We start from the raw sequence: 56,341 nt of genomic DNA, 5'->3' as shown, positions 1-56,341 counted from the left end.
TATATATATATATATATATATATATATATATATCTTTATGTGTACTTTTGTATTGTTTTTGTTTATTTTATTTTCTTTATTGTTTAGATTATAATATTATTATATTTGTTTTTGTATTAACAACAACTCCACTTTACTACTACTTTTTTATTTTTTTTATTTTATTTTATTTATTATTATATTAATAGTAACCGTATTATATTATATAAACGGCCAAAAGAAATAGCTGCTTCTCTGTATGTGTAATAGAGAAAAAGAAAGAGAATAAATATAAAATAAAAATAAATATTTATTTATTTTATTTTTATTTACTTTATTCTTCTTTTATTTGTCTTTGTGCTGCACTGCAGCAAGCCTGCTGCTGCTGCGCTGCAGCCCCGAGCCCCCCTGAGGCCCCGCAGCAGCAGTTTCTGTTGTATTTGTATCCTCTTTTACTTTTGTTAACAAATATAATTATTTTTTATTTATTTATTAATATTATAGAGTTTGAATGGCTTTAAAGGGGGCCCCCATTTAGGCCTGGGCTTCATCGATACCGAAACCTCTGCTGCAGCTGCTGCTGCTGCAGTTGCTGCTGCTGCTGCTGCAGCTGCTGCAGCTGCTGCTGCTGCCGCTGCTGCGGCTCCTGCTGCTGCTGCCACCCCACACACGGCAGCTAGAGATATTATGCCATAGAAAACGCAGAAGGCACCTCAAGAGCTACTGGCTGCAGCTGCTACCATGCAGTGCAGCAGCGGCGCCCGGGGCGCATGCATACGGAGTGGTCGTGCTGCTGCATCCGTTGCTGTTGCTTCTGCTGCTTCTGCTGTTGTTGCTGCATGGGCTCCGCAGCAGCAGCAGTGTGTTACCGCTAACAGGCCGTATGAATGGCTGCAGCACCGCCTGCCCCTCCGTCGTGGGGTGGGGCCCCTCGGTGCTCCCTGCTGGGGGCCCCCGGGGCCCCTTCACGGGGGTTGCTGCGGCGTGAGCAGCAGCAGTACAGGGGCCCGCGTTGCCTGTGTATCTGCTGCAGTGTCTAGCTCTGCTCGCAGCTTCGCTTCTGCAGCAGCAGCGGTGCCCATCGCCGCTGCTGCTGCTGTTGCAGGGGGCCGTGCTGCAGTTGCTGCTGTTGCGCGGCAGACGGGGGCCCTAGCTGCCTCAGGTGCAGCAGCAGTAGAAGAGCTGCAGCAGGTTCCTATTGGGAGAGGAATGCAAGGCCTGAAGGGGAACGACACAGAGGGGGGCAGCGACAGCGCCCCCCAGCGCCTGCAGCTCGACGGTGCAGCAGCTGACCCTGCGCTGCAGCAAGAGCAGCAGCAGCAGCAGCTGCAGCAGCAGCAGCAGCAGCAGCAGCAGCACGAAGAGGGAAGTGTCTCAGCACCCTCTAACGGGGGCTTTTCTCTAGGAGCTATGGTATTGGGGGCAGGGGCCCTCGGCTGCAGCCTGTGGCTGTTTGTTTACCTGCAGCAGCAGAAACTGAGTTTCACAGGTGGGTGTGTTTTCTCTCGCATGCGGTGTACGTACACCTGAGATATAGAGGAGAGGGGGACTGCAGCATGTGCAACAGCTGCATGCAGCTGCATGCAACTGCTGCATGCAACTGCTGCATGCAACTGCTGCATGCAACTGCTGCATGCATCTGCATGCAGCAGCAGATATTGTTTTTGTTGTTTCAGACTTCGTCAAGGATTTGTGGCGCCAAGCGGACGCGCAGATGACCGCCTCTCACGACCGCATTCAAAACGCAGTAGAGGATGTACGCATGCATCCCCAGCTAGCTAGCTAGCTNAGCTAGCTAGCTAGCTTGTAGTCAGCCTTACAACTGCCCCGTCAGCGCGGCGCTCAGCCAGCTAGCTAGCTAGCTAGCTAGCTAGCTAGCTAGCTAGCGTGCCTGCTAGCTTGGTGGTTACCAGCTCCTCAATCTAGCTACATATGAGCCGAGTGTATTCTGCGTGTATCTCTCTGTTGTTGCTGGAGTGTATGTTTACATTGCTGAGGTGTATGGACAGTGTTGTGGTGTATGTACACCTCAGATGATCGCGCGCGCTTTCCCTGAAGATAACGAACCCCTTCTGCCAGACTTTAAGGATCTCAATTACCCTGAGTTTCTCCCCACCCTCGTCCTCGACTTTGACGGCGTTCTTGCAAAGATCGGCCATGATGTACGTGCATGCAACAGCCCCAAATGCATGCATGCATGCATGCATGCATGCATGCGCATGCATGCATGCAGAGTGTGTTATTTATTTTGGTGTATGGGTTCGTGTATGATTGCTTATATGCATACATGTGTGCATGCATGCATGCATCTTATGTATACATGCATGCATGCATGTTATCTATGCATGCATGCATGCATGCAGAGAGTATTGAATATGTATGGCATCGCATTTTGACATGACCTCCAGATGCATGCATTGCATGCATGCATCCTGTGTAAACTGTATGTGTATGTGTATGTGTGTGTATTTGGGGTGTATGTACAGCGCACAGGGGGCTACAAGCTGCGCAAGCGGCCGTATAGCGAGGCCCTGGTGAACCAGTTGTCTCACTTCTTTGAAGTTGTTGTATGGAACGCAGATCAGCCCCCCGTCGTACAAACGGCGCTGCAGCAGTGGGGCCTCCCCGTCACCGCCTGCCTCAATTCAGACAATATGTCCCGCAAACATGGACGCAGAATCAAAGTATAAATACATCTTTATATATATATATACATATATATATATATATATATATAATGCATGCAGTGCATGCAGTGCATGCGACTAGGGGCTTGCAGCAGGGGGGTTTTTGGGGGGGGGTATTATAGGGTTGGTGTATGTGTGTAGGAGAACGAGTTGCATGCAGAGGGTGGTATAATTTTTTTTGTTTTTTGCATGCATGTTTGGGGCTGCATGCGTGTTTGGGGCTGTGTTGTGTTGCATGCGTTGGGGCTTTGTTGTTTAGGATTTTTCGCGGCTGGGGAGACGCCTGGATCGGCTTATTTACGTCTCCTGCACCGACGAGGGGCTAGATGACCGCTTTAGGGCTAACTTCATTAGGGTTTCTCCTTTTGAGGGGACTGGTATGCTGCTGCTGCTGCTGCTGCTGCTGCTGCTGCTGTTGCTGCTGCTGCTGCTTTTTTTTTTCTTTGTTTGGTGGTGGTGGGTTTTGGTGTTGTTTACTGTCGTTTTGTTTTTTTTTTGCCTGGTGCTTCTTTATTGCTATATTTTTGTTGTTCATTCGTTGGGTTTTTGGTGGTGGTTTTTGTTGTTTATTGTTGTTTTGTTTTTTGTCGTTTGCTGTTTCTGTTTTGCTTTTTGTTTGTTGTGTATTCGTTGTTTGTTTTTTTTATGTATGTTGTTTCTTTTCTTTTGTCGTTGTTTGTTTTTTGTTATGCTTTGTGGCTGTTGCTATTGTTACCGCATTCCTTGTGTATATGTTCTATTAATACCGTAAAAACATATAATATATAAACCTATTGCTGCTGTTGCTGCTGCTGCTGCTGCTGCTGCTGCTGCTGCTGCTGCTGCTGCTGCTGCTGCAGCTGAGGAGATGCTATCGGACACGGAGCTGTCGGACTTGTTAAATTTTTTGAAGCATTGTTCTTTGAGCCCGGACGATGTGCGTCAGAGTATAGCTCGGTATGGTGGGGGTGAGGACGGTGGTGTTGGCCGTCGGTACGATGCAGCAAAGAAAGCACAAGAAACAAAAGCATCACAACGTAGAAATATAGGAAAGCTATTCGGTATCAGCTCACCACAGGGACAGGGGGGCCCCGCATTCTTACCCTCCCCACAGCAGGCTGCTGCACTGGGGGGGAGGGGGGGGGCGGGGGGCCTTCGCTAATGGGGGCCCCCACCGATTGCCAGGGGCCCCAATATGCAACACCGCTAGCACACGCTGCAGCATGATAGTTTAAAGAAGTACAGGAGATAGAAGAGAGAGATAGAGAAAAACTGAATAGAGATAGAGCAAGAGAAAGAGAGAGAGAAAGAGAGAAAGAGAGAGAGAGAGAGGGCCCGCAGTCGGGCTTTTTTAACACTTGTTGATGGAGCCTAGCGCCCATGGGACTGTATGTACACTGCAGCGTGCTAGGAGACAGGTGCTGTACGGTCGCATGCATGCATGCATGCATGCATGCGTGTATGCATGCAAGCATGGCATGCATGCTGACGCAGTTGTTTTCTACCTTTCTTAGACTCTAACCCGCGCTTTAAAGGCAACGGGTATCTCATAAGAATGACACAGGCAAAGAGAGAGTAACGGAGACAGAGAGACAGGGAGAGAGAAAGAGGAAACAGAGACAGAGAGGCAGCGTTCTTACTAACGCATGCGCTGAACAGTAGCTGCTGAGGACAGTTGCATGCAGTGGCTTGCATGCATGCATGCATGCATGCATGCATGCATGCATGCAAAGTCTGTTCAAGTTTGGGGCTGTGGCCCGGCAGCGCGCATGCAGAAGCCCCAAGCGAGTAATGTTCTTAGGGGGAGCTGAGCCCTTTAGAGACAGAGAAAGTGGAGGAGAAAGGAGACGGTCTCTGCTGCTGCTATGCATGCGCCCTGTCCCCTCCTCAGCAGCACTTGAATAAGAAAGCCGCCAGGTGTACGTACAGCTGCACCTCTTGCATGCCCCAGCTGCAAGAGGTTTCACTACATTTTTATACAAACAACCAAGAGATAAAGAAAAAATAAATTGAGACAGAACAACATCACTGTTTGTTTTGTTGTCGAATAAAACAGAGACAGAGAAGAGAAAGAAGTCCCCATAGAGGTGGAAACTGAAATTTAATTAATTTGTATTTGCACGGGATTGGGGTGTATAGACCGCATGCAGACGCGGCGACTCGCCGCGCTTTGCTTTTGCATGCAGAAGTAGCAAGTTGTTGTTTTGGGGCTTTCTTTTGTTTACGGTGCTTTCTTCTTGACCTGCGTTTTTTTTGTGTTTGTGCTGGCGGCGGTTGCCGCTGCTCTCTTTAGGCGAGTTCCCGTCTTACTCGAGTTCGTGGCTTTTGTTGCTGCTGTTGCTGCTGCTGCTGCTGCTGCTGCTGCTGCAGCACTGCTGCTGCCTTCGCCTGTCTTCTGCATGCAAATCTTCTCTGCCCCACCAGGGCGAGTGATGAGGAGAATACCGTCTTTCTTGAGGCGCTGCTCGAGAGCTGTTGCAATGGGTGGTGTTAAGTAAGCAGAAAGAAGTGAAAAAGAGAGGGCGTTGCTGCTGCAGTCAGCGGGAGAGGCAGCAAGATTGCTGTTTCCGCTGCTGCTGCTGCTGCTGCAGCTTATGCCGCGCTGCGCTGCAATTGCAGCAGCAAGTTTGGCATGCTTCTGTAGTAGAAACGTCAACGTCTTATCAAGATTAAACCGCACAAACAGCGTCCCCTCCTCCGCTGCCGCTCGACGCCTCTTTCCCTCTTCGGCGCTCACTGCTGGTGTGGCTGCTGTTGCTGCGGCAGCTGCAGCAGAGGCGTGTGATGCTGTTGCTGCTGCACTGGGGCAGGATGCCTCTGTATCTTTTTCTGTTTCATCTTTTGTTGCATTCAACAGCCGGATGTCACATGTGAAGTCTAGACGGCGGAGCACCCCTGGGTGCTGCGACACTGCCTGCAGGTTGCGGCGGACTTGCAGCTCGAGTTGGGTTGGCGCAACGGCATCCAGCAGCGGCACAAAAGACTTTGAAGCGTGTTGCTTCAGATGAGGCAACAGCAGCAGCAAAGGGTCTACAGGAGTCGCTAGCAGCAACGATGCATCACTCAATACCAACTCAGGAGGCAGCAGCGCTGAGCAGGTGCCCACACTCCTGCAGCTCTTGTTGATCTCATATATAGACTGTCCTGAGACGAAGAAGTCCACCATCACATCAGGCGTAGAGGGATAAGGCAAAGAAAGAGGCAAGAGGGTCGGCCCTGCAGAAGCGCCACCGCGTCCTTTCGGTGGTTTACTTGGTGGGGTTGCTTCGCCGGGGATCAGCAGCAACCGCAGCTGGCTGGGAGAAACCAGCGGCTTCGGCATCGTGAATGTATTCACCGCAATGCTGAGCAGGGTGTATGTCCACCACCTCAGTGCAACCTAGACAACAGGGAAAGCTAGACAGCGGCGAAGGCAGCCGAGCCTGCCGCTACACGAACATGAAATAAAGAAGGCGGATTCGCGTTGATCTAAAACCCCTGAGGATTTAATTTGTTATTTCAACTGGATATGATCATGAAAATTAAACGGAAATGGAAAAACAACGCCACACTCGACAGGTTTCCAAATTGCATGAAATCTGCCGCCGACGAGGAGGTGATCCGCAGCCCAGGCGGCGTCCTTCTGTGTTTTTGCACAAATATGTTGCTAGAAATTCTAAATAAAAATAATAAATTGATTAATTAGGAGGCGAAATTGTTCAAATATCCCTGCATGCATGCAATGAGATGCTCAGGGGTTGGTCGCAGTACAGAAACGAATGTGATGTCTGGGGGGAGGAAACTCAAGCAGTGGGGGTGGCATCTGTGCAACTTTATTCATCTCTGTCGGTTTGAAACATTTATTTTCTTCGTGTAACTTAAAATGGAGGTGTATGCTGTTGCTGAGCTACTTGATTCCCCCTGCTTCTGTCTGCGCACCGCCGTGTTTGTGGCGCTGGGTTGGTGGGTGGTTAGGTCAGTTTGGGGTAGATCCGCATATTCTTTTCAACACCATGAAGACTTAAACCTTTACGCAGGGTCGTGAGTAATGCACAGGAGAAGTAGTTGAGCAGGCGAGCCGGGGCTTGTCAGCATTCAGCCAATAGACCTTCGGCGCAGCAGCAACAGTCAATGCATTGTTCAAGTTCACAAGAAGCCAAGAAAGCGTCGAATGCTAGACCTTGAGGGGTGGACTGACGGTCCCTCTGCATTTTTCTCCTTCACCTTAACGTCCAGAGTCCAACACAAAACACGCAGAGATTCATTGACCGATAGCAGTAGCTAGCGGGTCGGGGCAGTTAGCTACCCCGCCAAGCGTAGCTAGCTGCAGTAAGCCATTCCCTTATACTTCATACTATTGCATGCAGTTTGGGGAGTATTTGTTGCTCCAAATACTCAGAGAGGCTCTACCATTTGGTGTTACCTGCGAACGCTGGTCCTTGTAGTTTTTGTTCACCCCATGAAGTCTTAGTAATTGAGACGCAACAAAGCAGATCTTGCCACACATAGAACCCTTTAAACGGAAGCTCATGGGCTGTGTGGGATGGCTATAGTGAACCGGCCTGTTGAGTAGGGTCTCCACTGCAGCGTGGTGGTTTGAGTTGCATTCAAGTTCTTTTGTTGTACGTCAGGTTTAAGTTTCTACGTCGTTGGGGGCTCTCCAGCAGTGTAGTGAACTCCTTTTGCATCTTGTCAAAGGCAGAGCAGGGCAGTGCACTTCCCTTCCATCTTTTGTATGCATTATTTACATAGATTCTGCACCCCCAAGGTACGGTTAGATCGTGTCTATTGTCTAATCACGGTGGTTGTTCATGCTGTAGACAAGGTGATATCTCGCAATGAGTATATTTAGCGCGGCATGAACGGCACTTGCTGCACCACCGCTAACACGCGTTCTTGCTGAACTATGTGATTCGTATAACCAGTCCATGATCTTTTCCTGCAACGGTCCTACGCTGCCTCCGCCTATAATTGAGCAGAATATATGAATGTGCATACACCGCTTATCAAGCAGTACTCTGTAGATAAATAACTCGTGCTGTTCAGAGCTTGTACTCCTCGTGCATCTTCAATAATTCCCAGCACTACATTTCTGCAATCAGGGGGGTATGGGGTGGCGGCGTTAATATTCCTTCGCAGCAGAAGCTGTAGCTGCAACGACTAGTCGAGCCTGTTGCGGAGCAGGTTTGGACGAAATTCATGATCATCGTGTTTTTAGATAAATATATGAACAGTAAATTAAATAAAAGCCGCAATTTGTTGCATGTGCGTATTGCATTTCTTGAATATCACTAGTTTCCTACGCATATGTTCCCGTGCTCTCGCGTGGTCGCAGTGCAGGCTGACTGGAGGGTTGAGGGGCCCCGAAAAAAGGACACAGTGAGCTTCCACCAGAATTTTTCTTCGTATATATCATATAAATATTATTTACATGTGTGTTTCTTTGAAATGATTGAATATTGACGGCAGAGACCAGCGGTTTCTACCAGGGCCTCGGCGGTGAACGGGGGGCCCCCCTGCTGCAGCATGCAATTAATGAATGGGGCTTCAGGCCCACAGTACCGTGCGTTCTGTTCTTTGTCTAGACCCCACCAATAATTAATAATGTTAAATTGGCTTAGTTTGTTCGGGTGAGCATTTTAAATCCTCAGCATGTGCAGCAAAGCCGCAGCAATATATGGGGCTTACATATCGTTGAGCCCCGACAGAAGAAGCCTCGAGATGTAAGAGCCAGCACAAGAGGCGGGATTCCTTAGACCAGCGGTCCTTCCGCGTCAGCTGAAGTATACACTTCAAGCGCTGCACAGCTAGAGACTGAAGACCTATAGAAGAAGTTGCGACATTCTCCCGTTCGTATTGGCCTTTCTTATCGGGGGTACTGCCACAGTCTTGCCGGGGGTGTTCCCTGTCTTCCTTCACTGAGATGGATGACGTTAGGGAGAAAAGGCAGTCGGGGCCCCACAAGGGGGGCCCCCAGAAGGGGAAGGCTAAGAAAGGGGGTTCTTCTGCTGACGGGGCTCCTAACACCGCAAGCCTTCTAGAGCTGCAGCTGGCTGAGCTCGAGCGAGGTTTGCGTGTGTCTCCCCCTGAGTTGGGTGTTGATAGTTCCCCTTCTGCTGTTCTTTGGGACTTTGTTTCTTTTTTGAAACAATTTTGCCTCAACGAATTCCGTGCTAGGCAAATTGCGTTGGATGCTCCTGCAGCAGCAGCAGCTGCAACGAAAGACCCGAAGGCCCCCTTCAGCTCTCCGCTGGCTACTGCCATATTCAGCCAAGTCCCAGGCAACGCCAAGGCTACCCCTCCCCTGTGGACAGCCCCACAGCCCTGCAGAGTTGAACTCATAGGCAGCTGCGGCGCGGGCATGGGGCCCCCTTCCTTCGCCCGCAATTTGGATTTGGCCCTAGAGCTCCCAGAAGACGCGCTAGATAAGCGCGACTACTTAAACTACAGGTGAGCCAGCAGGGTTTGTTTCTTATGCCCAGGCTCCTTGCATCCGTGCATGCATGCATGCATGCGTGGGAGTTTGCTCAGTCTGAATGGGGCGTCCGCCACATTGTGCTGCTGCGATGTTATTTGGGGTGTATCTGCAGATACCTTGCGAAGCGTGCAGCGTACGTAGATATGCTGCGCTGCCAGCTACAGGAGGCCTTGGCTAAGCAGCAGCAGCAGCAGCAGCAGCAGCAGCAGCAGTGGGCTTGGGCTTGTGCATGCAAGCGAGCCCGTTTGAGGGTGGAGGCAGAAGTGAGGCCTTGGCGCCTTGACGGGCTGAAGACAGTTCTTTGCGTCAAGTTCTTGCCGTTAGAAAAGGAGACAGTTAAAGCAAAGGAGACGGCTGCAGCTGACGGCTCCACAGCAGCAGCAGATGCACATGATGTGCGTGCCCAGCAACGGCTGTTTCGGCAGCTGCAGAGCTGGGAGGTGCGTTTGTTTGTGGCTTGTTGCGGCGGCCTCTTCAAGGAGAAGTTCCTGAGGCCCAACGCCAATGCGGTGCGGCGCAGAACAACCGCCACAAAGGATCTGAAGGAGACAGCAAACAAAATGGAGACACCTCTCACTGACGCGCAGGTCAAGGCGCTGCCCCCCACCCCCTACTACAACGGCCTCGTGCTCGAGGACTGCAGGTGGGTCGATACTTACCAGGGGAACCCTAGGATACTGCTGCTGCTGCTGCTGCTGGTGCTGCTGCCACTGCTGCTGCTCCACCTTGCTGCAGAACAAAGCGCGCTGCTGCAAATGCCGTCACGTCGTATAGAAAACACTCGAAGCCGCTGTTTCTGCCATTGCTGTCTCTGCTGCTGCTGCTGCTGCTGCTGCTGCTGCAGCTGCTGCTGCATATTGCATTATTTCAAGCTGTTCCACTAAATTTCAGATCCCATTTATGTTTGTTTGTTTCTGTGTTTGTTTGTTTGTTTTTGTTTGTTTGTTTTTCTTTGTCTACCCTTTGCACCTTCCACAGATTTTTCAAGCACGCTGAGATCCTCCGCAAATGTGCTGCTGAGTTCACTGGCTTCGCCAGCGCCGTACGGCTCCTCAAGGCCTGGGCCCGGCGGCGCTCCCTCCTCGATTCGGGGCTGTCTGCATGCAGCTCAACAACAGGCAAGTGCTGCTTCAGCGTGCCTCTTTTAGAGTCTCCTCATTTGTTGTTTCCTCCGTGTAGTGCTTGGAGATGGGTTGGATGGGGGCGTTGTAACTTTTGGTTTTCTTTTGGGGCTTGGGAGTTTCTGGCTTGTGCATGTGGAGGAGTTGATAGAGTGTACTTGTTGCTGCGTTGGCAGGCGTTTGCTGCGGTTTTACGCTGTCTTTGATTCTGGCTCATGTGTGCCTCGCCTCGGGGGATGTTGCCCGCGTTGCCGCCCCGGTGCAGCTGTTCCGCCTGGCGCTGTCGTTTCTGGGGGGGGCGGACTTCCGTTCCCGCTTCTACTGCATGGGGGAGGACGCAGGCCGCCTGAAGCCCTCGCTGCCAGAGGAGGCGAATGCCCGCCTGGAGGCAGCTGTGGCGGCCCGCAACGACGCAGCTGATGCTGTAGCTGCACCCTTGCCGGGCGCGGGTGCTGCTGCAGAAGACGCAGAAAAGGCGACACATATGCCGCAGTGGGGCCGCCAAGAGTTATGTGTGGGCCTTGTAGAGGATGCCTATCTCTTTGACTCAGAAGAAAAGACATTCAACATTTTGTGGAGATCCCAACTGCATATTCAGGTAATTCTTAGAAGCCCTGGAGCTGTACCTGAAGGGCTGTATCTCCTTGCCAACGTGTAAAGAGAAAGAGAAGGCTCGAGAGCCATTTTCCTGCATCTTTACCTCGGTAAAGTTTTGTTGCGGCGGGCGGTGTGCTTGTACAGGAGCTGCAACACGAAGCACGCAGCAGCCTAGCTGCGCTGCAGAAGCTGGATGATCCATTTTCCCTTCTTTTTGGAGAGCAGCAGGAGCATCTGCTGCTGAAGTCGGACTTGTGGGTTCATGTTCCTGCCCTGCCTCCCCGCGGACAAGCCTACGAGCTGGAGACGTCGATCCCCGTGGGGAACTACGACCCCCCTTCTCCAGACCGCCGTCACGTGCCTCAGGGGCCAGCCTACGATGATGGAGATGCCTCCTCGTCTGGAGACGACCCCACACACTTCGATCCCCCTAAGTGGGAGACGGCTCCAGCATTCTTAGGAGCGGCAACACTTGCACGCATTATCGTCAGAGGACTCGGCGACCGCATGCAGAGCTTCCGCGTCCGCTTCGCCCTCTCTGGGGGCCCCACTCAAGCTCCACGCCTTGGTAAGGCTGCTGGTTTGCATAGAGGGACAGCTGAAACGATAGCTACGGTCGTTGCTGCATTCAGAGGTTTTGAGATTAGCTGGCTGAGGGAAATCTCGGTTGATGTTGCGGTGCACGCGCCCGGCTCTCTGTTGCCATCGGCGTCGCGCAGCAATGATGCATTGTGCAACAATCCCGTTCTGCTGCCGAAATATTCAGGAAACTCATTTGACACCCTTCCTGTTGGAGTGGTGATATGCATCACGTTAAATGGAAAGGCCTCCGCGCGCCTGCTGGACCGAGGCCCTTCGGTTGTAGATGCTACGGAAGTGGCTTCGCAGACGCCCCGCGCTGTCGCTGCTGATAGCTTCAGGTTTGATTACAAGACGCCGCACCCATAGCTCAAACGTAGATGGCATCAGTCTCTGAGCCAGTGTAGTCTCTGGGCCAGTGTGACACTGTTCACCTTTGTGGTGTTGCATGCAGTATAGGCGTATGGACTCTGCTTGCGTACAGCCTGTCAGTAGAAGCTCCGCCCTTTTTTTTCTGTGTATTCTGTGCCTTCTGACCAGGAAGTTCTGGGGTCCTCGCTGCGATGTACGGCGGTTTCAAGATGGACGCATGCTTCACTGCGTGTTGTGGGAAAAGTTCGTCGTCTTTGAAGGCCCTCAAGCGCTCGACAGAGCTTCGGGAGAAGCTGCGGGACAGAGAACACCGCCAGAACAAATCGTTCGATATGTTTTGCAGCGGCATGCAGAAGACATTTGTTGTTACGCGGCCTCCCTGACGAAGACAGAGCCAAATGTAGCAGCAAAGAAGCAGTCGCAGAGGCTATCACTAGGCATTCACTGCAGCCCATTGGGTCCTAATGGCCCGCTTTCCGACAGACAGAAGGCTCTTGTACGAGTGAGTGACGGCTGGCCGTCTGCACTAGGGCGCAGCTCCTCATCCTCCTCAACTGCCCTGTAACTGGTCATCCGTGTTCACTGGTCATCCGTGTTCCTGTATTTATCCGCCTGCGTCTGATAGCCGCGAATAAAAGACTTGCGCCTTACGCAGCTTTCCCGTTTACGCGTATTCCTTTGGGTGCTCACGCAGGCATTTGCAGAGCTGAAAAATTTACTTTGCTCGTTAAGTTCCATTCCGCTGACGATCAAGCAAGTTTGGCACTCAGACGCAGCTTTACGGCACACTGAAGTCTTTTCCTCAAACATTTGGGAACCCGAAAAGGCAGCCGGTGTGTTTCCCCGGTTGCTTGAAGGCCGCCTGCGTTGTGCCGATAGTTTTCCTTTTTACTCGGATTGTAGCTGATTGCGTGTCAGCCGTCGCAGAGGTTACCGGACGGTACCTGAGCAGGCTTTTGCACCGCCATTGGCTGCTTTGTTGTACGTTTGGCTCAGCTGCGACGGTGCACTCCGTCGTCGTTCAGTTCGAAGACTCCGGGAAGTGGCCAGTGGAACGGGAAGCCGTTTGCAAACTCAAGACAGCCTTTCTGGTAGCCATGAAGTACGCCACAAATGTTTGCACCGCTGCCATTCACGTTGCCCAGCAACGCTTCCCTCCCCATTATTTCGTTGCCTGCGTGCGCGCATCAGTAGCCACTGGAGTGCGAATAGAAACACCCAACTGCGGCTAGCTTGCCAAGGACATGCCTTTTCATGAGGCTGCATGGTAGTGGCGGCATACGTCTAGCTTTCTGTAACAGGTCGAGCGGTAGCGTTTTACCACTTGTGTGCGCTGCATTTCTTGATTTTCGCAGCGAAGAGCTTCTGCGTGACTACTCTGTTTCTAGTAATGTCATGGAGTCCTTCCTGGATATCCATTTTCAGTCGTTCATCTTCCGCGTTCAAATATTCCATCCTAACGAAGTTATGGAGGAAGCAAACATCTTCACGGATTTCTCGCTCAAGCCAATCACACTGCATCTTGGCAAGGCACATAGCGGACCTGCCAACAGCGGCCGGGAGACTTTGACATTTTCTGGTGGTTCAACAGACGAACAGAAGGTGGCTAAGCAGGTGTGCGATGTGCTGCTTCAAGAAGACGTCGCCCTCTTGTCCGCCGTCAACCCATACCACATGGACAAAGTTTTGCATCTCCGCAGTCTTTGGTGGGCGCCGCAAGCAGCCGCTCTGGTACACAGCTTGGCTCTTAAACACACAGCATTCGCTGGTGAGGCAAGCACCTTCAGCAAGCCTGCAGTTGATGCGTGGCACTCATGGCGATTGCCCTTATGGCTAACTGAGTAGAAAAACTCATGAGCAGCGAACTGTCTGCTTATGCCTTGTGAACTTGACACGGCATCTCTGTGGATCACTTGGATTATGGCGTATTTGTATGTTTTCTCTTTTGTTTTGATGTCTTGTAGGTGCCGTGAGACTGGCAGTTTCTTGGCTGAGCAAACAGCTAATAGTGGGGGCGGTACACTTCGCCGAACACGTCTTGGCATTCCTCTTTGTTGACTACATGCGGGCGGGTTATGGGAATGAGCCCCAAAGCCCGCATGTTGCTTTTCTGCGGTATGTTGATAGGGCTGGCGTCGGGTGTGTGTTTCCGTTAGTAGTGACGGTGTGGCAGGTAGCTACAACTGATGGCGAGCGAGAGAGGTGTAGTTGCTTTCGGCGACATCAGCCTTTGTCGGGAACGGAACAACGCAAGGTCGTCTAGTGTGGGCTTGAGCTCCTTATTGTTTGCATATCAACTGCATTTTCAGGTTCCTTCACTTTGTTAGCTCTTTCGATTGGGAGCATAGTCCTCTGCTTGTTTCGTTCGACTCGTCGTCCCTACTCACGGATGGACAGCGGCATCACATGCAGGCTTCCTTCGAGCAGTAAGTTGTGCGGTGTTGCATCTCTTCACATGGCACGTCACCCCTCGGGAATCAATGATTACGGTAAAGGGGGATATATACAATGGTGCATGGTCAACCACAGGACAGCGGCATTTTCCATCCTTCTGCAAGCTCTTGGTGACATTCTTGCGTTGCTGAACGGCCCACTGCTTACGTATTGCACCTTTTGTTTACAGCTTCGGTCATGTCCCGTCGGTACACTCTGTCCTAGACCCGCATGGCTTCATACTGCCACGACCTGATCCTCCATCCTTTCGTCGCCTTTTGGGATGTGCCCGGTATGTGCGTGAGACTGACGCAGATCGCCGAGAGGTTAATCTATGCTTGTTCTCTGTTCCTATTATTGCTGTTTAGGCTTACACCTCAAGGTCGATATGCTGATAACGTGCGTCTGGGTGGGCTGTTCTTTACAGAGACTGCTGTCAGAAAATACGTTCCATCCCCATGACTTCGTCGCGGTTAACCACAGCATGGAAGGGTTTATTCGTGACTGACTGGAGCCAGTTCGACATTGTAATAAAGCTCAAAGATCCGCTGGCAGCTCCGCAAACCGGTTCACAAGATACAATCCCGCAGAAAAAGAGGCGATATGCTAACTTGGCATTCAACAACGACACAACGGACACCAAAAAAGAATCCGTGCTTGGCGGTCTTTTACAAAGAGAAGCATCTGCAGATTTACCTCTGCTTTCATCCCAAGGGCTTCGTCTTTCGCCTGCATCGCCGGAGACAGCAGCTGTTCTGGACGACTTGTTGCTCCGAGCTGTGGGCTCGAAAGCATGCACGAGGAGGTATTTATTCCTACGGTTCCTGCGGCGCTTATTCCAGGCTTTCCCAGACGCTTTTGTTCTGGGGTTAGACTTTGTGCAAGCACAACAGCTTGCGGGAGGCCTACCGGATTCCATAGCTTTGAAAATACCACCAGCCACGCTTCTCTGTAGAGCGTTGCAGCCCATAGAAGTGTCGCCACGCCTTCTTCTTTGCCCCTCTTGGGAGGCCCAGAAGGCGCCCACAACTGGTAGAGAGTCATTCAAGGAAGGGAGCAGTTCACCATCAGATGAACGGGCTTTTATGGCGGTCCTCAGCCCGTCGATGCTGTTAGGAGGTATCAAGGCGATAGCCACGGGAATGATAGAAACGGTGGTACTCACGTAGACCACTCAGACTGTGACCAGCACCTCTGGTGGTGCTTTTATTGTTTGAAACCCCTTATCCAAAACTTGTGTCCTTGTACCCAATGACTCGCAAAAAAGAACATACGAGTACTTGCTCTTCAGCGCAATTAGCTATGAAAGTTATCCATACTTGGCTGTCCAGAGTTGGACTTTGTCGTCTAGCTGATGGCCAGGATAGGAAGCAATGCAGAAACCCTTTCCCCGATGTTCAGCGTTGACTTTATTCTGATGCAGATTGGCGCACCATCATCCACGTTTCCATGTTAGTGTAAGCTGAAGGACGTACACACAGTTTCCCTGTCGGGTATTCTATATACAACTAAACAGGCTGCTTCCATACAGCAAGAATTTGCTGGAGTTACCGCAGAAACATCGCCCCTGGCTTGTGCCCATCTGGTCATCGGGTAGAGGCTTGTATTACTTGCTTGTAGTGTGGTTCCAGAGCGTTCCCCGTGCAGAAGGTGCTACAGCTTAGGCTGATTACAGAGGCTCGATAGAGGGATATGTGCAGTGCTATACCAAAGTTGGGTGGATGGGTAATTCGGACGTGTTTGGTTCCTAGGAATTCATTGGAATGAAGCAACAAAACGTCTGTGTGCAACAAAAAGCGTATGCATGTGGAGAAAGTCGCCTTTACTGACAAGGTTGACTCAGAAAGCATGCAAACCGTGGTGATGGTTGCAAGCGAGTCGTTGAAGTCGTTATTCAAGCGTCCAACTGCAGCTGAAATCTAAAGGGAAGTATATGCATTGCCTTCACTCTAGGGAATGAAATAATCAGAGTATTGGGTAAGCTGCTTCCCCTGTAACTCCCTAGCATGGAACTACCTGTGAGCGGCAGCTGCGGCAGCTGCAGCGGTGCACGTCAATGAGCATCTCTACAATTCCGAACATTAGTGTTGCAAGATGAGCGAGGCAACGGACACTGCACATCAGCCTCATTGACTTCAGCTTGACGTGCCACAGGCAGCTGCCACTTTTCAGCCAATCGGCCGCGCCAAGCCACCATGCATATCAACGTTGCTTCAGCCCATCGCAACTCGCCACTAAATCGCCCTTACGCACGATTCCGGTTATATATGAAGAGGGTTTGGTCCTCTTGCGCTCAAGGGTACGCTCGCAGCCGCGGTCATCTGTCTGGCCAGCGAGCTGCCGTCAGGTGGATGCCTTTGCTTCGCGGGGACATCTACACGCGGCGAATGTGCTTCGTCGAGTCGGCCAAGTGTGTCGAGCCCAGTGTCCCAAAGTGGGTCAATGCTCTGGCGTGCCACGCCTTCCCCCTTCAAAATGCGCATCAGAAATTCCGTTACGAGACGCTTGGTGTCACCTGTAGCGGAATATCTCGTTGCGGCGTGTTCAATAAGTAAAACACCACGATTCGTAGTCATCTGCTGAAGGCCAGGTTGGGATGACAGTAACCAGAGGCAACGGCATCCCTGTGCCACAACCTCAATGTTGCCCGAATGCGCAGAGACGACCTGCAAACGGTGGCAGTGCACTCAGAGACGAATTTGCGTCATTCAAGATGAACCCACCACATAACACTCCAAAACGAATTGTTCTCAACGGGCTACGCAGCAGTGCGATGCGGAACACACCTTGCATATGACGTTCACGCCTCGCTCTAGAACGGCAGCTGTGCACATTTCGTTAGCTGCACAGTTCGCCGTGCATCTGAGAGCATCTTCAGCAAGACACGATTCAGCGGAGTGTTTGAACATAACGAAGAGGACAGTTGTCATTGCTCGTGTTCTCATTAGATCTGCATATATCTTGGAGTCGTCCGGTTCTTTGTAAACAAGACGCGATATAGCTCGACAGCCGTACGCACAAACCTGTAGATAAACAACGTGTTCGAGAGTTCGCAGAGCATCGTTCCTCGTGCGCGAACGTCAAAACTGATTTCAGCGAATGCCTGCTGCGCTGGGTTAAAGTGTGTAGGTGAAACTCGTGACTAACCAAAGCATCGTTAGCGCAAGCGGTCATGCTCTTGATAATCGCTTCAATTACCCCAAGGTCTACAGCTCTTCTTCTTGCGTCAGCCTGAATGAACAGTCGAAAGCCAAGCAGAGAAGCAACACCCAAGAAGTCCCAGTAGTTCACATAAGCCGATGGCAGACGGAGTAGCAACTCAACGGTGTGAAGGCAATCCTGCGTGGCTCGCTAATGCATTGCAAACTGAAAGCCTTGTATAGACGCTCATGAAGCGTTCCTGGTTATAGGGCACAACTGACTAACCAGAGAGTTGGCGTGATAGCTGAAGGCCGCTATAAATTCATTCACGTTGGCACAAAGGGTGAACGCATCTTTGCTGTCCTTAAGGGCGCTGATGATGATGCTAAGTGTCAGCCGACCGAATATCTGGGGACAAAAACAAGCGCATGGCATCATTATACATAGACCTTTGTGTAGCGTAGCTTCGACTATATCGCCGTTGTTCCTTTGATCATGAAAGTTTAATGGTGGGCCTGCGCAGACGCCGCAGGGGCGGCCAAAGCCGGAGTTCATACTTCGCTCTGAGGAGAATAGAAGGCTTCAAGGACAGTCAGCGCTGCGCAGCATGCGCTAATAACCTCCGGAACGCAACGATGGCGCTGCATGGCTGCGTTTACCTCCTCAATCATCTCTTGCGTAAGATAGTTCCTGCATCAACATTTTACCGCGCAAACGCATTCCGGCGAGTTTCCACCTGACGCTAGCTGACTTCGTGTCAACTCAGCTATCAGCTCAGGAATATACGCACTTGCAACCGTTCACTTTTCCAACAATCGCAATCGTATTGGCGAAACCGCTAGCTACACTTTGGCTGTCGGGATGAGTTGACACCGCCAACAGGAGAAGAGGAAACGCCTGCAATATACAGCATACAACCCGCGCCGCCGTGAAGTGGATTACTGGGCGAATCAACTTGTGGTTCTACTGCAACGGCCTACAGAAACACGGCTATGCTTTATGGCATTCACTGGGGTGCTGCAGCTGTGAGAATTACAGTTTGAGCCACATGCTTGCAGTGACGAAGGGAAGCACGAGCTAGTGAAGCAACTGCTTGGCAAGCTGCACCCTGAAGCTTCCGATTGTTGGCGTGCAACTGCATGACCTCCAAGACCTTTGCGCGCAGAAACACAACAAGGCGCTAGACGCACTTCATCGGAGCAGAATATTCTAAGGAGGTATGCAGACACCAGTAACTGGGATCCCACACGTCAGGTTTTGTTCGACACGTGATGGCGCTATGGAACTGTAAGCAGCAAAAAATGTTCTCACCCTGTCCACATCACTGGCGTCGTCGGGCATCCACTTGGGCGTTATAGATTCGACCAGCTGAACGTCTTCGCCGTAACTAGGTGGTCTCCGGAGGTGTTCGTACCCTGCCAAAACACGCACAGCGCATCTCCTTCAGCTACGGAAGATTGTTCAACAGATCCGACAAACACCAATATCCACAGTACGAATGTACGAAGAGGAGCATCAGTAAAACATCTCCCCACCTTCTTCCAGTCGCTGTCCGGAGGTTCCCTGTTTGTTCCGCTCGTGTGCTGCCAAGCCCTCAAGCTGAGCCCGTTGCCCAGCAGCATCTATCGCCAAGCAGGCTCTGCAGAACGGTGGAAGGAACCACACGGATAAATGAAGAGCTACCGTGATGTATTTACATGTTTCACGCCCCCGGATAACAACGCTAGGGTGTTTGAATCACCATTGTGGCGAGCGGGCATCCTGGCTTGGTGCACGCAAGCCACTGCAGCTCTGACGTACCTCGTCAAAACGATGGGTTCGTGTTTCCATTTCCCCAGGACTTTAAGAAACACGGAGTACTGTGTGCTCTTTCGATGAGGCGATCTGGCTACAATTAGGATGTGGATGCAGAACGCAACAATCTCACAATCCGATGATTCATCTATTTGCTGCAAAAGCAGGTCCACCAAATCTGTGTTGATGACAACCTGCGGACGCTCAAAGGCGCAAATGACAATGACTGCCCAGTATGAGCATACGCCGTGCCTGCGTGCAGAGTAGAACGCCGCTATTGCACAGAAGAGAAGGTAAACCACTAGAAAACTTTCGCAGGGAAGCTTGCCTTGGGACGAATGACAGCGGCCATTACAGCAATGATGTCCGATCGCAGCTCCTTGTCATCTATAGCCATGAGAGTGGTCAGGGTTTCGAATATTGGAGGTGCTAGATGCTCCTGGAATTTGGAAGCTGAACAAATGGCAAGCACACTCCGTCGCACCCAAAACTAGCGCACAATACCCAGTAGCCGTTGTCCGAAACTGAGTGAACGGTAGAAATAAAAGTGTCCTCAGTAGTAGATCCTAACTGGGTGATGATTCGGGAGCTTAAGTACATTCAAAAACGTTGAGAAGGCCAATGATCCCTGCACGCTGGATGTCAATCTGGTACGGGTAGTAAGGCAGAGACTGTATAAGGGCGTTCGCGTATTCCTGTCGGCATCACGTACAAGGCACAGCGCATTTGTACAGGTCAGGACTAGTGTTGCTAGCGTCTGCAGCTTTGCCCATCGCAATGTAGCTGACAGAATTACCTGTGAAGCCGGATCCTCTCGAACGAACTCCTGACAGCAGCCAACTGCGAAGTCGTACACCAATTGTACGTGTTCGCTGCTGCCCAACTGCAGATTTAGACGCAGCACACGAAGCAACCACAGTGGAGGTGTTCCATGATTCGGCTGCACCACAGTTGAAGAGTGCAACCATTAAAATCGACAAATCTGCCAAAAGGAAAGATTTTGTGAAGCAACAGCACCATTAAAAATGTTACCCTGCCCTTCCCCCTGTTTTTCCGGCTGAAACAAGAAACCCCGCCTCACCTCTCCAGAAGAAAAAACCTTCTTCAATTGCCCATACAAGAACTTTAGTTTGACAGGCGTAGCTTCGACAGGGGGGGAAAGGAAGACGAACTCTTCGCATCTGTACGGCGGCAATCGCTCTGCTAGGGCTGCGAAAAAGTCATAGAAACACGGGAAATCCCTTGCAGATGCAACCTTCTAAAAAGGCAGGCTTCGAGTCAGCCACATGATATCTGCCCCCGCTTAATACAGAAACAGGGGATAAAACTACCTGGGATTGAGCTGCAACTACAGCTTGTTCTCACCATTGTTCAAGAGCTCCCCCTTCCGCCTGCCCTGCTGAGGAATCGCTGTGTGCAGGCGTTTCGGAGCCGCAATCTCAAAGGAGTCTTGTACTGTCATGTTCAGGCGAGGGGTTGCATCATTAGCTGGCACTTCTTTGGTTGGAGCTCGGCTAGGAGTTCCGTCATGATGTTCGGAAGGTGAATGTATCGGTGCTCGAGACAGCGAAACTGTGCGTGACCGGCTTAGTGACGACGCGCCACGTCGTGGAACGCCGCTCGCAGCTGCTTCGACTGTTAGAGTAGGAGAACGGCTTGGACTTCTGGTCGCTGCCGCAGCTGCTGCAGCTGCTGCAGCCGCTGCCGCAGCTGCTTGTCGTTCTGCTTCTTCAATCGCGCGAGCCGCCTCCTCCTCACGCCTACGGGCTAGTTCACTCATAGCATCCCGCTCGGCTATAAGCTGCTCTTCTCTTCTGCGCATCTCCTCCAGGCACCTTTTCGCCTCCTCAGCCTCTGCGCGTGCTTCCCCAGCTTCCTGAAGGGCAATGTTCTTTGAGTGGAGTTTGCTCAGGCAAATCCTGGCCCAATCGTCGTCTTCTTCCCTCTTCTCCCTCTGTTGCTCCATCATTCGTTCGTCTTCCCCCATCATACTCCGAATGGCATCCGCTTCTTTCCTGGTGGCCTCCTCCACAAAATCCCCAAATGCGCGCACTTTCCCATCATCCTGCTGCATTTTGAGGAACAACTCGCGTCTAGCTTGCTGACTTACAGGCAAGGCGTCTGCATACTCGGGCTCTGGGTATATACCGGGAAACCTGTGAAAGTAACAAGTGCAGCAATCGAGCAACCACTTTTCTTATGCGCTTGCTTAACGAGAGAGAACGCTTAATTAGCTCCACTGTAATACAATGCAAGACAAACCCGGAGAGCCCTGAAAATGCATGGCTCCTCGAGGGGATACAAGATGGCTAAATCGTGTTCAAAGAGGTGCCACTGCAAGACTGCCCAGGAGTAGGAGGCATAAGTCGTCTTCCAGTGTGGAGTTTTTACCCCCGAGGCCACAGCGGAACTCACTTAGATTTGTATATTGCAGGGCCATCCCCGCGACGCACAGGTACGCCACCTTCTATATCCTGCCTGTAACCCAAGTTGCGCAGCATGCGTGAGACAGCAAGCTGAGCAGCTGCAGCGGAAAGCCTTTGCTGCGTGCACAGCACACACGAATCTCAGAGCAACCTCTTAAGCGCAACGCATCCAAACCGAGCAAGCAGGCCATAGCCAGCAAGGCTTAATCCAAATGACAGTATTGCAAAACCGCTGGCTGGTCGTGCGCCTGACGTATACCTCTCTGAAGTCTACATTGCGCTCCGCCATTTCTTCCAATGGGTCAGAGAACCCCTCAGCCACAGCTCGAGTTGTTAGAGACTGATTTGGCAACGGGTTTGTCGCTTGAATGGCAGATATCTCCTTCATACGTTCAGCATGCAGTCTAACCAACTCCGGGTCTGCACTGACTCAGATAAGGACACACAGCAGCACGGCAATAGCTGCATGCAGCATCACACAAGACAGATGAAAACAGCGCACCCCGTACCCTGACAACAGCCAACTTAGGCCCCCAAAGGCAATATCTGGCAAGCAAGATTCGTACTTCTCAGCATATGCTGCATGGTAAAAAGCGTCGCGGCTCCTATGTTCAATGCGAGCTGCCTCTGCTTGAGCCAGTGCAATGTCCCCGCGTGCCTGAGATGCAGATATGGACAAGAACGGGATGAGCATTACTGTGTAGGTATACTACATTACGTGCTTCGCAACGGTCCTGCGATGTCTGCCCATATTGTGGATCAGTTACCCCAGAAGCTTGACTTGCCTCATCTATGCATCGGAGCTGCTCTTCGATCAGACGCTGTTGCTCCGATGTCAGTTCCGTCAAGAGAGGGTGCGCATTCTTCTCTTTGAGGGCCTCAAGCTCGGCTTGTTGCTTCTTTTGAATAATGGCCCTCGTTATATCACGGCTTTGGGTATGCATCCGTTCTGCTTGGTCTCTTAGGTGTTGGACAGCCAAGTCCATACCTGTTTTTTCGTACAAAACTGCTGGATCTACCGTTGGGCGCGGCCTTTCCTGGTGCAAATGCTGCTGAAGTTGGTAGAGGGAGGCGGTGCGGTCGGCGAAGCTCTCTGGCCCACTGGTCGGATGCAGTGCTGTGGGAGTGCTCTCTGCCGGCGCCCACGGCACACCCCTTGGTAAGCAGGGAGGAGACACACGCTGAAGCTGCATGATCGCTTGCTGCTGCTGCTGCTGTTCTCTAGTGCCTTGGTGCCATCCGGTCACGTCCGATGGCCCTAGAAGGCGAGTTGAGGTGGACGGAAGCATAAATGAAGGAGACGAACTAAGAGACGCGGGGCCAGGCTGCCTGGTACCTAAAAGGGGCCGTCCTGTACTGTGTAGAAGATGGTATTGTAGTTCGACTGAGTTCCGCTGCTGCATAATGCGCATGTATCCCTGTTGCAACTCCTCTAACCTGCGCGTCCAGTTGAACACAGCTCCGGAATGGCCGTCTGCTCTGGCTATCTCGAGGCGCTGTCACGCTCATAAGATGCGTCTACGTATTAGACTCACCGCTTCATATAGTGCAACGGAGGGTCCAGAGGCTTTCCCTCGCCAACTATAGTGGGGACCGCCCCCCCATTGGCAGATGCTGATGTCGCATTCCCCACTTCTTGCGGCCAGCCGCTGTCGCTGGGCGTCTCACGAGTGGAATTTGCTGTCCGCTGCGGCGTGGTCTGGGCAGCAGACTGCGGCGCAGTCTGTTGCTCCGCACTAGAGGCACCTCCGTTACTCTGTGTCAGTGCTGTAGAGGGAGATTTGGTCCCACTAGAAAGCTGATGCTGTTCTGCAGGGATCTGCGTCGTTGCGCCTGTGTCAGACGACGCAGGAACGCTCTGATCTGCTGCAGTGCAGAAATTAGTTGCAACAGAGTCCTTACCAGCTGCTACATCCAATCCTTCTTCATCGTGTTTCACTCCCGTGGTAGGTGGCGATGGGTTAGCTGTTTCCTGTTGGCCGGGTGAATGCTTCGCTGCACGGCTAGAGCCCTCGCCACCGCAGCTAGCTTCCACAGGCTCCACAGACTCTCTGAGAGCCCGAGCCAGCGCCGGATACTTAATTTTAAAACTCTCATCCTTAAGGAGGGAGGCAGCTGTTGCACTTGCCTTATCCCTGTACGTAAGGGCAACCATCACAGATGCAGCTTTCGCAATATCCTGTAAGTTGCATGATCATGAAAACCCGACTTTTACTTCAACCAACACTCCCGTTCGCTAGCCGAAGGGCAGAATGAGCGGGGGAAAGGCCAACGTTTACCGGCTTCCATTTTCCATCTTCCTCTACAGGAAGCGCCCTGAATGACGGGGCACACATCGACTCTTGTAGTTCCTTCTTGAAGCTTGCATGCAGAGTGTAGTGCCGCAGCACTACAATCTGGCGCTCCCGGCACCCCTGGAGAGCTACTAGATGATAGGATATACATAAAAGAGCACTTAGAAGGAAATTAGGTCGATCATTCAAAAAAAAAACAACGCATACTTCACAGGCATGCTCGCAAATATCCTTAGGATGGGGCTGACCAGCGTGCTGGCTCTGCTTGCAAGGCGTTGACCCCTATAGGGGCTCAGCGACCAAAAGATTTATATATGTCGCGCTTTTTGATATCTCCAAGGGACTTTATATTTGATTTGTGTTGTGTGTGTGTTGTCTTTTATGATATGTGCGCTGAGCGTAGCGTAGCAGTTCCAGGTGTGCAGCTAGTTACCGTATGCGCTTGATCGCAGTAACGGCCTAGGGTAGGAGCTGTTCACTAGACAGAGCCACTCGGCCGTGCTGAGGAGATGACACACTTCCCCCGCCAACGCCAGATTTGGCTGTAGCAACGTTCCTGAGGGGACGAGTTGCAGCTGAGGAGTCGGTGGACCACTAAGACACTCCTGGAATTTCCGCGATAAGCAGCCAAACGTAGAATGCTTCGCACCGGGGAATATCAATACGCAGTTAAACGAGTGACTGCCCCAGTAGAGGTTGATCCTGGCTCAATAAAAACTCAGGCTTGAGACATGCAAATCTGTGCCATCCGTCATCTCGCAAAATCGTCGTCCTTACCTCGCCTGCGCTGTGTACAGACTTGCTTCGAATTCGCTGTGCTTCCTCACTCCTAATATCACTTTCTCCAACAGCTTTGCATGATCGGCGCATCGGGCCATCTACTTACATGATGTTTGTGGTTGTCTTACGAGGCATGCTGAAGAGCCGTCCTCTACAACGACGGTGGAGGTTTCCTCCACTTACACGATAATGATAAAAAATATGATAAATCATTTAATTACTAGACGTTTAACATTACAATCGATAGGAATAAAGTGAGATGCGGAGAAAGGGCGTTAAAAAAATTGGGAAATGTGGGTGACCGCGGGGAAAGTTGGAGGTGGACCAGGGCCCAAAAGCAAGTTCCATCTTGTCTGGGTGTGCCCCCGGTTAGTTAGTGAACATAAATTAAATAAATATGGTGTTTAAAGATTATGGTGCCGTTCTTATTTGTCCTACACTCACCTCGGCTCTCTCATGTTGGATAGGCTAACATGCGCGAGCACCAACTCTGAGTGGGTTAGTGTGAGAAACTCCCTTTCAGAAGGGCCAATCTAAGGGGAGTTTGGGGCCTTACGGATCATGTGGCCCTCGGAACTTGATCCCACTCACGTCAGTAGATGCACCAGTCCCTCCCAGCAGCTCTGCGTGTTGTGCCCCCAACGGCAACACAAACGCAGGTGAAGAACACAATTTTGAGGCCTACTAAGGATCCAAGTTCCCTTACACGATGGAGCGATGCGAATCCATAGCACTACAGGTACTGCGGGCCCTGTAACCTGATGAGATGTAGGGAGAGACCTCAGTCCCTCACGTGCTATGCTGAGATCTGTTCAAGACAACTTAGAGTAGGAAATAAGTTCTCTCAGTTCCTTCTCCAAAATTGTTCTCGTCTGCAGCCCCACTAGAGCAGGCACTGAGGCGTTTGGGGCCGGGAGAGGAGACGGCGTAACATGTTGCAATACCTTTTGCACCAAGGCTCATGCCAGCCTCTCCTACAGTCATATCAATGCTCACTTCATGAAAGGGGGTAATGCATTCACCATTGTTATACTCAGTGTACATCAATAAGCACACACAGACATTTTCACTGTTCATAAAACCCTCACTCATTTCACAACGAGCACGGCATTGTTGCCGTGACTTTAGCGAGTATTCACTACAGTTAGCGTAATTGCCTGGTGTAGTGGGGGCGCACTACAACAGGGCAGTTCTATTATATAAGCTAGCCTTTTAGTTTCCTTAGTTAGATGATAATTCGTGCTTCTCAATCATGATCGCAATTTTGTCACATGGAAGCGTATTGTTAGAATTGTTCACTTAGCTACTATGGCACAAAGAAGCTTGGTGTTAGAATTGTTCACTTAGCTACTCACAGAGTCATGTGGGTTCTGGATGCCACCCGGGAGGTAGCCCCAGCCGACGGACTGCGGCGGCCCAAGGCAGCGTCGAGGAGCCGATCCCATATGTCGCAAGGGGCCGTCACCGGCGACGGCTCCAACCAGAACCGGAACTATATTCTCGCGAAATTTAAGAACGCACAGGTCATATCTGGCATCAGTTGTTGACACATTTAGCAAGGAAGAAGTACACACGCTATCAACATGAATGGAAGCACACTTCCAAGTAAAATCGAAAAAAAAGTGCTCTGGACAGGACTGGCTGCCTCTTTGTACACAGTAAATACGACGCAATTTTGTTAATCTTTCATTAACCCGGTAGTGTTCCTGTACGGGAGAGGCTCCATCTGTGATACCGCTTCTCAAGGGGTTGAAACCAGTGTATCGTCTCTGGCGGGACTAGCCTGACTCGCTATAATCTTCAAAGGTCTATTAAATATGACCTTTAAAGATTATTTTTCCGTTTATACTCGTCCTAAACTCGCACGTCATCTCCCTTGTGTCGGGCAGCTATGTCTGCGAACACCTATTTTGGGTGGGTTGACGCTCAGACACTGCCCCGTGCCTGGCAGGATTAGCCGGACTCATTATTGTTTTTCTTCCGCACCAATGATAAAATTTATTGAACATGACTTCTGAAGATTATGGCACCTTTCTTACGCGTCCTTTGTGTAGGTCTGCGCACTACAGTTGCAGTGATTGTAACCAGACTGCTCAATCTTACTTAAGGATAGTCTCGTGTTGCAATCGAGCCAGAATACTTGAGAGCTGCTTTTAAAAGTCAGCTGCCCTCCTCGCCAGTCACCAGCAGCTCTGGGACCGGCTCCCAGGAGTCTGGAACCGGGAGAGAGGAGGCGGCCGGACACGAGTTCCAACTCACGCCGCTGCAACTCGCGGTGCAAGGCAATCCCACATGCAAGCACAGCCAAGCCCCTTTCGCTGCATGCGGTCGCATTAAAGACAACTGTTGAACATCTACTTCGTATTGCATAGCCAGCTTTCACAGAAGTAAGAACGTGTTTACCAACTTATACGGACAATCTACTGTGGCGCCTAGCCCGTGTCTTAGGTGGAGGTGTCAGTTATTTGCATCTCTAGTAAGAAGTGACAGAAATAAATGGGGCACGCTCCACTTAGTAAAAAGTAATAATAGCCCAGTAGGATGACAAGGGGAGTACGACGGGGCCAGTCAGTTGTGTGATCGTCCCCAGTGCCGACTCCGGCGAGTTGGCTTCCTGCTGCATAGAGACTGCAAGACGCCGGACGCAAGAAGAATGAGTTCCGGCGGGGGGACTGATGTGAGCGCTTTAGCAATTAGTGGTATATTTGTACCTCCTTCCTAATTCCGTGCGTTAATGTTGTTAATGTCTTTAGCGAATGACGCCACCTTCACAAGCACGTTCCCGTAAGTGGCAAGTCTAGCCCTACTTCTGTATTTCTTGTTCTAAACTTAGAGGAACGCGGAAGGGTCCTCTAAGCCACTAGGAAATTGCTAGAATTCCCTTGATTCTTGGGCCATAATTTTTTAGAGTACCTGGAGGTCCCCTGCTGAAGCACATTTGCAGCACTGGGCTGCAGTCCGCAGGTGGCAGAAGGGGAGTTCAATATCACCGACGAAAGCCCCAAATAGGTCCAAGTGCTGACGCAAAAAAAAATCCCAGGTAGACTAATAATGCGAGATTATGTTGCTTCATCATTTCCATCGAGCATTTGCCGCGCAATATGTTGCTCAATTGCACCAGTTCTGGCCTACCCGAAGAGCACAGCACCAGTGGGTGCTCAGTGGACAGTTACCACAGCCGACACTGTGTGGGCCCCTTTACAACGTAATGCATGCGTGTGCGTGCTCTGGAAACTCCAAAGAGTAATAATCCTAGGGAATGTTTGAATTTTTAGACTATGTACACGGTGGAATCTGCTATTTATCGCTAATTGCTTTGTGCCGCCCTCCTGAAAGAACCTGCTCAGGAAGACTGTCTGTGCAAGACTGACCACGCTCACTCCAGGGAGTCCTTAGGAAAATTTTCCGGATCAAATTCCTTAACTGTGTCATTTATGTGGCTTAATATCTAGAAATGAATTTGGGGAGGCACTTTCTGCGTGCGTCCACGACAGGGTAGATAGCGCGGTGGTATCGATCAACGGCACCAACAGTCCACAGCCAGGCAAGTGCTCCGAGTTCTATACAGCCTTATCTCATGAGCGCGCCAAAATTGCTCTGCCCACCTTCTTGGACTCATTGTTAGTCGGCCGTCACAGCCTGTACAACGGAGCTCGAACTGAGGGAGCACACTCCTGGAGGCACGCCTGATCAGGAGCCCATGAGGAAGAATATCCCGAAATCAGGACAAAAAGCTCCGAAAGATCCAGATGATTTGATTCCCGGGCCGGAAGAAGCTGCACTGTGTGGTTGCCGTGTAGCCACTGGCAGAATTGTGGAGGTTGTGCCGTGATTGATGGGCCCGATTCGCCGTCTGCTCAACTCTACATAAAATGTTAACCGCTAAGCTCTGCAAAGCCTGTGAGGATGGAGACATTAAAGAGGTCGAGGAACTCTTGGCATCTGGGGCTACTCCAAACTTCGCACCAAGTGGGAGTGGGCACCGTTACCCACTGCATTACGCCGCCACTAGCGGACACGTAGAAATAGTGAAACTCCTCCTGCAAGTAAGCGCACTGTTGCCCCAAGCACTGGCCTTTACCTGATTTCCCTTGGTATCCCTTTCGGCTTGGCCAGCACGTTTATCGTCCACGTACTGCCGTTGATATTTGCTCTTGTATTTCCCCGGGTACAGCATGAAGCGACGGTGGATCCTTTAGAAGCTTCGAATGGCTGGACTCCATTAATGATAGCCACGTGAGCTACCCCACATGAGCTTCTAGCATATTAGGCATGGCGCTCTTGACCAGGTGGGTTCCCGAAACGTCCTATCTCATGCATTTGCAGAGGTGTTCACTTGATTCAGGCTGAAGTCAGCCAACTCGCAAAAGCACGTCGACGTGATGATGATATTGCTGGAGGGCGGCGCCGACGCTGAAGCGATTGATGCGGTATGCCAATTCCATCGTCTTCAACCCTTGGGGAACCACTAGGCTGCTGCACTAGGCAATGTTCTTTTTTTCCAATTCTTTGGGGGCACGCGGAACGAACTGGAAACAGAGATTCAACTATGCAGGCATTCTGCAGTGCAAACGGTTTGGAGGGAAAATTTGGCTTTTTTATGGTGGTTGCAGCGGGGAAACACAGTACTACATATCTTGGCTTCCCTTGGCCAGACAAAGCTGCTAAAGCGACTGCTCCAGAAAATCCCTTCTCTCGACGTTCTGGGCCCAGGTTTCGGCTACCTAACCCCACTGCATTATGCCGCGGAAGCTGGTCACGTGGACACTGTTGAGTTCCTCTTGCAGCTGCGGGCAGATCCTCGAGGTGTGGACGCGAGCGGGTGGACGCCCGTTCACTGGGCATGCAGAAGGGGCTACAAACCAGTCCTTGATCTTCTATTGAGCTACGGAGGCAGCATTGAAGATCGTGATTTCGTAAGTATTCGATGTTTTGTATTCATTATGTAGGAGGACTAATGCAAAGGCACTATGGGCCGTGTGTTTCAGACCGTCTGCTTCCGCTCTGCGCTTTCACAAGTTGTGAGTTGCCGTTAGATCTGATGTGTCATTTTGTGCTGCAGAGGTCTCTGACACCCCTAGATGTCGCGTGCCTCTTCAACCACACTGCCTTGGCAAAGCTGCTAGACGGTGAGACTTGCTCTGTTGTGCACGATTCGACGAAAATCCAACAAATTTTCCGCCCGTGTGTCGACTTTGTGATGCAGCGCAAATGCTCCCAGGAGGGCAAAGAGACTTCTCCATTGCAGATGCTGAGACGGCGTCAAATAAGAGCTCTGCACTCGGCGACGTGGTGCCTCAAGAGGGCTCGCACGTGCTGGTAGCGGCGCCTGTGGAACAGGGTTGTTCTGCTTCCAGTTCAACTGCAAGCTGGCGTGCTGAAAAGTATAACACTGGATGGCGTGGGCATAATTTTGGTCGATTGGTTTTGGGAGCGTTTATTCTTGTCATATCATTTTGTGACTATCTCTCAAGAGTTTCTATGGCTGCCTTCTTTGCAGCTGCGGCACGAACGCTCGAAGGTCTGGGCCCGATGATCGTTGCTGCAACTGTGCTTGCCTGCTGTTCTGTTGTCTTGCCAAGTATCGCTCTCGGAATTTGTTGTAGCTGCCACTTCAAAAGCACTGGGATTTGGGCAGCCTGGAAAGCTGCTAAGTTTATTCGTGCCGTTGTGGAGTCTGAAAGTGGGCAAGGGCAGAGAGCACAACACTCGACGTGTGTGGCACTACAAGATTTGCTTATGGCGAACTTGTTGAGACGCTTGTTCACCCGGATAGTTTATGCTAACGAACATACTGCGCTAAAATTTGTGGCTGCAGGGATCATTTTGCCACCAGCTTCAATTGTGTGTTGTTTCCTGCTCGTAGTCCAACTCGCTGTCGTGACAGCGGCAGCATTATTTGCTGTTTTAAGCTTGGGTGTATTCAGCTTTGTGTGGATTTCAGCCTTTAAAGTATTTTTCATTAGTCGTCGAGGGCTTTTGCTTTATCTCGATTGCTTGACTCACGCCTCTGCACTGTGGGTGAATTCAACAGAAGGAAGCGCTAAGACAAACAGAGACATCTGCACTCCCAGTGCACTGGAGCTTCCGATGAACAGAACTGGGCATATTAAACCTGTTTCGGAGCATAGGCTCAGGAGTTTCAGAGATAGCCCAGGCGTTGTTTATCCTTCTGATTCGCCTTCCTCCCCTACATTCGGTCAAAGCCCACGCATCGCAGGAGAAGAACGAACGGGACCGGAGGCAGTCAACATCCGTTCACCTTCCGAAGCAAAGAATAGCAACACCGGGGCTATGAAAGACGAGAGGGTTTGGACTCAATATCTAAAGGACCCGGCCGGCGGAGACAGTGCTCTCCCCTTCACGCGGTCTACATACTACACTAGTGCTACCCACCGTGGCACTGTTCCTCAAAGGCTCCATCCCTGTCCTTCTTTACAGTGTGCCATACAGCTTCATCGGCAGCACCTCGAGATATACAGAGACAGAGAGTGCCATATGACGCACAGCAGGAGTCGCATTCAACAGTGTGGAAATGTTGGGTCACCTTCCTCCGGTGCTGACGGTACTGTGTCTGCAAAAGAGCTAGAGCCAGATGAGCGAAGGCAGGTTATACCGGAAAATGTTAGCTGGAGATTCCACGGGGGCAGCGTCGGGCTGTTTGCTGACTCACTGAGAGCTCACGCTTCCGCACAAAACAGCGCAAGCGTATCAGATGTGTGTGATGAGCCAAAGGAGCAGTACTTGCCAAATGGCCCAGAGCAAGAATCAACCAAGTGTCCCCTTGCTGATGAAAATTCGCGAGTCATGTGCAAATCCCTACAAAATGACACAGAGAATCAATGGCACCATGGCATTTTGGCTTTTGCATATGGCGGCCAAGAAGCTCACGTAGGACTGCATGTTGTCGCGGAAGGCCTCTCAGTTGCCTCTAGCCCTGAACGGTTTTTCCCCAAGGAGGCGCATAATGGATGGAGCGACTCGGTTAGCCTTAAGACAGAAAGTGTTGCTTCTCTTTTGGCCGGTGTCAGTCCATACCGGTCGGTGCAGCATAAACTGAAGCAGCAGCAAGCTCCTGCTGTACGCACCTCACCGCCGACGATTCCCCTCTCCAGATCTCTCCCAGCCCCAGAATCCCCTCCAGACGTCTCCGATGACTGCATTCACGGGGCGGAAGTACTTGGCTCTCGATCCATCGCTCGCCCCACAGCGGCGCTTCCCTCTGCTGGTACCAACGCCAGAGCTGGTTGGAGGGGCTCCAAACTCCTCTTCACATGTGCTCAGCCAGCGCACTGCTTCACTTCTGCTGAGTCCGTCGAAGACCAGAACCGACACACGCAGCAAACACCTGAGCTCCGTCGTGGGTCGCGTGTTTTAAAGAAGTGCAACCAGATGCCAGTCACTTCTCATACTGATGATGCAGAATATGATACCGTGGTTATCCAAAGACAGCTGCGTATATTCAACTGGTTTGAGCAATTCGTAGCGTTTAGGCACGCAGAGATTACTGCGATGAGTAAATCAGCAGCAGCGAAAGTAAATGGGACGGCATCTGCAACTGCGTCGCGTTCCTCGTGCGGCACCCCTTGGGAAATTATACCACCCGTGTCAAGCCTTTCATCCTCTGTGGACCAGGCGGACTCCCGCATCAAGTGGGCTACCTTTGGTACGCTATTCCCGTATAATGAATCTATGGAGCAGGCGGATGGTGTAAAGCGAGAATCGGCAGCGGCGACACTGGAAGAGGAGAGGGTCCCATGTTTGTGTACTGAGGATCTATTTGACTTGCCCATCAAGGAACCAATCACGGCGCATGCTCCGCAACATCCTTGCGGCAAGGCACGCCATGAACAGAGGGATTTCGACCCCTATCGAATTAAGATGGGGAGTGTCTATCAGGATTTGCCCACATCACTTCATTGGAGCCAATTCGCTAATCCTGATACTTCTGGGGGCGATAGTAGCACGCGTGGAGATAGCGGATCGGATCAGCTTGCCACACCTATTCTTCACTACAGATTTAAAGACATGGTCGAATTGCCTCATTTACGGGAGGTAAGAAATCTCCTCAAGAAGCAGCCAAGTAGAAGCATTGAATAAGCGGTCAAGCATAGCGGTTTGCTGCCTGTGGCATTATCTGGCTGCTACCTTAGCAGGCACGTATTGCACTCAACGTGACGGTCCAAGTGTGAACCTGTACTCAGACCTTTTTCAGTCTTTGGCGCCGGGAATTCGAAACGCTACTTTTCTACCAGGAGCATTACTTTGGGTACAACCCGCTAGGGGTGACAGGCGTTCTGCAAGAAGGCGGTATTAGCGACTTTTCACAAGGGCACACTCCCCGACTGACCAGCACTGAGTTTTGCCCTTCTACCAGTCGAGTGTGCATCTGCGATGATGCAGACACAATTTTAAAGCATTCGTCGTGCGACAGGGAGGTGTTGCGGATTGTCCCTCGGCACGCTTCTGAAGCGCAGGCTCACTGCTCGTTGCAGTTTCCAGCATCAGGGGGGGCTACAGTAGCTGGAGTTCACGACGGCATGGCACGTGATCAAACACATCTCTGCACCGGGCCGCAGGGGCCCCCAACAACCTACGCCGTTGCCATAAGCCTGGGGGGAACAGGCCCATGGAGGCGCCGTCGCTTGAGCAAGAGACGATGGGTTAGCGGGAAGAATTCTCTACACGGTCTGCTGAAGCCTCGCGGCACTGCGCTCACACACAGCAACACTGTATCGGACCTTGTTTCTGCCTTTGGTGATATGGAGGAAGAAACAGGGGTGGGAGACGGCAGAGTCGCAGACAACTCAGGAGCCAAACATGTGTTGGTTGCCGAAGCTTGCCGTTTCCTGATTGCTCTCTCGTTAACACTGGATCTTGTCTTAGGTATCCTGCCTCTGCTAGGTGCAATCATTCTTTTCTACCTGCTGCCGTGTAGGGATCCCTCCTATCAAAAATCTGCGGATTCAACTGCTCTTTCCTTGCCGAGTGTTTGCACGCAGAGTGAGTCAGGTACCACTGTCTTATCCGCCGCTTTTTCTCTGTTCTCACACTCAGCTCCACTCACTTCTACATTTTGTGCACATCGGCACCTGTTTTTGTGGAGCATTTTAGTGACCTCCGCGGTGGCCTTCTTCTATGCTGCCCTTCTGTTTAGTCATGCGTCCCGTGTTTGCTTTCCACTCAAACGTAGGACACATGGCAGACAGGCTTTGGAAGGGGCATAAACAGAGCCACAGTAACAGGTAACCACACTTTTTCGGAATGTATGCACCGTATAGATTTCCAGGGCGTGTTTCTATTCTTAGCCGTGTTAAGCGTGCAGCTTTGGGGATTGGTCACAGCTTACCACGAGTTCATCCATTATTTGCACTAGTCAACCATTGAAGATGTCTAGTGCAAGCCAACCCATGTACAGTGCTGTGTCCCATAGCGATAGATTTTTCGGCAAGTTGAGACTCAGCGTCATGTTTTGTTGGCATAGCTTCTTCTAACCAGCGTTAGTGTTCGTCACAACCTCCTCGGTTCGTGCGGACGTCAGAAGATATCGGAGGTCGTAGGTGTAGTGTCACATCATAATAAACTGGTTGAAGTATGTTTTATCTGGCATGTACGAGCCTTCAAGAGCAATGAAAGATATATAGTGACATGTTCAGCCCTAGGCGGACGCGTCAAGTATGTCGCGGCTAAAGGGTGCATTGGCAAGATCCACAAATTGGGCAGCCGAAAAACGCAGACTGGCATGCCCCATTGCCAGGGAGCACCATTCATATGCTATTGTTGTCTGCTGGTTACTTAGGAACCTCACATCTCAAATAAGCCAATGGAGATCTGCCAGACACGCCGTAATGGGGAAAACGGGGAGTGAAATATAGGGCTCTGTAGTGGTGTTCAAGGGGTTGCACGGTACAGTGAGTTTCACATTTTTGCTGAAGGGAAGGCCTGGCGTCCACCTAAAGAATGTGTAGCGACCTCGATTAGCAAAAGCATGGTATGCAAGGCATACTGTAGCAGCTCCATGCATTCGGTCTTTTATTGGCAAGGCGATGTCTACAGCTAACAAGCAGTGCCTATACTACACGGAGTAGGCAGCGACGCTGGAGTTGGCGCCTGGACTAACAGATTATACTGCTTGGCAATGGCAGAAAGCGTTCGACTCCTGCAGACGAGTTACGGAACAGAAGCTGCGGGCGAGCAGACGGTCTGTGCAGACGGCAGTGGTCATCTACAATCGCAACACCGAAATGGAGGCCCCCCTTCCACCCATTTCACATGTAACATACTGTAAACATGTAAATACAACGAAATCGTTGCAATCATTGCACTTAGTGCATTGGGCTCTGGCTCGAATCCGCTCGGTACATTACGCCCGGCCATGGGACGGGGGCCCCCTTGACAAAGCAGCTACATGTTTCCGTGGATGTCCTTAGGCCTCTTGCCAAAAACATAGCCACAATACGTAGTTCCAAAAAACAGTGTAAATCTCCAAATTGGAGGAGAAAAAGAGGGCTATTTTTGCCGCAATCGGGCTTGTGGAGGGCCCGAGATGCTACAGGTCGCTACTGGGCCGCCACAGCGGAGCAGTGCAGTAACACGCCTATTGCAACGTCTGATGTGAGACACACAGCACAGGGCCTCTGTATCCAATTAATATTTCAGCTTAAGGAGTAGCAGAACGCTTCACAGCAAAAGCTGTCTTTGATCTCGTTGCTGTGTGTCTCCCCGGGTGGCAGCGGTCTCACCGCTGGGGGCCCTTGCAGTCCTCCAATGTCTCAAGCAAGTTAACTCCTTGTCACTGGCTTATAGCCTAATTGACTCACCTCATGCTGGTACTTTGGCTTGGTGTTTCTAAAACTTGAGGCCACCGCCTGCGTGCGCTTCAACCTACTCCTAGGCTCTCAACTTCCCACTGCATTCCGACGATAGCGCGCCACATGCAATGCGTCTTATAATCTGTGTACAGGAGTCTTTCCTCAGCCTTAGCTACATGCTAGCCTTAAGCTGAAGCTAAGGGCGTCGACCTGATGGGCAGCAGTTGTCAACGGTATCTGTCTGGTGGACACCTCGCCTCCCGCCCTTACACCCACCGCGATCTTGACCGTGTTACACGGGTGACTTGGGGTGGTGAGATTCTGAAGGGTGCGACAAGTTCTTGCCGCGTAGCAGAGTGGGGACCGCAGTGACTCCTCTGCTATCAATTCCCGGCGCTGCTCCTCCACTGGATGCCAGGAGACATTCCGTTCTTCTCTAGAAGCATGCTCCAGAAGGCGCAGGCTAATTAGATAAAATGGACGAAATACACGCAGTGCTGGAGCTATTTGTTAGCTGCCGCGGAAGCGGCTGGCCCCTTGTACGCTTAGAGGCGGAGCAGCAGCTGTTGACGCAGCACCTTCTGATGGTATGTTATTCCGTATTTTATTGCTTTAGCTGGGTCCACAAGGGTCGCTATCCAGTGGCGACCTGCGGGCTAACTCGGAGTGAGCAATGGTTAGGTATGTTCTTTTGTGCCTTGTGTGCAGGCAGCACCTATGGACAAGGAGGAAATTGAAGACTTAATCAAGCAGTGTTTTGAAGCAGATAACAATGGAGAAATCAATTTTCTCAGCTTTTGGTCAGGTAAGTATCTGACGTCCGTGGTTCAAGTGGCTTGCTGTTGAGTCTCTGTGTTCGTAGTGTCCACTCTGCAAAGTGTCACAGCGGCTGGGTTTTACTCTCAGGGATGGAGAATCTCCTCGAACTGCTGGGGATCCGAGAGCCCTCCGCACATGTAGATGACAAGGTATATGGGTTGCAAGTCTTCAGGTAGGAAGGTGCAGTTGAGCTCACGAGCGCACGCTCATAACATGCGTTAACAGCCACACGGATGGCAGCTGCTCAGACAGTAGTGGTATAATGTTTAATCCGTATCTGCCTGTTCACAGGGATGGCCTGTTGGCCGAGGCCATGAGCAAACACCAAGGGCCCACCAGCAGCGTGTTGCTATCCAGAGACGAGGTTCTGCGCATAATCGACCAGACAAACAAGTCAGTTGCATCGCGTCATAGCAAAGGGCGTGCAGAAAGCACACGATGCGACGGTGGATCGTACCAAGGAGGCGACGCCTCTTCTTCAAGCCTGTTTTGGGACGAAGTATACAGAGAAACAGCGCTGCTAGACTCAACATCTGTCCTTTCAGTTACGGAGCTTTCCATGATGGTTTTTGGGTTTCTGAAGAGCTATCTAAGACAGGAATCCACAGCAGTGAAAATGTCGGAAGGGGTTCCGAACGACGTTGCCCAGCAGGTACACGAACAGGCTGTGCCGTCCGATACATCTGGGGTGATAAGCGCTGTCTCTGGTACAAGCTGTGTGCCAGAGGCTGCTCCCGTGGCTGACACCGCTATCGGAGCCGCTCATCCAGTTGTGAGCACCCAGGAACTGCGCAGCCAGGTCCCTGGCTCTCCGGATGAGACAGGTGAAAATCTGGATGATATCTGCGGCTCGACAATGATGCATAAGGGATGGCAGAAGGGTTGGGAACTGGAACATCCGCGGGAGCATCGACAAGATCGTGCCGAGAGCAGAAACGACTTCCCAAGTGTAGCCAGTCCCTCTTCAGATGGACACGTACGAGGCTCAGAAAGACAGACATATCGAGAGGCTTCTGATTCGCCGGTTGCTGATGTCTCGCACATTTTAACGCGCTTAGACTCCGAAGATCCGTGTAAGCTTCATAAGGCAGTTATGCAGCCACTGCAACAGTTTTCCTAGTTTTCCTAGGCATTCCCAGTAATTCGTGAGGTCGACTTACCTAACAGATGATGGTTTGGGTTATCACATCTGCTTTTCGCAGTTTTGCAACTGCGGCATTTGCTGATATTTTCCGGGGACGTTGTTGAGCGTGGGGTCTTGTCCAAGAAGGATATGCAACAACTCCGCCATTTGAATGCAGCAGCGGTCGACTGCGTTGACCGAATGTCTGCTGAGCGCGACAAAAGGAATGAAGTAAGTCACACCTAACCGAAGGGTAATCTAGAACGAGAAACAGCATTAGTGTAGGTTTTACATACAGTTGCTGTACGTAGTCTGCAGTACGGGAGATTGCTCATCTGTGAGGCGTCACCTCGTGCTCCTTTTTTCCTCTCACCTCAGTATGGTTAGTGCTGAAAGTGGCTTCTCTAGGATGGGATTATACATTTCCGGTACATTTTTCAGGAGGCGAACGAGGCAGTTTTGTCGCTCAGAAGGATGCGGACGGAAAAGCAGCAGCTGATCGAACGCCTCGCAACAGTGGAGCACCAGCATAGTCAGCTGCAGCTGCAGCAGGAGCAGCAGCTGTGCGAACGCGACAGGGTTGATCAACTCCAGGAGAGCCTGGCTTCTGAACGGGTTGAACGCGAGCGCCTTCAGGCACTATTGCGTGGTAGGCTGTCTAGGGCCACGTCGGGCTTGAATCTGCTAGGCCAGGTGGTCGCGTAACACTGTGACAGATGTTGATTGTGAATACACATTTTGTGCTTGCCTGTGAGACAGATAAGGAGGAGGATCTGACGGGTGTGATTCGTGAGAAAGATGCACTCCTTGGAAAGATTTCATCGCAAGTAAGAACAACCTGCCCCTGTCCCCTGCCCCTCTCCACGCGGAGCTTGTCGATGGCGAATGACCAGAGTTGTCGCCAACACTACTTGTTTGCGCTGCTTTTTACTTCTGGACTTGGTGCAGAAGGATGACTTGAACCGCCTTCTGGAGGCTGTGCACAAAGAAAAAGCAGCGTTGAGCGAAGACCTTCGCAAAAGAACGGAAATCTTAATTCGTGAGCCTCTCTTCTCTTTGGTCCCAGCGGTTCTTAGACTATCCACGCTCTCGGCAGATGTATATGTTTGTGGGGAGGTCCACTGTCCTGTAAATTGACCTTCTACAGGAGAAAAGGAAGCGCTGGAGGAAAAACTTCGTTCCGCTGAAGATAAAGCCAGAGCAGCAGAGGCTGCGCGCCAACAGTTGCAAGGCGATGCACATCTCAGTACATCTACCCTCAGGCAGCGAATTTTGGAGCTGGAGGAGGATAAGCAAAGGCAGGAGACTGAGGCAGAGGAGAATGATGCCCTGATACTCCAGCTACAAGGGCGGCTAGAGGAAAAGGTTCAGCAGGTAGGCATGTTGTACGTTTTGTCTGTTCGCTACTGTCAATCCTAGAAACAGCAGGGAGGGCTCTTAAAAAGCTTTGTATTTCATGTACCGGGTATGCCATGTTGACTTAATTGTGGCAACCGTTGCGCCCTTAATCCTTTATATTTCCCAACAGGTTACAATCCTGGAGGTGAAGAACAAGCAGCAAGCTCGTTTGTTGCAGCAGGTTCGTGGCGTGCGAAACTCTTTGATGCAAGTCCTCCAAGACTCTAAGGAAAATGAGCCAGACAAGGGCGGTTCTACTGGTGTTTCAGCGGCTATAACACGAGATGCTGAGATAATGAAGCTGAAGGCAGGGATGAAGGCTGCCCTGGCGCATATTAAGGAATTAGAGACATTCATAGATGAGATGTAGGTGACTTTGCTAAGGCTTCCAGCCAGAAACTACTGTGCCTTTTCAATGCATTATGTGTGACTTTAAGGATTTATCCTGGTTGTGCGGGTTCAGGAGGAAAGAGCAACGGCGAGGGGCCCATCCACGGTATGAAATATCAGCAGCCTCAGGGGATTCATTTGCTCGTTCTCTGGAGAGACAGCAAACCAGTGATGCATGCAACAGGCCTTTGAGAGCTCTGCGAACCCTTGGAGATGAGCTGGAGATGTCAGAAGCTGCCAGTAACCAGGAGGTATCTTGCACGGGAATTGATGAGGGGAACAGCAAGGCAAGTGAAAATGCTCCATCGGAAGGACATGATGCATCTACTCATTGTGAGGAGTCCAGGATTGCATGCAAGGGCTCAGGTGGCACAACTGGGATTGCAACCAGCGAAGCCGGCTCGGGAGAACCTGTGTCTAAACAACCTAGCATCAGAGAGCAAATAGTGACCGTGGAAAAGCAAAAGCTTGCATCAAGCAAAGTTGTTGGTGCAGACGTTTGTGGCTTGAGACGTCATCGCCAAGCACACGCTGGAACTTCTGTAAGCTCACAGTAGTGCCCAAGGCTAAGCAGCAGCCCTCAGCTGTGTTGGTGTAATGGACAGCTACAAATATACATGGAAAAACACTTTCACTTGTGGTGTGGCGCAGGGGAATGTAGGGTCTTTTGCCTCCTTGCGCTCTGAGCCGTCGACGATAGATGCAGCTTCCAAAGAACCAACCTCCTCTGCAAGTCTACCAGAAGCTGAAGAGATTTTTGGTACTGCACATGGTCTCCTCTGCTTCAGAAGCGCTTGCTGTTGCAGTGCATAACGACATGTGGAGAGAGCGAACCACCCATTTTCGAACTGGTACAACTTCGTGGAGAGCCGTGCATCTCTTCAGGAATTCTCTGGTTTTGTATGCTGTCCATGCCCTCAGATCCACTCGACATGCTGAAGTCTGAGGACTCGATGGAAACAGAAGCCAAAGAAAGGTAGGTGAACATAGAGTTCCACAAATTTGAGTCGCATTGTCCCGTGATAAGCCATTTACAGAGATGGAGAGAATAATGGGAGAGCAGCGTATCGAGCTTTGAATGCTGTGTTTTCTCAGGTCTGCAGTGAAAGGCCGGCTCTCAGTCACTTCACATGCAGCACAGAGAATCCATCCTTCTGGTCGAACGAGACAGCCCAGTCCGAAGAACGGGATGCTTGCCGTCCATGCTTCGTCTGCATCAGCTGTAAGTTCAGACCCCTCTGAGCTGCCGCCAGGCGGCGGATCTCCCAAGATGTCTTGTGGGCATTCAGCAAGCTCTAGTGGATTGGAGCTGCCGCTTGAAGGAAGGCGGTGCCGATCGCGGGCAACAGATAGCAACGCTTCAAGTGATCAGCGCAACTGCACCATTGAGTCGTCCGTGGTGTTGCCATCACAAGAATTGGGGTCTGCATCTCGAGACCGTGGGAGGAGCACTTCCCGTGAAAAGAATTTTTTGAGCGACTCGTTAGCTTCCACTAGTTCGGACGGGAAGTTTCTAATGTTAACCGCCCTCGGAGAAGCGAAGAAGTCTCCCACGGCGTCGACAAGCCGAAGGGTTGACGATCGATCACCGAGTTCAAAGGTAGAGCTTGCTGCGAGAGCTCTGGACTCAAGCACCTTGAGCAGCATGTTCAGCATGCTTGGATCCTGTGCTGCACTGCCTGGGAATGCGACGCGCCGCGCAGCAGCTCCGACGGATGCTGACGACACCACCAGAAACACCCGCGGTGGAGGCGGAGAAGATAGTTCAAAAACGAAGCATAAGCAGCCCGGCAGGTTGTCTGCTGCAGCAACCGCTGCAATCTCGGCCAAGGATGCAAGCGAATTTCGGTCGCTTCGGCGTGTAAGTCAAGGAAGTGCACATCGTATTGACCCGCCTGAGGATTCACCTGGCCATATTGATACAAGGAGAATGTTGGGATCTACCCAGGTAGGAGAGCTGACCGCTCATAGGCGCGAGCCAACATCAGACGAATGCCCGTTGACAGGAAGAGACCAGTGGACATCTACACAGAGGCCAAGCCCTTCGCCAAAGGCAGGGCATGCACGAGCTCGGCGTACTGTTTCCTTGGGAAGGACGGAAACCCCAGGCGAAGTTCAAGGACGTGATGTCGTGGACCAGCAGAAGAGGCTGCCCTCACTTACAACCCCAGTCTCTAGTGAGGGCGATATCGAGCACCCTGGCGTTAAGGAGAATTACCTGCAAGATTCCGAGGCCCCACAGAAAGCGTCTATGACAGTCGGCTCAGCTTCAGAGGGACGTTCTGGTGCTGACATGGAAAAAGATCTTGCCTTGGAATCAGGGAGCCCCGCTTCATCCCTTCGAAAAACGTCTGGAGTCTTGAATAACGCTCTAGGAACTGTCGAAACTTGCAGAAGCAGAGGGAATGCAAATACCCACCGGTCACCACGCAGCCGTAGCAGCAGCTCCGAGCCACCGTCCCGCAAAGTCACGTCTGCCCACGGACCGTCCACCAGCCGGCAGACGCATGCGCCAAAATCGCCGCACGAAACTAGGCATACAGAGGCTTCGGGGGAACGGCAAGTGCCGCACGCCAGTTCGAGGGCCTACGAAGGAACTGAATGTGAAACCGAAGCTGAGACCATGAGGCGGCAAGTACCAGTTGTGGCAGATCAGACCCCTCAGCAAGACAGGTCGGGGGCGTGCAAAGTAGTGGGATTACGCACAGGTAGCACTAGCGAGGACCGAAGATCGGACGACCAGCTTCGATCTACCCAGCGCCTGCAGAACGAACTCAAGAAGGGATGCGCAAAGATACAAGATGAGCAAACTGCTTCTGCAGCAGCTCTGCTAGCTGCTGCTGCTGGGGTGGTTGACGCTTCTCTCCAGCAACAACAGCAGATGATCCAGCGTCAGCAGGAACATCATGAAGATCTGCAGAGGGCGCAACAGCGCAGAATCGACATGCTGCAGGAACAGCTTGAACATCTTCAGAAGACCAAGGAAGAGCAACGGGAATCTGGAGAGCAGGAGCAGAAAAAGTTAATTCACACACTTCAGGCAAAACTGGAGGAGCTGCAGAAACGGCAAGACCAAAGAGAGCAAGATTTTCAAGAAGCTCAGCGCAAACTACAGGAAGATCTGGAGATGCAGGTGAAGAAAAAGTTGGAAGAACTGAGGTGTTCACCCCTAAAAACAAATAACAAGGAGGCAGCCAGCTCGTGTTCTACGGGCCAGAGTAGCCTTCGTGTCTCATACTCGCACCGACAGGATACGGACATTCGAACTAGCCACACTCTGAAGACAGGTTATCAGCATGCGGCATCTGGGGAAAGCGACTCTTTTGAAAGGATTGCTGGTGAGCAGGCCCTGCACTCTCCTGCCCAATACGACAACGGCCAGAAACCCGTTTCTGATGTGCATCCGTTTACAGCCATGCCTGAAGATTTTGGCACCCTAAATACAAAACATGTTAATCAGTTGCTCTCAAGCGGGAAGACGGACAGCGATACTTTAAACTGCACCGCTTGGCACCGTGGTGGGGCAGAGCCGCAGGGATGTACTGGACGGATAGATCTCCACAATGCAGGTGCAGGGGCTCGAGGGCAACCAGCAGCAGCCGCTGCCGGAGGATATGTCGGCGGACCCCATGACCAATGCAGTGACTCTGATGCGTCCAGTTGTGCAAGCAGCAGCCTCATGGGAAGCCAGTGTGGGTTGCCGGCCCATGGTTGTTCGTTTGAGGATGTTCCCACAACAACCAGCAGCTCATTCATCAGCCAGTCTACAACTCCTGCAGTGTGTTCATCAATGCCATCTCAGCGTGGGAACTACCTCGCTGGCGAAGCACCAGTCGAACGACAAATTTACGCTTCTGGAGGCGATCGCCCGTTGGCTCAGTCTACAGATGTTCACCGTAGGGAAAGCGTCTTGCGCCGGCATAATCTACTCCGCCCCCAGGCATCAGAGTGTTCTCCCTGTGCTTCCCAGCACGTACCAGTTAACGCCTGCCAGGCGGATCCTCCTTTTACTTCGTGTGTCGTACAGCGCATAAGTAGCTCAACCGGTTCTTTGTGGAGCCCAAAAGCGTCCAGGAATCACACACCTGGCATAGGGGACCGTGCGCCTTGTTGCAGCGCTGCGAGTGCTTCACGGCCACTTTCGGATTCCTCAACGAACATCAATACGGGGGCCACTACATCGTCTGTGGGTTGTAAGGGCGGTTCTCAGGAGAAGCTACTCCGCGGAGACTTGTGCTACCGCTCTGGTAATTCTCACCAGCCATCAGGCCAGGACTCTAGACATCGGGAAAGTGGGACGGGGTTGGTTAGGCCACAGCCGTCGGTTTACCATCCTGTTTCACGAGCTGAGAGAGTTATTACAATGCAGCAGGCGCATATCGACAGCGCTCGGTTTCTAGGCAGCAGTAACATTAGTGAAAAAGTCCCCTGTCTGTCTGGTCTCCCAAGGGGTCAGCAGGGCGCATTCTCGTCCAGAGAGTCCCAGTTGCCCGCACCGCTGGCATCGGCAAGGTCAATTGCTTCCACGTCCTCCCTAGCATTTCCACTTCAAAGCCCTTCACTGGCTCATACTTCAAGACAACTGCAGCAGCCCGTAAACCCAAGCCATTGTTCATCCTCCGTGACAGATTTTTTGGGGGCAACTTCTGCACGCAGCATTGCAAGTCACAGACAAGCGGACTCGCGCAGCTCGCAAGCGGCAAGCACAAAACGCTCTAGACACAGTCGGTGCAGTGAAACTCAGGTTCCTGCTTCTGCGGGCGTCCAGCGAAACGAGTCAGGCGTTAGAAGCACCCGATCTTCAGGCGTCAGCACAAGGCGCGAATCTTTGCTCTACGGTCCGCGACGCACAGTCAACTCTTTAATGAGTAAGCAGCCGCACTCAGCTACATCTGAAGTAAATTCTGCAAGGCAGAGGGGCAAAGTGCATTCCTGCACTGTTGGGACGGACGCTGCCCGATGTGGTCCCAGGGAATCGATTTCAGCAGACCAGCTTGAAGGCAATGAGGCAACTCCTATGCTGTATCGCTGTGCGTCAACTAGCGCAGCGTTGACGGATGCGGAGTTGTCACGGTATCCTACTAACCATCGCCAAAAGACGCACCGTGGATCAAGCAGGAAAGATAAGATGGATGACAAGCGACAGCTCGACGAAAGTCGGAATGCTGAAATGTCTGCAGCAGGAGAATCAAGCAGCTCGACCGCGCCGTCGTCGGGTTGGGCGGGCTTCAACGGAGGGTTTATGAGTCAGGTTCAGAAGTGGATTGGCTAACTGACACAACTGCTGTGGCCAGTGAAACGATACTCGGTTGTGAGTTGTATCTGGCTTCGTAGTTGAGCCCGAGCACGTCGAATCCATCGGGTCCCTCTATGAAGAAGCGACTTCGACAGTGGTTCCATTTTACCATTGAACGTCTCGAATCATATCGGTTACCGTGAGACGCTGAAGCCGGTAAATGCTCCTTTCAGCTGTTGCGGCGACCATATTATATTTGGCTTTTTGTGCAAGACTTGTTTTTTTTTGAAATTTTAACTTGCTGCTTCTGCAATGAGGGCTCGTTAACCTGAGGTATGAATTGTTTCCTGTGAAGACATGTTCGCTACAGCCGTTGACAGACCCTAGAACGTTTGTTGCCCGCAGTAGTGACCAGGTCTTGAACTTAGACGAGAGGGGCATGGTAGCAAAAGGGAATTGTTTCCTACTGTAAACATTTTACAGGGCACTACTAGAATCGTAAAGAGTAAACTTAAATATTTGGACATGTTGCAGCCAACATAAGTAAACCGCTAGGCGCCACTCGGAAGTATCATCGTCTGTATTTGCCCTTATAAAAACACATAGTGCACATTTCATTGGTAAAACGGGGTAGTTTGAAAAAAGGCTGTTCCTAGTATCTGAGCTGCCTGTAGATGAGTATCCAGCCACCGTTGGTAGCCCATTACACAAGGTGTGCCAACAACTTCCTCGCCGGCCTGCAAGCTAATGGTTGGTGCAGTTGGTCACTAAGTATGAATGTCGGTGGACTCCCCGGCTGGAAGTGTACGCAGAGTTCGTGGAAGGGGTGCTAGTGGATCAAGGTGAATGCTAGCAAGCTGCTGTCTAGCACTTCTGACAATGTTGTGTTCTCGTTTGTTATGAAGCGTATTCTTAGGCAGGAAGTCGGCGAGCTCTGCGTTCTCGCGCAGTAGTCTTTCTCTCTCTTGCTGAATAATTGCTTGTTTCTCTGCTTCTAGTTCGAGCAGCTTTCGGCGTTCCTCCTTGTCTCTTTCACGTTCTTCTGACACCTGACGGCGACGTTCCTGAATAATCGCTTCTACCTAAAGAACCGCGACGAGATACAAACGAACTCCCCCAAAATTTCAGCATGCAAGCAGGCACAGCGTACTTACTACTGCAAAAGCTACTAACTACTGCTAAAGCAGTTGTATGACTACTTCGTTAAGAAACCGCAGATACCTGTCTGTTATGCTCCAAGAGAGCGAGTTTACGTCTCTGTAGAGTCATCTGTTCAAGCTTTGCTTCTCTGGCGAACTTTGCGTATAACTCTTGCCGGAACTGACCCTCTTCAGCTAGTTGCTGTTGCCGCCTCCTTTCCTTCTCTTCCATCTGCTCCTTGAATGCCGTTGCGAGGGCATCCCTTTCTTGTTGTCTGTTGCATTAGACAAAAATCAGACCCGCTCGTCTGGCGCATGCACAAGCTTCAATGGCACTTCTATCTGCTACACTATCTTTGGTCAAGTTATTGGGTCCCCATGGAGCGCCTGTACACAGATTTTGGTGGGGGTTATACTTCGCAGCAAGAATCGTTGCGGCTAACCGTTTTTTCTTTTGAGCTTCTTCCTTTAGCCGTTCCTGTTCCTCGCGCTCGAATTCGTACAAATTAGCTATCAACTGAGCATAGTCTGTTTCCTCTTGTTGTTTTCGTATTTGCTGTTGCAGGAGCTCATCTAGGATTCTCGCTTTTTCCCTACGTATTAACTCTTTCTCTCTCGCCAAGTCTTCAGCTCGCTTTCGTTGCATATCGAGGTATTCCTGGATTTTTTTGCATGCCAAACGCATCAGGGGTACCGCCGGCCTTTTAGCGTCACATGCGTTAAAAATAGCCCACAGGTTTATGAGGTTTCTGCATGAAGTGAAGAAGCGTCCTCACCCTGATTTCATTTTCCTCCTTGATCTTATTTTCAAGTAACAGCTGTTTCTGCCGTGCTCGTTCTTTGGTTGCTTCAGCGACCATTTCTGCATGGAGCCGCCGTCGTTCCATTGACTGCCTTTTTTCATTCTCCATTTCTTCAAGCAGCTGTGCGACGACTGCTCCTACCTGAAAGTCTACACTCAATCTGTAGGATTTGAAAAGGTTTAGGTTTCAATATTAAAAAGGGAAGTTCTCCACAAGTGGCTATCTAGCCTCTATTAAATGGATGCTTCGAAGGAAGAGGCTAAGGTGATAAAACGGCGAATATCAACCTCATTTACCTGTTCCTTTTCAATAGCATATTTTTCGGCTGTTTCCTCTTGTTTCGTACGCTGCCTCTCTTCTATCTGTGCTGCGAGATCCAGTCCAACTTGGCGCATTTGCACGCTGCGGTCGAGTTCCTGGCGGCGCGCATCCTCGCAAGCTGCCAGTCGTTTTTCTTCCATAGCAAGTTCCAGCCTAGCATCCTCAAAGGCGGCATCAGCCCTGCGACACAAACCTAACCGAAATGCAGGATTACTAGGAGAATACTTACTTTGGCCCAGGTAGAGCAGCAGGGTGCAAATCCGGCAGGGGGGGGACGTATGGCCTCCATCTCGACATGCTTCTGGCTTGTTCAACAATGGAGACGAGCATGTTTTTATTCGGAAGCAACTGGGTCACTTTTTCCCCATGTATGAATAATATCACCGAGGTGAAAGTAAGGAATGTAGCACACGCTATGCAGAAAGGCACATGCTCATGCGAAACGGCGATAAAGGACACGAACTGCCTAGTAGCTCATAGTTTGTGTGGATTCCCCTGGGAATCTGTGAGCTGCTGCACACTACTTGTATTCGTTGATACTTCAGCTCGTTAGTATTCCAAATCTACCTCGATAGAATGAATGCGGGTACGAACTGAAGGTAACAGAGTAAGCCCACTGGCTGGACGCAGTTCTACTCGCAGGCAGTTGAGATGGTGCGGACGAAGCGTTTGTAGAGGCTTTCTACACAAAAAAAACGGGAGTGACATTGTTTTGGGGCTTACTCTCTCAGCTGTCGCTCGAGGAGCTGAGCGGCCCTTTCGCGATTGACTCGGGCCGTTGCCAGCTGCTCCTTTAGCTTGCGGATCTCTTCGCTCTCCTGGCAGATCTTCTGTCTCTCTAGAGCAGCTGCTTCCTCTCGCAGCAGCTGGTTGTCTAGAGTATCAGTGATTCTCTGGTGAAGCTGCTTTTCCTTGATACTTTGCTGAGCTCGCTGCTCCTCAAAAGTATATTCTAAATTCCTAGAAAGCTCTCCGATGTCAGCTTTGGTCGCATTTTGGCGCCTAAGTGCCTCCACCCGTGCATCACTGCGTGCAAGGTTGACCATATGAATCCTTGCAGCTTCGATCTCGGCTAAGGCCCTGTTGTGCTGCTCTTCCGCACGCCTGCGCTCTAAACGGCGCTCGACGGCTAAGCGATTAGAGGCCTTCCCCATTGTGAACGCGAATCCTAACCAGTCCAGCGACTGAAGCTTGTTGTTTGTGAATACAAGGGAACAGTTTCGGCTGACTCCTGCTGCTCTTCGAGCTATTCATTCAATGCATGTTGATGCTCAAGCAACTCGCAACACGTGTGCGGCGAGTGGGCATGGGGCACACTGACGCTATTTTGCCGGAAACACCGGGGAACAGGAAAACATATACACTCCCCTAAGCTATAAAGGCGAAAAAAGTACAGAAGTCGCACTGTAGTATGCTTCATTCCACGGTGTCAATAACGAGAAGTAATGGATTCGTTGGGGTGCAGACATTTAGTTGGGGCACCCCGCCTCTACCAACGATTCATGGCCACTGGTATTAATAAACAGTCATTATTTATTACTGTCATGAGAAGGCAGAGCAGGCAACCTACTGGTCACACATGAGTGCTGCGCTCAGCGGTGCTCGCTGCCCTAGATGCGTAACGGTGAACCAATGCTGTTGGCGTGTTCGCGCTGTTTGGCAAAAATATGCATAACAGGCATTCTTTATAAGCTGCATTGCAGCTGTAGAACACTGGAAGAGATACTGGAGCAAATAATCATCTCAGGGCTGTTCTTCCAAGCCCCCTCCAGAGCCCCGTATAGAGGTCACCTGTTGACGTGCCTGTGGGGGCTAGCTATCCATAGAAAGTCTACACTAAATTAGAGTGCAACACGCCAAGTTCCGCTTCCTATCTGCCATATGCTACTATCCAGCTTCCTCTCAGCAGCCACTGCATTCGGGCGCTCTTCTCCAGACGCATTCAAGGTGTGTACGGGAGACCCTCTGCAGTACGACACAGTGAGTCGCCCGTGACGCCGATCCTGCTGGCAACTAAACTTTATAACTCAAATATGGTTCCCTTTCATCTCAACTTCTGCCACGAAATCTGCAATTCAATTCGTGGGCCGCTCCAGTCCATACCGCGTCCCTTGAGTCTGCAAACTAGTTTTGCATTGCTAAGGCATTACCATAGGGAAGAGGCAGTAACAGTTGTCCCTGCAAGCACCTACCTGCAGCCTTTGCTAGACGCTGCTAATAGCTGAATCGCACGTCTGCGTCTTCCTGTGCTCCGGAGTCAAGCGTATTATCCAACCAGCATATTCTACGCCGGAGAACTACCTTATCAAGCACCATTTATTAGTCTAATGAAAACGTTGGCGTATGGCTACGGACTATGTACGCCAAGCAAAGCTGAGTTCAGCGAACAAGAACTGCCAGCTAGACCTAGGCTAGCTAGGAGCAACTGCCTGTAGAACCAGCTCCCCAAATGAATGCTCCGCCGAGTGCTACAGTCTAACTCCATATACCAACTAACTGCGTGTCGTGCTTCCCACTTTCAAACTGTCACTTCCATGACGCGCTTTGAGTTGTAACATAATAACTAATCTAAAATAATCCAAGCGTAAGTCCTTGGGGGACCAAAATCCAAGAACATTCTATGGGGCTGTCGGGACAGAAGGACGAGCTGGTTCGTGTAACTGCATGATCGGCTGCGTCATACGCGAGAAGATAGACTCGAGCAGCACATGAACAGCTTTCTCTTCATGCTGCTGCACAGGTGCCTCCGCTGCTTCCCCTGTGGCTGCCATGTCGACGGGACGTACTGGAGCAGGGCACGGGGCTGACTTGTGAATTGTTGACCGAACAAAATCTACCAACTCCAGTCCTATGTCCTCTTCCCTGGCAATAGTCAGAGCGTCGTCGAAGTAAAACGACGCGGCTGCATCGGAGGTTTCGAATCCTTCAGCTTTGCCCTCGATAGAGCAGGGTGGAGGACGTCTCTGACAACAAGAATGACGAGTATGACTACTGCTCCAAGGACGACAACGTTCGCAGCAGCAGCAACACGTCAACGGTCGAGCGCGAAGCAGCAGCAACAACAACATGATCACCGCCGCGAGACAGCTACACAAAGAGCAGCGTAGGGTGGGGAGAGGCTGCAAAGCAAAGAAGCAAACGCAGACAAAAACATGTTGCCGGCAGCAATGCCCGTATTTCTGCTGTTTACAGAGCATGCGTAAAGGAATGCACCAAACAGGAGCACTTCAACTCGCCTACTCGTTAGGTTGCAGAGACAGACGCTGCAAACGGCTGCCCTAATGTGTACCTGGAGAGGCTGAAGAGTTTCGCATAGCTCGGTGATGAGTGCAATGAAATTATCTGCAGCAGGAGGAAGGCTCCTCAGTATGGCTTTAAGCAGCTGCTGTTGTCTTCTCTTCCAGAGTTCTGTTGGCTCAATATCGTCCCCTGATTCCCCATCCACGCAGGAGACATTATCTGATTCGTCCCCTTCGCTGACTTTGCGCAAGTTGAAATTCCTCGCCTCCCCCTCATCCGACGCATTCTCCAGCATGGGGGACTCTTCGCCGTCGGAATGTCGGGCATCAGCGTCTCCCGGTGCTGAAGGGGCTCCCTCACATGAGCAAGTGCAAAACCGACGGTGATAGTTCGCAAGGAATCTGGCAGACGCGTCGGTGCAGCAAGAAGACAAAAGGTCGAATGCAATTACCACGTCCGACAGCCGCATGTACCCCACCTGAGCTTCAGTACTTGAGCTAGCTGGGAGAGGTGACGGTTCCACAGGCTCAGTAGGAGTCTTGAGGATGCTCCTCAGCTCTCCAGTGCCATTTCGCGTCTGACTGCCTGCAGCATGAGAACTACCTACTGCTGCCTGCCGCTCTAGGCGAGCATAAAACCCCGGTCCATCATCTTCGTCCTGTAGGTTGAAGAAGTGTTTGAAGACAGAAGCCGCTGACTCTCCATCACCATCTCCTTCTACCCCGTCCTCGTCGTCGTCATCTGCAAATCGAACGCGCGATCCGCGAGCCTTGAACGGTGCCTCAGTATGCAAATTCTTCTCCCCAGGGGTGGCGGCACTGGGCTCCCCCCGTTGCTCCGGCTGCCGTTCAGCCGCTGCGCTCCCTTCCGTCCTACTTGGGCACACGGACGAGCGACGTGGCGAAGATGAGGTCGAAGCTCTTTCACTTTTAGGGCAAGTAGGAGACCCCCCCTTTGTTGATCCACTTGCACAGGCCCCAACAGACTGCTCGCACGCTCCTGCATGGCTGGTAGGAACGGAAGCCCTGGAGCCCTCACTACCTGTTGAAGGAGAGCCGTACTCCAACAAGAGGATGCTATTCGGCGCTGATGTCCCACCTTGCATCCCCAATGCAGAGACAGGGGCGTGGTCGGCCGAAGGGGGCCCTTCCCCAACTGTGCATGCACCAGGGGTGTCCCCATTATTACTGGCCTTCACTGGTGCCTCATCTGCACTGCTCTCGTCATCGACCGTCAGGGGGACTCTAAAACTCTCAGACTCCAGGCTTCCGTCCAGCTTAGTCAGTTCTGCGCTAGACGACTCCGTGGAAAATGAGACACAAGAGGACCGCTTTTCCAGAATCGGGTCCATCAGGCGTCCCGCGTCGCTCCCCAGCAACTCGTCCATCTCTACAGCTGGCTGCAGCCCCTTAGAGCGCCGTGGAGAAAGACCAGTTCTGGGCTCTCTTAGCTGCTGCTGCCTCTGCTGCTCCTGCAGGCTAGCTTCACCCGCCACCTTACCCCGGACTTCCTCTGGCAAGCCGTGAGGGTGAGGACGATAGGCGGCCTTCCGCTCCAGCGCGTCACTAATCCACTCCTTAATTCCCGGCCTGGTGTACATGGGCTCCTCGTCCAGAAGGCGCAGCAGCTGCTGCTGGCGGTTGCAGCAACGACTGCAGCAGAACTGCATCAGCTCATCCTCCGATATGGCCTTGCTCCCTCCAAAGTCGAGTGTCCACCGCCACAACGCTGCGCGCCGCCTGATGCATAAAGACACCAAAAGCCGCAATGGAAGCGTTGCACACATACCGGACGGCAAAAACAGAGCACATGCACCTGTGCAAACATGAAAGCAGCAATCTATTCGGCGTGTTACGATCGCCGTCGGGAACCCGTCTCACTTTTCAGGTGTTGAGATGTTCCGCCTGCCGCAGAACACAAAGCCGCAGCACTGTGACTGTTGCCTCTCGACAGCCAAATCCCGGAGTTCAGAGGGCTTGAGGAACACAAGTAAGGATGCGATAATATACGCGAAGTGCTCCATGCACTGCCCGCAAGATACCCAGGCGGTGACGGGCCGGCTTTCGTCTTCGACGGTCCTCGTTGGTCGCGCGCCTTCAGCAGATACTCCCTCCCCCCCGACAACCGATTCCATTGTGCTCGTGCGGGAAGAATCCTGGTTGTTTGCCCCTGCGGGAGTAACAGCTGTACTGAGGACATCTGCGGTCCCCTGGGGAACACCATATGAGCAACACTCGGGGCAAAGCGGCTCATGACTCATCCACCCAGGCGTCTGCGTCTCGTGCTTCGAACGACGCTGCCACAACACGCGATCAAGGGTGGCTAACTTGCCACTTAGAACGGGGTCTTGCTGCAGTAGCTTCGAAAGCAAAGGGCAAGTGAGATGTTGTTTGATTAAATGGGGAAGGTCCCCCACTATGCCCGGGTCAGAGCTCCGGCAGCCATCTGCATGAGCAACGGAGGCACCTGCTCTGGGGTTCAACGACGAAGCGTCACTCGAGGCGCAGCCGGTGCACCGCTGCCACCCGCCAACCCGCAGATCTAACAGCTCGCTTTGGACCCAAAAACGCGCCGATGTGCATCGCGCCCGATACTCCAAAAGCGCCTCTGCAAAGATATGGAAACACACGATTCAGCAGGACCCCAAATGCAAGGGCAACCCAACTGGTACCGGCCCCTCCTACAACAACTCCCCCGCATCTTCCATGAAGAGGAAAATGCGCACAGTCGTTTGCTCAGCCCTTCGTAGGCACCATAAAGTGGATTTGGGGCGACTATTCTAATGAAAAACACCTGAGCATGAGGACTGTAATGTTATCTTACTTGCGCGTTCATCCGTAAGGCTGCGGAAGTCCTTTGCACCTTCCTTTTGGGTTTGCTGCTGCTGCTGCTTCCGCACGCGGTGCCTTGCGCCTGGAGACCCACGGTCCCCTGAAGCCTCCGCAGAGGCCTCCCCGCTTTCCTCCATCCGGCAACCTACAGACGACGCGGGCTTTCAAAAAGCAGGTGTGGACCGTACGTGTCCAATCCACAGAGAAGCGACTCCTCACAAGGCTAGTCAGCGGAAGGGGGAGCAGCGACCTTTAGCGTCTGCCACCGGTAATTTGGGTGCCCAGTGACAGCTTTCTCAATGAGATAGGGTACAGCAATGCATATGTTGCGAAAAGTATTGTGATAAGCACCAAGTTTTCTGCAGAAAGGGGCAGAGGAGGCAGACTGGCAGTTCCTGGGCCCCAGCAACAGACCAGGCCCGCCACGGTGTCTATGGCAGCAGACGCTGGACGCTCAGCTTAGGCGGAGAGTCGCAGCGACCGTCTTCAGCCTTAAAAACAAGAAAAGAACAATAAAACCCAAGGGCTTGCTACTCTTGTCTCGCAGCGCAACGCAGGGCTCAACATTTACGAGCTGCGCACCTGCGGTAAGCCGCGGCGACCAGCGCGCCTGCCAGAGGCAGCCTTCTCTGCCCTGCCGTTTGGATGGAAATAGAAAACCTGTACAAATGAAGGGAAATGCGTCGGAAGTGTTGGTGAAAGATAAAACGCAGCTTTTGGTCGTCCTTTTGGGGTGACCGGAGCTGTAGCAGAGCCCATGCGCCCCACGCCGAAAAAGCGCAACTCGAGGTATCACGATGAGCCAAGGAAGCAAAAAAATGGCGAGAATCTGAACGCGTTCTTTACCGAATCTCGTGTTCCATCTTTCTTTGACTGTATGTCGCAGTATGGGGCCGGCCGTGGCTGTTCTCCCTTAGGGCTGCGCGGCAGCAGCCCCTAGACAGGCTAGGAGTTTTCGGGTCTTCCAACTATGCACCTTAAAGCATAAACGACTTCCGCCTCCTTAGTTGTAGCCATAGGCATTACTTCTGTTCTTCAGAGGCGTTATTGTGCGTGTATATACGCATCCCCACCAAAATGGTAGGCAGAGCACTCCGTTGGCCCCTCTCCTCCACCAGAAATAAGGCGCTACCCTCTGAATCCCCCCGCTTCTGACTTGAACGGAGCTAAAACCATCCTTGCCGTAGCCTCATGTGAAATTTCTGGGAGTGCTCTGCCTCCATGATCAAGCTGTCCCCCGTTGCAACTAGACAGTTTATGGGACCCGCCCCACACGATAACAACAGCGTTGCTTCTTCCTTGCTTGTCGATCACAAGGCTGTCTTCCACATGCTCCACAGAACAGAGCGGGAGTTTTTTGCCTCTAGTGAATGCCATGTCGTTGGGCAGCAGCAGCTTTACACGGCTGTTGGCTCATTGGCTTGCACAGGGGCCTCCGCCGATTCGGCGGTGGAATCCTCACGATCTTATTTGCTGACTTCTTCGTGCGAGTTGATGTCAGTCAGGAGTTGTTCCGAGTTCCATGGTCTTCTGACTTGTTGTTTATGTGCTTATCTGTGCGTGCGCGCTTGTGTGTTTGCGTATGCGGGTCGGTTTCAGTCAGGAGCAGCAGCGCGCCTCATGCCCCTCTTCGGCCGCTGTGTCGTCCAGAAGGTGCAGCCGGCGGCAGTGAGCAAAGGGGGAATATATATTCCTTCAAGCGCTTCTCAACAGACGGGCTGCCAGATGGCCAAAGTCGTAGCCGTCGCCCCGCCGAAGCCCTCGGGGAACGTTGCCGTGAGCGAGGATTGGTCCAAGCTGCAGGTGGGGCAGACGGTGATGGTGCCGGAGTTCGGCGGAATGAAGGTGCATCTGGATGACGAAGAGCTGTTCGTGTTCAGAGGAGAAGACATCCTTGCAGTCGTAAAAGAACAGTAGACGCTTCAAGGTGTTCTTACTGCTCAAAGGGTTTGCTAGTTTTTGAGTTGGCGACGATTTTGTAGTTGTACAGGCGAGCAGCCAGACCCATGGCTGCGCGTCGGAGGTGATGAGGGTGAAGATGGGAAGGAGCCGGAGATGAGCCAACTCGCCTAACGGTTCTTTGTTGGCAAACAAGTAACGTAGCGCTTCACGCACCGAGCATCATAGTATACCTCGTGTAGCGGCAAGCTTGAAGGAGAGAGCTGCCGCAGGTCTTAGTAGGGGTCAAGCCTACAGAGGCCATTTCGTGACACGCGCAGCCGTAGTGCGTTGAGCTTCCGGGTGTTAAATTTACAACGAACCAACCGTCCAGTTCCGTTTCAGTGCCAGTTTGCACTGCATCATCAATGGTGGAAAGTTGTCTTAAGTGTGCTGCTTCTAGAGCAAGGGTTTAGAATGGCACATGCACGTTGCAGTAGGTTGTCTAGACTCGGCAGTGCAAGGTCAGATTGGGGTAGATGCACGGTTCAGCTCTGTAGCGACTTCAGCTTGGCCGCCAAGTCATCTACGGATGACGCACAAGCAGGAGTTCTCGTTTCCGCACAGGCGTGACTGCCCGACTTCTCGTTTTCGTATTCTTCCCCGTCATCAACTAGACTGATGCCGAAGGGGTTTTCTTCGTGAAGTGGTCCGTCCGTAGGTTTTTCTTCCTGCACGCGAGGCAGGTAGTCTTCGAGTGTCAGCCCCTCTTCTTGGACCTCCTTCTGCGTTGCAAAAAAATGACACGCCGCAGAACGCCTACTAACCGAAAAGTGGTGGTTTAGCCCTTCGGGCTGGTCGTATGAATACTCGTATCTGAACATTGACAGCACTGCGTTAATTTGTGAAACAGGAGACATTTCCGTCCTTCCTCCACACACCTGTCTTTTGCAGCACCATGCGTCTGCGCACTGATCGTTTGGCCTCAGGCGCAGTGTGGTGAAGTAGTCCTGCAGCGACTCCCATCCCACAAACGTCGACGGCCGTCCGAAGCCCAGCAGGAACTTAAGTGCATTTTGCACCAGGAAACCTGCAGCCTCAGCAACCGCTAATATGTCACAGTGAACAACGGCTGCTGTGGAGATGGTGGTGAAACGGTTGAAACTGACACAGAAGGTAGGATCAGCAACCACAGAAGAAGGAACTAGTGCCGAGTTCGCGTTCGTTGGGAGGTTGTCGTTTACCTGCTGTGACACCCATAGTAGTAGGCAATGATGCGGCGCACACGCCTTCGCGTTTTATAGAATTCTCATCCTCCTTTGTAGCCACGACGTATGGGGGAGCGCACTGAACAGCAAACGCCTCGAATCACAGCTACTGAACCCGTCTCACCAGTTGCTCGACCTTGATATCTCCGCACAAGAGCGCCATAATACGTAGCTCTATCAGCTGTCGTCACCAGCCCGCCAGCCTACCTGGAAACAAGCTAAAACCCCAGGAATGCACAGCTGTATTTGTCCGCTGGTTGCATTCTCACTGACCCCGCTGTTGAACCACGGAATTCCTGAAAAGCGAGCGAGACACGGCATTGCGGACCCATCGGCACATGCGCACGTATACACTCACACACCCACACTCACACGTATGTGTACAGACGGGTATATATATATATATATATATATATATATATATATATATATATATATATATATA

The 56,341-nt window shown here is 51.7% G+C and overlaps 10 protein-coding genes across 10 annotated transcripts; 5 read left to right on the top strand and 5 right to left on the bottom strand.

Annotated features, from left to right (window-relative positions):
- Window positions 1–1,188: 1,188 nt before the first annotated feature.
- EMH_0041460 (uncharacterized protein) lies at window positions 1,189–2,669 on the top strand (the record flags this gene model as incomplete). Its single annotated transcript, XM_038022658.1, has 4 exons — window positions 1,189–1,468; window positions 1,656–1,735; window positions 2,013–2,141; window positions 2,466–2,669. 4 exons carry the CDS (start codon window positions 1,189–1,191, stop codon window positions 2,667–2,669), a joined length of 693 nt encoding a protein of 230 aa, XP_037878512.1.
- Window positions 2,670–4,866: 2,197 nt separating this feature from the next.
- EMH_0041350 (uncharacterized protein) lies at window positions 4,867–5,967 on the bottom strand (the record flags this gene model as incomplete). Its single annotated transcript, XM_038022657.1, has 1 exon — window positions 4,867–5,967. The coding sequence occupies one exon, from the start codon at window positions 5,965–5,967 to the stop codon at window positions 4,867–4,869; it is 1,101 nt and encodes a 366-aa protein (XP_037878511.1).
- Window positions 5,968–8,547: 2,580 nt separating this feature from the next.
- EMH_0041240 (uncharacterized protein) lies at window positions 8,548–15,373 on the top strand (the record flags this gene model as incomplete). The annotated part of the gene is made up of 14 exons (XM_038022656.1): window positions 8,548–9,074; window positions 9,215–9,745; window positions 10,081–10,277; window positions 10,400–10,821; window positions 10,965–11,388; window positions 11,587–11,740; window positions 11,940–12,273; window positions 12,466–12,604; window positions 12,768–12,873; window positions 13,127–13,539; window positions 13,736–13,886; window positions 14,081–14,197; window positions 14,395–14,496; window positions 14,632–15,373. 14 exons carry the CDS (start codon window positions 8,548–8,550, stop codon window positions 15,371–15,373), a joined length of 4,359 nt encoding a protein of 1,452 aa, XP_037878510.1.
- Window positions 15,374–16,465: 1,092 nt separating this feature from the next.
- On the bottom strand, window positions 16,466–23,720 carry EMH_0041130 (uncharacterized protein; the record flags this gene model as incomplete). The annotated part of the gene is made up of 19 exons (XM_038022655.1): window positions 16,466–16,870; window positions 16,991–17,227; window positions 17,352–17,435; window positions 17,631–17,753; window positions 18,150–18,242; window positions 18,436–18,498; window positions 18,657–18,760; window positions 18,881–18,984; window positions 19,146–19,333; window positions 19,495–19,592; window positions 19,738–19,834; window positions 19,936–20,022; window positions 20,221–20,348; window positions 20,505–21,295; window positions 21,555–21,682; window positions 21,825–21,990; window positions 22,075–22,223; window positions 22,333–23,002; window positions 23,101–23,720. 19 exons carry the CDS (start codon window positions 23,718–23,720, stop codon window positions 16,466–16,468), a joined length of 4,335 nt encoding a protein of 1,444 aa, XP_037878509.1.
- Window positions 23,721–28,511: 4,791 nt separating this feature from the next.
- EMH_0041020 (uncharacterized protein) lies at window positions 28,512–34,015 on the top strand (the record flags this gene model as incomplete). Its single annotated transcript, XM_038022654.1, has 9 exons — window positions 28,512–28,685; window positions 28,814–28,875; window positions 28,985–29,069; window positions 29,253–29,555; window positions 29,702–29,768; window positions 29,846–30,160; window positions 30,584–32,694; window positions 32,844–33,651; window positions 33,948–34,015. 9 exons carry the CDS (start codon window positions 28,512–28,514, stop codon window positions 34,013–34,015), a joined length of 3,993 nt encoding a protein of 1,330 aa, XP_037878508.1.
- Window positions 34,016–35,926: 1,911 nt separating this feature from the next.
- On the top strand, window positions 35,927–44,452 carry EMH_0040910 (uncharacterized protein; the record flags this gene model as incomplete). The annotated part of the gene is made up of 16 exons (XM_038022653.1): window positions 35,927–36,037; window positions 36,159–36,255; window positions 36,357–36,441; window positions 36,561–37,342; window positions 37,472–37,623; window positions 37,834–38,041; window positions 38,152–38,219; window positions 38,341–38,431; window positions 38,540–38,766; window positions 38,921–39,156; window positions 39,254–39,722; window positions 39,832–39,940; window positions 40,102–40,156; window positions 40,276–43,194; window positions 43,297–43,692; window positions 44,152–44,452. 16 exons carry the CDS (start codon window positions 35,927–35,929, stop codon window positions 44,450–44,452), a joined length of 6,306 nt encoding a protein of 2,101 aa, XP_037878507.1.
- A 731-nt stretch (window positions 44,453–45,183) lies between these two features.
- Window positions 45,184–47,833, bottom strand: EMH_0040800 (meiosis-specific nuclear structural protein 1, putative; the record flags this gene model as incomplete). Its single annotated transcript, XM_038022652.1, has 6 exons — window positions 45,184–45,498; window positions 45,638–45,830; window positions 45,999–46,213; window positions 46,332–46,499; window positions 46,655–46,859; window positions 47,403–47,833. 6 exons carry the CDS (start codon window positions 47,831–47,833, stop codon window positions 45,184–45,186), a joined length of 1,527 nt encoding a protein of 508 aa, XP_037878506.1.
- Window positions 47,834–49,297: 1,464 nt separating this feature from the next.
- Window positions 49,298–52,887, bottom strand: EMH_0040680 (uncharacterized protein; the record flags this gene model as incomplete). Its single annotated transcript, XM_038022651.1, has 4 exons — window positions 49,298–49,642; window positions 49,969–51,658; window positions 51,800–52,526; window positions 52,743–52,887. 4 exons carry the CDS (start codon window positions 52,885–52,887, stop codon window positions 49,298–49,300), a joined length of 2,907 nt encoding a protein of 968 aa, XP_037878505.1.
- Window positions 52,888–53,971: 1,084 nt separating this feature from the next.
- Window positions 53,972–54,667, top strand: EMH_0040570 (chaperonin CPN10, mitochondrial, putative; the record flags this gene model as incomplete). Its single annotated transcript, XM_038022650.1, has 2 exons — window positions 53,972–54,250; window positions 54,350–54,667. 2 exons carry the CDS (start codon window positions 53,972–53,974, stop codon window positions 54,665–54,667), a joined length of 597 nt encoding a protein of 198 aa, XP_037878504.1.
- Window positions 54,668–55,176: 509 nt separating this feature from the next.
- EMH_0040460 (thiF family domain-containing protein, putative) lies at window positions 55,177–56,217 on the bottom strand (the record flags this gene model as incomplete). The annotated part of the gene is made up of 4 exons (XM_038022649.1): window positions 55,177–55,413; window positions 55,570–55,718; window positions 55,873–55,975; window positions 56,104–56,217. 4 exons carry the CDS (start codon window positions 56,215–56,217, stop codon window positions 55,177–55,179), a joined length of 603 nt encoding a protein of 200 aa, XP_037878503.1.
- Window positions 56,218–56,341: the final 124 nt, after the last annotated feature.

The sequence above is a fragment of the Eimeria mitis genome, genomic scaffold (genome assembly GCF_000499745.2).
Source record: "Eimeria mitis Houghton genomic scaffold, Emh_scaff39, whole genome shotgun sequence".
Lineage (NCBI taxonomy): Eukaryota > Apicomplexa > Conoidasida > Eucoccidiorida > Eimeriidae > Eimeria > Eimeria mitis.
Note: the sequence above shows the minus strand (reverse complement) of the source record. Positions and strands in the feature narration are given on the sequence as shown.